The following is a 72,089-nucleotide window of genomic DNA, read 5'->3' on the forward strand; positions in this document are numbered from 1 at the left end:
CCAGTGACGGAGCAGGAACGGAGGTGGGTAAGTGGCCTTGTGATCACCGTATACAGCCATCTATACAGATGGCTGTATACTGCATTAACGTAGCAGAGCACAACTGCCTCTGCTACTTTTGCAAAACTACAACTTCCATCCTGCCCGGACGGCCTTTGGCTGTCTGGGCATGCTGGGGGTTGTAGCCACTTTACTTTATTACTAAGCTAAGCTACACCCCACGCTAAACTATCTAAACTACGCTTTATCTGCCTGAAAAACTAAGTTAGCTACACTACACCCGTGTACAACTACGTCAACTATGCTAGAACTGGACTAACATTACGCTGCACTAACTACTCTAAGACTACGCTAACAGTACGCTATGCTAAATATGCTAAAACTGTGCTAACGCTACACTACACTAAATACATTAAAACTGCGCTAACACTACACTAAATACACTAAAACTGTGCTAAAACTAAGCTACGCTAAATACACTAAAACTGCGCTAACACTAAGCTACGCTAAAACTACGCTAACACTACACTACGCTAAATATACTAAAACTGCGCTAACACTACACTACACAACGCTAAATACACAAAAACTGCGCTAAAACTAAGGTACGCTAAATACGCTAAAACTGCGCTAACACTATACTACGCTAAATGTACGCTACGCTAAAAATGTAAAACTGCACTAACACTAAACTAAAGGGACGCTAAAATTGAGCTAACACTACGCTACGCTAACTACGCTTAAATCGCGCTAACACTACTTTATACCTGTGTAAAACTACAACTCCCGGCATGCCTGGGCAGCCTTTAGCTGTCTAGGCATGCTGGGAGTTGTGGTCCTTTCACTGCACTACAACTCCCAGCATCACCGCGCAGCCTTCAGCTGTCTAGGCATGCTGGGTGTTGTGGTCCCATCAGCTAAACTACAACTCCCAGCATGCCTGGACAGCCTTCAGCTGTCTGGGCATGCTGGGAGTTGTTGTGCCTTCACTGCACTACAACCCCCAGCATCACCGCGCAGCCTTCAGCTGTCTGGGCATGCTGGGAGTTGTGGGCCCTTCCCTGCACTACAACTCCCAGAATGCCCGGGCAGCCTTCAGCTGTCTGGGCATGCTGGGAGTTGTGGGGCCTTCACTGCACTACAACTCCCAGCATCACTGCGCAGCCTTCAGCTGTCTGGGCATGCTGGGAGTTGTGGGCCCTTCCCTGCACTACAACTCCCACCATGCCCGGGCAGCCTTCAGCTGTCTGGGCATGCTGGGAGTTGTGGGCCTTCACTGCACTACAACTCCCAACATGCTTGGGCAGCCTTCAGCTGTCTGGGCATGCTGGGAGTTGTGGGCCCTTCACTGCACTACAACTCCCAGCATGCTCGGGCAGCCTTCAGCTGTTTGGGCATGCTGGGAGTTGTGGTCCCATCAGCTAAACTACAACTCCCAGCATGCCCAGGCAGCCTTCAGCTGTCTGGGCATGCTGGGAGTTGTGGGCCATTCCCTGCACTACAACTCCCAGCATGCCTGGGCATGCTGGGAGTTGTAGCCTCTTTCAAACTAATCCTAAACTACGCTACACTAAAAGTAAATCTATGCTACCTACCTAGGCATGCGCAGTACTCACTGCGCCCGAAGCCCTTTAAATCTGTTTCCCGTTCCCTGAGCTAACAGGGAGCGGGGAACAGAGCCGCGGGTGGGGAGGATGGCTCGCGCAGGCGGGGACACATAACACTGCTAGCGGGCACAGGGGTCCCGTTAGCAGTGAACATTGCGCAGGCAGGGACACATTACACTGCTAGCAGGCACAGGGGTCCCGTTAACGGTGAACATTGCGCTGGAGGGGACACACATAACACTGCTAGCTGGCACAGGGGTCCCGTTAGCGGTGAATAGTGATCGCGCTGGCGGGTGACACTGACTGTCAGCTTGTGGGAGGGGCACACAAGCTGACAGGCGTAACGGGGAGGACACAGTAAATGGATTGACTTCTGTAGCTCCATTCCGCTCTCAGAATCGGTCCACAAAGGCCATGAGAGCTCTGTGCAGCTTCGGGCTATCACAGGGAGAGATCCTCTCCCTGTGATAGCCCAAGTGAGACTGCCGTGAGCTGCGATGCCTGATGATTAAATATGTCACGTGACACTCGCACCCCCCCCCCCCCCCCCGAGCCCCCGCAGTAACCAATGGTTGAGGGGTGGTGTGCGAGTGTCAGCCTATAGAATGTAATGGAGGCGGAGCGCTCGAGCAGGGAAAACTGCTTAGTCACTCCATCACAATCTATGGCAAATCACAATATACGGCACTGCACCGGCTCCAGCATTGTCAACATCCTCCGCTGTGCAGCGAAGGGATGTTGACATCTGGAGACCAGATGTCAGTACTGACATCGCTGCTCCACCATCAAATTACTTGGCAATATGTATATATGTTTATGCACATTATATGGATGTTATTTATTTTACATCTCTTGATTAGCTGATGTGATGTCATAGCTTGGCCCCGCCCCTTTTGTACATGCACCAATTTTAACAAGAAAAGAAGAATGTCCAGCGCACACACGTGTAAAATCCGAGCTGCTTTATTGCATGGTTGCCATAGGAAACATCGGACACTCAGGTAACGTGACGCGTTTTGGCCCGCAAGGCCTTAGTCATACACTTGTTACTAGCACTTAGATCATTTATATATGCAGGGTGGTAGTGTCCAGGGCGGGGCTAAGCCCCGAATCATGTGACATCCCGTCTGCACATATAATTACAAACAATGTTAAAAGGTATGTACCATATCTTTATTTCATCACACTTATAACATCACACTTATAAAGAAAAAATTTTCTATAAAAGAAAAAGAAAAATGAAACATCGTAAAAATAAATCTCGTGCAATGGTTGTATATATCTGGTTCAAAGATCTAAAGAACCGGACTCCATCCATTTAAAAATATATCAGACGGTAATAAACATCTAGCACTTGGACCTAAAAAATTCAATGCTGATCTTGGAGAACGATTAAATACCAGAGCAAGGGAAAAAAAAACGGTATTTAAGGTACCATAATAAAGGCAGATTACACAGAAAAAATATATATAATTATTATTATACACCTATATAAATATAAATATAAAAGAGGACGGATACTGAACAGGTGACATGAAAGCATAAAGCAACCAAGACATGGATAGAAATGTTTAGATTATTAGTGTTGCGGTCATTAAAACCAACTCATTTAATAGTGCAAGATCGTATCCAGTCTCCTGTTCAGACCTAGCGGTACCCTGGTCTCAAGGGTGAGGATCCAGTATATTTCACGATCCAACACCTTCTGTCTCATGTTTCCACCTCTCAGTGGTTTGTCCACCCTTGCACCACCAGACTAGAGGTATTTCCACCATGTACCTCAGCACAATGCTTGCTGACCATTGATACGTGCCGTGCCTGAAAATGTGCAATATCTGATAGATGTTTTCGTACTCTGATTTTTAGCGGGTTGATAGTACAACCCACATATTGCACATTGCAGGCACGGCACGTAAATAGATACACGACTCCAGCTGTATTGCAATTAATATATTGCCTGATGTTGAATGATTTGTTATTACTTGTAGATGTGAATGATACTGAATTGTTCATGTGGTTACAGCAAATGCATTTTCTGGATCCACATTTGTATGTACCTTGGCAATTAAGCCAAGTGGAAACTTTTTTCGGAGAGGCAGAGAAGAAGCTGGGGGATAATGTCTGGCCCAAAGGTGGGGCTCTCCTGGATACACACCTAATACCCCCCTTCAATGCCGTCCGAAAATCTGGATCTGTGTATATAATCGGCATATTCTTTTTAATGATGTTACTGACTACCTTGAACTCAGTACTAAATTGAGTAGAGAAAACCACAGGTGAAATAGGACTATGAGTCTTCTTGCTATGGGTATTTTCTTTAATCAGATCAGAATGACTATTCCTAATAGCAATATTCTGCGCCTTTTTAATAGTCCATTCAGGGTAGCCGCGTTGCTTCAATCGGTTGCTGATAGCAACCACTTCGCTTGAAAAATCCTCATCGAGCGAGCAATTGCGGCGTGCCCTGATCATTTCTCCTGTGGGTAGATTCTCAATTACATGTGAGGGGTGATAGGAACCGGCATGTAGGATGGAATTTACTGCAGTAGATTTTCTAAATGTGCATGTAATGATATTGCCGGTATCACTGTCACCCCGCAATGTAAGATCCAAGAAATTAACCACACTGCATTCCCGGCCGATTGTAAAATGAAGGTTGAGCTCATTAGAATTCATGAACTTTTCAAACCCCTGTGTGGCCGCCACATCGGACCCCCAAATAAACAGGAGGTCATCGATGTAGCGGCCATACCACAAAAGACCAGGGGAGAAGGGGTTAGTGGGGGCGAAGAGAATCCCCCTCTCCCACCAACACATATAGATGTTAGCGAGAGAGGGGGAGAACTTCGCCCCCACGGACGCTCCTGTCACCTGCAAGAAGAATTTAGAATCAAACATAAAAAAATTATGACCAAGGAGATATTCAACGGCCAAAGTTATGAATTCACGTAGGTTAACTGGATATTGTGAGTATGTATTTAGAAACCATGTGAGTGCACTAATGGCTAATCTGTGTGGAATGACCGAGTACAGGGAGGTCACATCTGCTGTGATCCACGTGCACTCAGGTCGCCACTGTACAGAATCCATCATACTTAGGAGATGTTTCGTATCCTTGATGTGACCAGGTATCATGGGTATGAGGGGCTGTAACAAAGAGTCAACCCATTCACATAATCTTTCGTTCAATGACGAGATGCCTGCCACGATGGGCCTAAGTGGGGGAGTAAAAATGTCTTTGTGCACCTTGGGGAGGGAGTGGAATATGGGTATGACTGGATCTTGAATAATGATGTAATCTGCTATTTTTTCAGTCATACATCCACTCTCAACCCCAAGGCGCACCAAAGGCATTAAATGATTTTTAAACTGGGCTGTGGGATTATTGGAGAGGGGTCTGTACGTATCCATATCTTCCAACATTTGCATATTCAATTTATGATACAGACTGCTGTCCAAAATCACAACAGCCCCCCCCCCCCCCTTATCGGCCTGCCTAATTACAATCTGGTCTAATTTGTGCAGTTCAGTTAAAGCCAGGCGTTCTTGTAAAGTTAGGTTGTGATGGACGTTTTTATTGCAAGACAATACTGAAAGTATTTCACGCTCCACGGACTCCTGGAACAAGTCCAGTGCCGTGGAGCGCGAGGCAATGGAGTAGAAGCCAGGGTTTGAGGTATGAAATTCGGGAACCTTATTTTCAGTGTTACCATCATATAACTCCTGTAACTGCGTCCTGACTACCAGATCCCTGAACTCAGACCCACACACACCTGTTGGATTATTGGCATAATCAACACCCTCATGCATAACTTCTTGTTGCAAATCATTTATCACTGGTGTAGACACATCCAACACATTATCAGAAGTACAATTACTCTCTATGAATGAGAAATGTTTACGTATAGTGACATTTCTAACAAAACGATTCACGTCCAGCATAGTTTGAAAAAAGTCCAATCTGTGGATAGGTGAAAATGATAGTCCCCGGGAAAGCAAAGATAACTGAGTCTGAGTGATAACGGTGGCTGATAAATTGAATATAGGGATACAGGTTACCTCTTATTCTGGCGTGTAAGTCTTTTTTCCGGCGCGGTGTTTCCTCCCCGTGTATCGTTTTTTGACTGTTGTTTGTTCTGCACTCTGGGTTTCCTGGGAGTCAGCAGGGGTGAAGATGCGGCATTCGGAATCGTGTAATGGAGGTTTGTGTCACACTCGCCCGGATCCAATTCACTGGCCTCAGGAGAGGAAAAGCTGACCCTGGAATCCTTTCTTTCAGGAAGCTTGTTTTTCTTACCCCGGTTGTATCTCTTTTTCTTCAATATAGATTTAGGGGTTTGTGTGCCGGGTTCCTGATTAGGCCATAGAAAAACGGACTGGGTCTGGTATTCCTCCAGATCACGTAAGAATTTTTGTTGTTTAGTTTCCACAATTATAGTCTGGACACTACCACCCTGCATATATAAATGATCTAAGTGCTAGTAACAAGTGTATGACTAAGGACTTGCGGGCCGAAACGCGTCACGTTACCTGAGTGTCCGATGTTTCCTATGGCAACCATGCAATAAAGCAACTCGAATTTTACACGTTGGTGCGCTGGACATTCTTCTTTTCTTGCATAAGTTTGGACCTAGTCCTGGTCCTGTCCAGGTACAGTAACAGTATTTAAACCTCACTTGTACCTGTAACATGCATACTGATCTGAGGAAGGGGGTGGCTCCGCCGAAACGCGTCATCCCTGTATTTTATTGTTTTCTTTATGATTCAATAAACCATTTCGGTGTTTTCACAATACTTCTGGTCTGGCATCCCCATTTCTTTGGAACTAGCAGCACCATCGTAAGGGTCAAGTTTTCTCTCTCCATTTGTCATAACTTGATCTTGCGGCTATTTCTATATAGGCAAGACAAAACGTAAATTATGTACACGAAAAAGGGAACACCTTCATTTGCTCTGAACTCGCAAAGGAGCCTCCCGCTTTATCAATGATATTTGAGATGCACATGATAATAACCCGAATGAGTTAAAGTTTGTGGGAGTGGAGCGAATACAGAATGTCCCCTTCGGGGTTGATCGCCACAAAGAATTACTTCAAAAAGAAGCTTTGTGGATCATGAAGTTAAAAGCTTTAGGTCCTTTGGGACTTAACCCCTTAAGGACACAGCCCATTTTCACCTCTAGGACGCAGCCCTTTTTTGCACATCTGACCACTGTCACTTTAAACATTAATAACTCTGGAATGCTTTTACTTATCAATCTGATTCCGAGATTGTTTTTTTGTGACATATTCTACTTTAACATAGTGGTAAATTTTTGTGGTAACTTGCATCCTTTCTTGGTGAAAAATCCCAAAATTTGATGAAAAAATTGAAAATTTTTTTTTGGTTAAAGCCACAATAGGAGCCACAACGGTAGAAAAATGTGGAATAAATTGCCTGTAATAATTGGCGAACCCCAAAAAACGTTGGATGGCACGGAGTCCGGAGGGGCGTGGCCAATCTAAGACGGCAGAGAGTTTGTCTGGATCCATTTGTAGTCCCTGGCCAGAGACCAAGTATCCTAGGAAAGGAAGAGATTGGCATTCAAACAGACATTTCTCTATTTTGGCATAGAGTTGATTGTCACGAAGTCTCTGAAGAACCATACGGACATGCTGGCGGTGTTCTTCTAGATTGGCAGAAAAAATCAGGATATCGTCCAGATATACAACAACACAGGAGTATAGGAGATCACGAAAAATTTCATTAACAAAGTCTTGGAAGACGGCAGGGGCGTTGCACAGGCCAAAGGGCATGACCAGATACTCAAAGTGTCCATCTCTGGTGTTAAATGCCGTTTTCCATTCATCCCCCTCTCTGATGCGGATGAGATTATAAGCACCTCTTAAGTCCAGTTTGGTAAAAATGTGGGCACCTTGGAGGCGATCAAAGAGTTCAGAGATGAGGGGTAGGGGGTAGCGGTTCTTAACCGTGATTTTATTAAGACCGCGGTAGTCAATGCAAGGACGTAGAGAGCCATCTTTTTTGGACACAAAGAAAAATCCGGCTCCGGCAGGAGAGGAGGATTTACGGATAAAGCCCTTTTTTAAATTTTCCTGGACGTATTCAGACATGGCAAGAGTCTCTGGGACGGACAGAGGATAGATTCTGCCCCGGGGTGGAGTAGTGCCCGGGAGGAGGTCGATAGGGCAATCATAAGGCCTGTGAGGAGGTAGAGTCTCAGCTTGTTTTTTGCAAAAAACGTCCGCAAAGTCCATATAGGCCTTAGGGAGACCGGTTACAGGAGGAACCACAGAGTCACGGCAAGGGTTACTGGGAACCGGTTTTAGGCAGTCCTTGGAACAAGAGGGCCCCCAACTCTTGATCTCCCCAGTGGACCAATCCAGGGTTGGGGAATGAAGTTGAAGCCAGGGAAGTCCAAGGAGAATTTCAGAAGTGCAATTGGGGAGGACCAAAAGTTCAATCCTCTCGTGATGAGATCCGATGCACATTAGAAGGGGCTCCGTGCGGAAACGTATGGTACAGTCCAATCTTTCATTGTTTACACAATTGATGTAAAGGGGTCTGGCGAGACTGGTCACCGGGATGTTGAACCTGTTGACGAGAGAGGCCAAAATAAAATTTCCTGCAGATCCGGAGTCCAAGAAGGCCACAGCAGAGAAGGAGAAGGCAGAGGCAGACATCCGCACAGGCACAGTAAGACGTGGAGAAGCAGAGTAGACATCAAGGACTGTCTCACCTTTGTGCGGAGTCAGCGTACGTCTTTCCAGGCGGGGAGGACGGATAGGACAATCCTTCAGGAAGTGTTCGGTACTAGCACAGTACAGGCAGAGATTCTCCATGCGGCGTCGTGTCCTCTCTTGAGGTGTCAGGCGAGACCGGTCGACCTGCATAGCCTCCACGGCGGGAGGCACAGGAACAGATTGCAGGGGACCAGAGGAGAGAGGAGCCGGGGAGAAGAAACGCCTCGTGCGAACAGAGTCCATATCCTGGCGGAGCTCCTGACGCCTTTCGGAAAAACGCATGTCAATGCGAGTGGCTAGGTGAATGAGTTCATGTAGATTAGCAGGGATTTCTCGTGCGGCCAGAACATCTTTAATGTTGCTGGATAGGCCTTTTTTAAAGGTCGCGCAGAGTGCCTCATTATTCCAGGATAATTCTGAAGCAAGAGTACGGAATTGTACGGCATACTCGCCAACGGAAGAATTACCCTGGACCAGGTTCAACAGGGCAGTCTCAGCAGAAGAGGCTCGGGCAGGTTCCTCAAAGACACTTCGAATTTCCGAGAAGAAGGAGTGTACAGAGGCAGTGACGGGGTCATTGCGGTCCCAGAGCGGTGTGGCCCAAGACAGGGCTTTTCCAGACAGAAGGCTGACTACGAAAGCCACCTTAGACCTTTCAGTGGGGAACTGGTCCGACATCATCTCCAAGTGCAATGAACATTGGGAAAGAAAGCCACGGCAAAACTTAGAGTCGCCATCAAATTTATCCGGCAAGGATAGTCGTAGTCCAGAAGCGGCCACTCGCTGCGGAGGAGGTGCAGGAGCTGGCGGAGGAGATGATTGCTGAAGCTGTGGTAGTAACTGCTGTAGCATAACGGTCAGTTGAGACAGCTGTTGGCCTTGTTGCGCTATCTGTTGTGACTGCTGGGCGACCACCGTGGTGAGGTCAGCGACAACTGGCAGAGGAACTTCAGCGGGATCCATGGCCGGATCTACTGTCACGATGCCGGCTGGCAGGTAGTGGATCCTCTGTGCCAGAGAGGGATTGGCGTGGACCGTGCTAGTGGATCGGTTCTAAGTCACTACTGGTTTTCACCAGAGCCCGCCGCAAAGCGGGATGGTCTTGCTGCGGCGGTAGTGACCAGGTCGTATCCACTAGCAACGGCTCAACCTCTCTGGCTGCTGAAGATAGGCGCGGTACAAGGGAGTAGACAGAAGCAAGGTCGGACGTAGCAGAAGGTCGGGGCAGGCAGCAAGGATCGTAGTCAGGGGCAACGGCAGGAGGTCTGGAACACAGGCTAGGAACACACAAGGAAACGCTTTCACTGGCACGATGGCAACAAGATCCGGCGAGGGAGTGAAGGGGAAGTGAGGTGATATAGGGAAGTGCACAGGTGATAACACTAATTGGAACCACTGCGCCAATCAGCGGCGCAGTGGCCCTTTAAATCGCAAAGACCCGGCGCGCGCGTGCCCTAGGGAGCGGGGCCGCGCGCGCCGGGACAGGACTGACGGAGAGCGAGTCAGGTACGGGAGCCGGGGTGCGCATCGCGAGCGGGCGCTACCCGCATCGCGAATCGCATCCCGGCTGGAGGCGGTATCGCAGCGCCCCGGGTCAGTGGATCTGACCGGAGCGCTGCAGTGAGGAGAGTGTAGCGAGCGCTCCGGGGAGGAGCGGGGACCCGGAGCGCTCGGCGTAACAATGACTTTTGCATATGTAAAAAAAAAAAAATAATTTTTCACTAAAATGTGTGTTTCCCCCCAAATTTCACATTTTTGCAAGGGTTAATAGCAGAAAATACCCCCCAAAATTTGTAACCCCATCTCTTCTGAGTATGGAGGTACCCCATAAGTTGACCTGAAGTGCATTACGGCGAACTACAATGCTCAGAAGAGAAGGAGTCATATTTGGCTTTTTGAGAGCAAATTTTGCTCGGGGGGCATGTCGCATTTAGGAAGCCCCTATGGTGCCAGGACAGCAAAAAAAAACGACATGGCATACCATTTTGGAAACTAGACTCCTTGAGGAACGTAACAAGGGACAAAGTGAACCTTAATACCCCACAGGTGTTTCACGACTTTTGCATATGTAAAAAAAATAATTTTTTTTTACCAAAAATGCTTGGTTTAGCAAAAATTTTACATTTTTAAAAAAGGTAATAGCAGAAAATACCCCCCAACATTTGAAGCCCAATTTCTCCCGATTCAGAAGACACCCAATATGGGGATGAAAAGTGCTCTGCTGGCGCACTACAGGTCTCAGAAGAGAAGGAGTCACATTTGGCTTTTTGGAAGCAAATTTTGCTCTGGGGGCATGCCGCATTTAGGAAGCACCTATGGTGCCAGGACAGAAAAAAAAACACATGGCATACCATTTTGGAAACTAGACCCCTTGGGGAACGTAACAAGGGGTAAAGTGAACCTTAATACCCTACAGGTGTTTCACGACTTTTGCATATGTAAAAAAATAAATATTTTTTTTACACTAAAATGCTTGTTTTCCCCCAAATTTTACATTTTTACAAGGGATAATAGCAGAAAATACCCCCCAAAATTTGTAACCCCATCTCTTCTGAGTATGGAAATACCCAATAAGTGGACGTGAAGTGCACTGGGGGCGAACTACAATGCTCAGAAGAGAAGGAGCATCATTGAGCTTTTGGAGAGAGAATTTGGCCATGTGCATTTCCAAAGCCCCCTGTGGTGCCAGAACAGTGGACCCCCCACATGTGACCCCATTTTTAAAACTACACCCCTCACGGAAGGTAATAAGGGGTGCAGGGAGAATTTACACCCCACTGGCATTTGACAGATCTTTGGAACAGTGGGCTGTGTAAATTAAAAATTTTATTTTTCATTTTCACAGACCCCTGTTTCAAAGATCTGTCAGACACCTGTGGGGCGTAAATGCTCACTGTACCCCTTATTACATTCCGTGAGGGGTGTAGTTTCCAAAATGGGGTCATATGTGGGTATTTATTGTTTTGCACTTATGTCAGATCCGCTGTAAAATCAGCCACCCCTGTGCAAATCACCAATTTAGACCTCAAATTTACATGGTGCACTCTCCCTTCTGAGCCTTGTTGTGCGTCCCCAGAACACTTTGCGCCCACATATGGGGTATCTCCGTCCTCAGGAGAAATTGCGTTACAAATTTTGGAGGCTTTTTTTCTTTTACCGCTTGTGAAATTTTCAAGTATGGGGCAACACCAGTATGTTAGTGTACAAAAATGTTTTTTTTTTACACTAACATGCTGGGGTAGACCCCAACTTTACCTTTTCATAAGGGGTAAAAGGAGAAAAAGCCCCCCAAAATTTGTTAGGCAATTTCTCCCGAGTACGGCGATACCCCATATGTGGCCCTAAACTGTTGCCTTGAAATACGCCAGGGCTCCAAAGTGAGAGAGCGCCATGTGCATTTGAGGCCTAAATTAGGGATTTGCATAGGGGTGGACATAGGGGTATTTTACACCAGTGATTCTCAAACAGGGTGCCCCCAGCTGTTGCTAAACTCCCAGCATGCTTGGACAGTCAATGGCTGTCCGGAAATGCTGGGAGTTTTTGTTTTGCAACAGCTGGAGGCTCCGTTTTGGAAACACTGCTGTAGGATACGTTTTTCATTTTTATTGGGGGGGAAGGGGTGGTGGTGGTGGGGGGGGGCAGTGTACGTGTGTATATGTAGTGTTTTACTCTTTATTTTATGTTAGTGTAGTGTTTTTAGGTTACATTCACACTGACGGCGGATTACACTGAGTCTCCCGCTAGGAGCTTGAGCTGCGGCTGCTGCAGCTCAAACCTGAAGCAGGGAATTCACTGTAATCCGCCGCCAGTGTGAATGTAACCTGTACATTCACATGGGAGGGGGGGGGGGGGAACTACATCTCCCAGCATGCACTGACAGAACGTGCATGCTGGGAGTTGTAGTTTTGCAACAGCTGGAGGCACACTGGTTGGAAAATACTGAGTTAGGTAATAGAACCAGCTGTTGCAGAACTACAACTCTCAGCATGTACTGATTGCCAAAGGGAATGCTGGGAGATGTAGTTATGCAACAGCTGGATGCACGCAAGTACAACTCCCAGCATGCCGAGACAGCCATTTGCTGTTCCTGAATGCTGGGAGTTGTAGCTTTGCAAGATTTAGAGGGGTTCAGGCTGGAGATCACTGACAGTGGTCTCTAAACTGTGGCCCTCCAGATGTTGCAAAACTACAAATCTCAGCATGCTAAGACAGCAAACTGCTGTCTGGGCATGCTGGGAGTTGTAGTTTTGTAATATCTGGAGGGCTACAGTTTAGAGACCACTGTCAGTGATCTCTAGCCTGAACCCCTCTAAATCTTTCAAAACTACAACTCCCAGCATGCCAACACAGCAAACAGCTGTCAAGGCATGGTGGGAGTTGTAGTTTTGCAACATCTGGAGGGCGACAGTTTAGAGACCACTCTCTAAACTGTCGCCCTGCAGATGTTGCTAGGCAACAGACTATGGACACGCGGCGCCATACTCACCTCCACCGCCGCCGTGATCACAGCCGCCGCCGCCGCTGGGTAAGTGATCGCCGCCGCCGCCGCTACTACACGGTTCCCCCCGCTGTGCCCGGACACCGATGGGTGGGCATAGCGCGGGGAACCGAACTTTAACCCCCCCGCCCCCAGTCTGCTATTGGTCGGCCGCTTCGCCGATCAATAGCAGGGATAGGAGGGGTGGCAACCCTGCCACCTCACTCCTATCTCTTCAAGGGGGATCGAGGGTGTCTTGGACACCCCCGATCCCCCTTATTTTATCGCGGCGCCGCGATTGATGGGCAGGGGGAGAGCGCTCCCCCTGCAAACACCATAGATGCCGTGATCAGACTGATCACGGCATCTATGGGGTTAATGCTGCCGGGACCGGCGCGATCGCGGCCCCAGCAGCTGCGGTGGGACTCCGGCTGTGATTGACAGCTGAGTCCCACCCGCGATCTCCTGCGCTGCCCGCGGCAGAGCAGGAGATCGCTTGGACGTATGCATACGTCCATTTGCGCGAACGTGTAATTCGTCTGGACGTATGCATACGTCCAATAGCGGGAAGGGGTTAATGAGCGAAATGATCTTTCCCCCGTTCATATAAATCACAATCCTGTGAAGTGATTATTTGTTTTTAATCTGTTTTATCGCATGTGGTGTTGTTGTTATGCTTTTTATGGTTTCTATGGCTACCTAACACCATTATAAGTAATCAACTTACCACAGGTAGACGTACATCTGACAGGAAGGAGCGTCACGCATGATGCAAAACTAGTCTCAGTGGTACGTCCCCTTGCACATGAAAGCTGCGTCTCTCTGCTCCCCGCTCCATGGATTTTCTCAGTTCAACATGACTGTATTCGCATGAAGAAATAAACAAAGTGAAACGATGTCAAAGTGAGTGAGTGCAGCCTTTGTTCTTCCTTGAATATATGTATCCTATCATACTGCCTAATTCAAGTGCTGGCACATCACAGTGATACATTGATGAATCCACGTAGTGTCAGTTCTCTATCGTGGTTGTATGTTTCCACTACTGGTGTCCATGAAGTTCCAGAAGGGATGCTCTAGTAGCCTTTAGAAATATATTTAGTGAGAAAAATGACATGGTCAATACTTATTTCATCCGCTGTATTTAAAAAAAATAACATCTACCAAAAGAGGACATAGTTTATGTTAGAGGGGAAAAGATTTGTGCAGTAACATCAGGAAATATTACTTTACTGAGAGAGTAGTAGATGCAGGGAAAAGCCTTCCTGCTGAAGAGGGTGCTGCAAATACAGTGAAGGCGTTTAGGCATGCATGGGATAGGAATAAGGCTATGGTGTTAGTAGTGCCAGGACTATCGAATATTGGGCAGAGTAGATGGGCCAAATGGTTCTTATCTGCCAACACATTCTTTGTTTTTTATGTAAGAATATGGTAGTAATTGGAATAAACACTTATAGTCAGTTGTAGTTATGCTTATCTATTTTATTCATTTGGTTATATTCAAAATCAGAGAAAGCAAACCATTCACAGTTGTATAGAAGAAACAACATTATATTTTGTAAAAGAAAAAAAAATATTCTGGTTATTAGAGGATAGACTCATTGTAGTCCACTTCTTTTTCTTGGTGAAAAAAATTACTGAGGTGCCTGAAATATATAAATAATTTCAGTTTATCTTATTCAGTATTATAAAGCACTGCATTTTTATTACACAAAATATTGTACAGTATCTGATTCAAAAATACGTTGAGAAAAGAGAGGTAAATATAACATTTATTAGGGAAGAGGCTTTTTTATATTTTTAAAAACTTTTTTTTAGACTTAAAGGGGTACTCCGCCCCTAGATATCTTATCCCATATCCAAAGGATAGGGGATAAGATGTCAGATCGCCGGGGTCCCGCTGCTGGTGACCCCCGGGATCGCCGCTGTGGCATCCTGCTATCATTACTGCACAGAGCGAGTTCGTTCCATAGACTTGCATTAAGGCGGCGGACCGTGATGTCACGAGGGGTGGAGCTATGACATCACGCTGCTCCGTCCCCTGTATCGCCCGTCATTACGCACAGAGCGAACTCGCTCTGTGCAGTAATGATAGCGGGGTGCCACAGCGGCAATCCTGGGGGTACCGGGATCGCCGTAATGATAGCGGGGTCTGACATCTTATCCCCCATCCTTTGGATAGGGGATAAGATGTCTAGGGGCAGAGTACCCCTTTAAGTCCTCCTAGGGAACTTTTACAAGCGATTACTGGTTTGCTTATAGTGGTCAATGCAAGGTTATGGCATTGCATTGTTAATTTATAAAGGTGCTGTATGCATTAGCCCAGTCCTCTGATGAAGCTCTGAGGAGCAAAACATGTCAGGGGGCTAGTTGTGTGTATGTTTTAAATTCTTTTCTTGTCAATGTGCATCTAGTTGTTGGTTGGACTGCGGCCACAAACAATAACATACCATATAGAGGTCAGAAACGCTTCACAATAAATAAAATACTGTTCAACAGAGGACAGTTCCACTAGCGTAGGCATCTTAGATAATCTGCACTGTAGGTAGTGAGGCCAGGAATGCTGTGCAATCTATATTCCGCAGTACCACTGTAGGAGTTTTGCAATAGTGTGGCGCTACGGATGTTTCCATTTTGCACATTGGTGATTTTAACATTATCGTGTTTTGTTCTAGAATTTTACAGTACTCTAATAAAAATTAAGTTTTCCAGTGGGGATAAAAGCAGGGTATTATTGGTCCCTGATAAGAGTTCTTGAGGTTAATGATGCAGAACAACTCAAACACTCTTAAAATGTGTAACATCAGTTAGACATTTCTAATATTAAAAAATCAACAGAAGGGTTAAAGGAGTTCTGTAGTGAAATATAACTTATCCCCCATCCAAAGGAAAGGGGATAAGTTATAGATCGCGCGGGGAGTTGGTCTGACCATTGGGACCCCCCCCAATCTCCTGAATGGGGCCCCGGCAGTCGGCTGGATGGGGGCATGCCAACCCCCGCACAGAGGGGCAGATGACCCGCCCCCAGCATGTATGCCATAGAGATACATGGAGGAGGCATGTCGGCCGTGACTTCCTGCAGGGGTCGGAGCCGTTGCTTCCGGCAGACTGCTGGGTCCCCGTTCAGGAGAAAACGGGGGATTCCAGCAGTTGGACCCTGAGCGATCTATAACTTATCCCCTATCCTTTGGATCGGGGATAAGTTAGATTTCACTGCACTACTCCTTTAATCATTCTTACATAGTGACGCCTAGTCTGGTTTCTGGCTGTGTTGAGAAGATACTAGGTATACTACATACTGTGTGTATATATTTTTCAGTACTATGTGCCTACTATACTGTGGTGGGAATATATGTCACTCCTTCGGCAATGCTTTTCCTCTTTTGTGGTTGATCAATCACACAACATATGTTTACCTGGTTATAGTACATGCATTTAGACCTCAAATGTTGAGTGTGCCTCTTTGACTAACTAAAATTTGAGCCATATTCTGGTTTAGCATGTGAGACATTTTTCATGTATGGTTCAAAATATTAGTTATTTGATTTTATATGAAGTAGAAGGTGGAAGAGAAAGAATAAATAAATAAATAAATATCATTGCTGGTCAATATTGTTTATTTGTATACATGTTTCATGCGTTTAAAAGTATTAAAGCCAAAAATTTTTTTTACCTGTAATCAGGAGGAATGATGATTTAACCTAAGAAGCTACCAAGAACATTGCTAATAAGTCCACCCCCGCCTGAACCCCCACCAGTTAAACCACCCCCAATTCCTCCGCCCAAATTGCCACCATTCCCAAATCCACCGCCTGAACCACTCACATATCCACCACCTGAACTACCACCAGTTAAACCACCCCCAAATCCACCGCCTGAGCCACTGACATATCCACCACCTGAACCACCACCAGTTAACCCTCCCCCAAGTCCACCGCCTGAACCACTCACATATCCACCACCTGAACCACTACCAGTTAAACCACCCCCAAGTCCACCACCTGAACCACTCATATATCCGCTACCTGAACTACCACCAGTTAAACCACCCCCAAATCCAACGCCTGAACCACTCACATATCTACCACCTGAACCACCACCAGTTAACCCTCCTCCAAGTCCACCACCTGAACCACTCACATATCCCCCACCTGAACTACCACCAGTTAAACCACCCCCAAGTCCACCGCCTGAGCCACTCACATATCCACCAGCTGACCCACCACCGGTTAAACCACCCCCAAGTCCATCGCCTGAACCACTCACATATACACCACCAGTTAAACCACCCCCAAGTCCACTGCCTGAACCACTCACATATCCACCACCTGAACCACCACCAGTTAAACCACCCCCAAGTCCACCGCCTGAACCGCCACCCAGAACACCACTCACAAGTCCACTGCCTGAACCACCACCAGTTAAACCACCTAGAAGTCCACCGCCTGAACCTCCACCCAGAACACCACTCACAAGTCCACTGCCTGAACCACCACCAGTTAAACCATCTAGAAGTCCACCGCCTGAACCGCCACCCAGAATACCACCAATAAGTCCACCGCCTGAACCACCACCAGTTAAACCATCTAGAAGTCCACCGCCTGAACCGCCACCCAGAATACCACCAATAAGTCCACCGCCTGAACCACCACCAGTAACAGCACCCACAAGATTATCAACAAGACCAGTAGCTACATTAGCGACAGAAGACACTAATCTACCAGCATTGTTAACAAGGCTAAAAACTACATTAAGGGCTGAGCCAAGAGTATTTGTAACTGCATTCATAAGGGAACCAAGAAAACCAGCCTGTAACAAAGAAAGATATATAAATAAAATTTGTTTGTAACTGTAATATGTATTTTTTTTTAATACATCTTGACATACAGTAGAAAATAAAGGAGGAGTACTGTTGTTTTCTTGTTGTGTTTTATCATTGACAAATCTACCTTCAATATTATAGCTAGTTATAGTTATACCAATCTAAGTGTAAATCATGAATGATGTTCAATTTAGAAAGATTCATCATCCATAGGGGACACATGTATATACAGCATTAAGAATAAAGTATGTAACATAAAAGAGCAGTTACCAAATTAGGAAGAATGTCATTTATTATGTCACTAAGGATAAAGCCATCTGCAGCAGCAAGCCTATCCTGGAAGACAAAAAGAAAACCACATAAAATTCTATGATTATTTTTTGAAGATTAATTTTAACTATTTGCCATTATCCCTAACTTTGGAGTAAACTCTGTTTTCTTTGTATCTATCTATCTATCTATCTATCTATCTACCAGAATGTTGACTGCAGCACATCAATCTATCTAAAACAAAAAAAAATCAAGAAGAACAGCAGGAACTGAATCCAGGTAAGGAATTCCAACTTCAGACAGCAAAAAAAATATTAGGGGCATGGAAACATCACTCACCAAGACCTATGATATAACACTGTATAGACTCCATTACTCATGCCAGTGTGGTCTAAAACCACTGTGCATACGCAGCCTCACTATCGCACTAAGAGTCGTAAGTACAGTGGAACAGGCAGCCAATATGCAGTATGCATCAGGGTCACCATGGTGAACACAAACAGGCATGCGCAGTTCAGAATGAACAATCTGCGCACCCATCTTAGTTATGGTAAGTATAACCCACTTATATGTGCATCTATCTGGCTCATAGGGCATATGCAGCCAGGAACGTCGGCCTTGCTCTAGATAAAGAGTACTGAACGTCCGATCCATGAGATAAAGCCGGGCTCCACAAACACACATCTTTTTCAAAGCACATATCAATGCAGGAAATGGAGGCAGCAAACATCTCTACAACATAACAGCAGACATATCTGACATTGTGAACACAAATTCAGGACACTGACAACAGATCGCTACCAATGTCCCTTCTTCAGCTCAATATCCATCCACACCTATAAAACTCTCAGGGGTCCTTAAAACACACATTCCTGAGCCCGATTAGCCATTCCATCACACAGATGGATGTGAAATACAAAAAAAAAATGAAACAAAAGAAAAAAGAAATACAAAAATAAATAATTTATATATAGAAAGAAATTAAAAATAATATAAAGAAAGAAATTGTTGCCTATTCAGCTTTATCTCCCCACTATCAATACGAATACAGAAAATATTACAGATTATAACATTATTTTATAAATAAAAGTGTCACATATACATAAGGATTTATTTTGTATATGTGGCACTTTTATAAGTAAGATAATATGTTATAATCTGAAATAGTTTCTGTAATAGTATTAATAGTGGGGAGATAAAGCTGAATAGGCAATAATTTCTATCTTTATTTTATTTTTTATTTTCTATTTCTTTATATGTTATTTTAAATTATTACATTTTTTATTTAGTTATTTTTTCATTTTTATTTATTTTTCTATTTCACGTCCATCTGGGTGATAGCACAGCTAATTGGGCTCAGTCATGTGTGTTTTAACCCCTTAAGGACGCAGGACGTACTCAAACAGCCCCTTTTCCGAGTCCTTAAGGACTCAGGACGTTTGAGTACGTCCTGTCAAATCCCGGCCCCCCGCCGCTAGCCGGAGGGGAGCCGGTGCCCGATGCCTGCTGAAATCATTCAGCAGGCATCGCGGAATATCGCCCAGGTCGGCCCACCATGATGACCCCCCATGTCGGCGATGGCCGCAGATCGCTGACGGCCCCGAACAGCCAGAGCCTGCAGGGGTGAGGTGGCACTGGTGCCACCTCACGATCGCCCTGATTCGTCGGTCGGTTTACCGGCCGACCAATCAGGGCACCTGCTGCGGGTGTCACTCCCGCAACCCGCTCCGCCCCTCTTCCAGAGCACGTGAGCGGGTGCGGGACGTGGACCCCGGGAGCTGGGGACCCTGATCCCCGGCGTCAATGTTGGGATCGGGGCCCAAGGAGCAGCGGCGGCGGGATTGACCTGTGCCCGGAGCAGCAGCAGGAGGTGAGTGACAGCCTCCTGCAAAAAGGGCATGCTGGAAGCTGTAGTTATGCAACAGCAGGAGGCAGACCACCACAACTCCCAGCATTCCCTTATGGGCATGCTGGGACTTATAGTTTTGCAACAGCTGGAGGCACATTTTTTCTATGGAAAAGTGTACCTTCAGCTGTTGTATAACTACAACTCCCAGCTTGCACAATCAGCTAAAGTGCATACTGGGAATTGTAGTAGTGCATCTGCTGGTTGCATAACTACAACTCCCAGCATGCCCGTTGGCTGTCGGTGACTGCTGAGAGTTGTAGTTTTGCAACAGCTGAAGGAACACTGGTTGTGAAACACTGAGTTAAGTAGCATCCCCAGCCAAAGTAGTATGCCTCCAGCTGTTGCATAACTACAAGACCCAGCATGCCCTTCCGCTGTCCGTACATGCTGGGGGTTGTAGTTTTTGCAACAGCTGAAGGCACACTGGTTGCAAAACAACCAGTGTGCCTCCAGCTGTTGCAAAACTACAACTCCCAGCATGCACTGATAGACAGTATATGCTGGGAGTTGTAGTTTTGCAACAACTGGATGTTTCTCCCCCCCCCCCAATGTGAACGTACAGGGTACACTCACATGGGCGGAGGTTTACAGTAAGTATCCGGCTGCAAGTTTGAGCTGCGGCAAATTTTCTGCAGCAGCTCAAACTGCCAGCGAGAAACTACTGTGAACCTCCGCCCGTGCGACTGTACCCTAAAACACTACACTACACTACACTAACACAAAATAAAATAAAAAGTAAAAAACACTACATATACACATACCCCTACACAGCCCCCCTCCCCTCCCCAATAAAAATGAAAAACGTCTGGTACGCCACGGTTTCCAAAACGAAGCCTCCAGCTGTTGCAAAACAACTACTCCCAGTATTACCAGACAGCCACTGACTGTCCAGGCATGCTGGGAGTTTTACAACAGCTGGAGGCACCCTGTTTGGGAATCACTGGCATAGAATACCCTTATGTCCACCCCTATGCAATCCCTAATTTAGGCCTCAAATGCGCATGGCGCTCTCACTTTGGAGCCCTGTCGTATTTCAAGGCAACAGTTTAGGGTCACATATAGGGTTACGTACTCGGGAGAAATTGTGTTACATATTTTTTTTTTACATATGCAAAAGTCGTGAAACACCTGTGGGGTATTAAGGTTCACTTAACCCCTTATTATGTTCCCCGAGGGGTCTAGTTTCCAAAATAGTATGCCATGTGTTTTTTTTTTTCTGTCCAGGCACCATAGGGGCTTCCTAAATGCGGCATGCCCCTAGAGCAAAATTTGCTTTCAAAAAGCCAAATGTGACTCCTTTTCTTCTGAGACCTTGAGCGCACCAGCAGAGCACTTTTCACCCCCATATGGGGTGTTTTCTGAATCGGGAGAAATTGGGCTTCAAATTCTGAGGGGTAATTTCTGCTATTACCCTTTTTAAAAATGTAAAACTTTTGGGAAACCAAGCATTTTAGGAGATTTTTTTTTTTTTTTTTTTACATATGCAAAAGTCGTGAATCACCTGTGGGGTATTAAGGTTCACTTTACCCCTTGTTATGTTCCCCGAGGGGTCTAGTTTCCAAAATGGTATGCCATGTGTTTTTTTTTTGCTGTTCTGGCACCATAGGGGCTTCCTAAAGGTGACATGCCCCCCAAAAACCATTTGTCGCTCCTTCCCTTCTGAGCCCTCTTCTGCGCCCGCCGAACAATTAACATAGACATATGACGTATGTGCTTACTCGAGAAAAATTGGGTTTCAAATACAAGTAAAAATTTTCTCCTTTTTACCCCTTGCAAAAATTCTAAAATTGGTTCTACAAGAACATGCGAGTGTAAAAAATGAAGATTGTGAATTTTCTCCTTCACTTTGCTGCTATTCCTGTGAAACACCTAAAGGGTTAAAACGCTGACTGAATGTCATTTTGAATACTTTGGGGGGTGCAGTTTTTATAATGGGGTCATTTGTGGGGTATTTCTAATATGAAGACCCTTCAAATCCACTTCAAACCTGAACTGGTCCCTGAAAAAAAACTGGTTTCAAAATTTTGTGAAAAACTGGAAAATTGCTGCTGAACTTTGAGGCCCTCTGGTGTCTTCCAAAAGTAAAAACACGTCAATTTTATGATGCAAACATAAAGTAGACATATTGTAAATGTGAATTTAAAATTTTTGGGGGGATTATCCATTTTCCTTACAAGCAGAGAGCTTCACAGTTAGAAAAATGCAAAATTTTCAAATGTTTCATCAAATTTTAGGATTTTTCACCAAGAAAGGATGCAAGTTACCACAAAATTTTATCACTGTGTTAAAGTAGAATATGTCATGAAAAAACAATCTCGGAATCAGAATGATAACTAAAAGCATTCCAGAGTTATTAATGTCTAAAGTGACAGTGGTCAGAATTGCAAAAAATGGCCGAGTCCTTAAGGTGAAAAAGGGCTCAGTCCTTAAAACGTTAAAGACCGTGAGGGTTTTATAGGTGTGGATGGATATTGAGCTGAAGAAGGGACGTTGGTAGCGATCTGTTGTCAGTGTCCTGCATATGCCCTATGAGCCAGATAGATGCACATATAAGTGGGTTATACGTACCATAACTAAGATGGCTGCTTAGATTGTTCATTCTGAACTGCGCATGCCAGTTAGCGTTCACCATGGTGACGCTGATGCATACTGTGGATTGGCTGCCTGTTCTGCTGTGCTTCCGACTCTTTGTGTGATAGTGAGGCTGCGTATGCACAGTGGTTTTAGACCACGCTGGCGTGTGTAATGGAGTCTATACAATGTTATATCATCGGTCCTGGCGAGTGAAAAACGTTGCATGCTGTGAAACACTTTTATATAGAATAAAGCAGTAAAGTTTTTTTCACCCCAATGTGTGCTGTGGGAATCTCCTCTTTTGCTATCTATCTATCTATCTATCTATCATGAAATTCGTGTTATGTGTGATACAAAAGTTCTCTGAGGATCATTCTTTTACATGCATAATACCGCAATTTAGGAGTATATTCTTAGGCCCCTTTCACACAACCGTTGATCACCAGTAAAAACTCCTGTCATGAGCTCCCATCTGAAAGTCCCTAAAACGGCCGTCAAAATATCCCATTCATGTAAATGGGATTTTTTGACCATCCTTCAGCACCAGTTATGTCCCGTTACGACTAACGGACGTTATTTTTGACGGTACAAAAGACGGTGCATGCATTACATTTTGTAAAAAATTTTACAGTGGAATAACGGACACAAAATAACAGTGGAATAACGGACACAAAATAACAGTGGAATTTCAACTTTGCAGTCTATGGATGTTCACAATTGACATCAGTTAGTGCCCGTTATTTTAACGTTCATTATGAGCCGTTATTTGTACTGCGCATGCTCAGAACAGCATCACAACCGGGAAGTCACATGGAAATAAAATAAGGGACATAAAATAACGGACTATAATGCTGGGTAATAACGGACTATAATGGTGGGTGATAACGGATGGAACATGCTCGTTATTTACACAAAATGCCTGTTAAAATATCGGACATTGGTCATCCATTAGCATCCGTTATGTTCAGTTATTTTGTATATTTTTCATGACCTCTTTCAGCAGCCTGTCAAAATGCAGGAACATAACATTAGTGTGAAAGAAGCCAAAGACAAAACTGTTTTTTTTTTCCCCCAGATAATCCAAATCTCTATGGGGGACATTTATCGTTGTTTGCTTTGGTAAGCATGTTCTGAAGTCATTTTTTGCTTTAGTTTTGCTTATGTGCTACATACAGTATTTAACACACTAACACAGAGGATTGATAAATTTGGAGAACATAAGCAAAACACAAGTCGCAGTGAGACTTTTTTGCGACATATTTTTTTTTTATTTGCTCACGTAAGGGAGTTTTGAACTCCAGGTCAGGTCCTGGAGTGGACTTGCGACTTTTGTAAAAAGGTTTGTGACTTTTTTTTGCTTATGTGCGACAATCGCACATCATAAATATGTGACCACAGCAAAAGTGAAAACTCAAAATTGCTTAGATAAGGCTGTCTTTTTGCTTATCCACAAAAGTCGCAAAAAATGCTTAGTTGCACATGAAAACACCCAGAGGAAGCAAAAAAAAAAGGCTCTAATTACCTTGATAACTGTCCCCCTATATTTTACCACATAATGTTTGGAGTTACTAATATTTCACCAGTTACAGTGTACCTCGAACCTTATTCTGGTCTTTAAGCCCCTATGACCGTTAGAGGTTAGAGTAAGGTTGGGTTCACACTTCAAAATATCCAGCTGGACAAAATCTGGCTGGAGATTCTGAGTTCGGCCAAGGCCGACTCAATCAGTCGATGCTAGGACTGAGGGGACATTGCTGTCCCTATAGATGGCAACCTCTGCTGAGCGGATTCCGTCTTTTTGGAGCGAAATGCCTGCCGCAGAAATTCCGTAGTGTTTACTGTGCAGCGGAATTGGAAATTCCGTAGTGCGAACCCAGCCTTAGGGAACCATAACCTGGTTGTCATATTAATTATTTTTTTTTCTCCCAGATCCAGGATTGTTTAGTTCCACTTGTTAGAAGTAAGAAAAAAAGCATTTACTAAGATATGTGTGATGTAGTAAATTTTTTCGCTCTTTTTTTTTTGCGTGGTTTTTTTTTTGTGTTTGTGACTCGGACAAATTTATTAAATGGTCACAGGGCATTTGATAAATTTTATGGAGGATACACATTTTCTGAAATTTCACTCTTCACATAAACCAAAAAGCTTCACTAAGTCTGGGCTGGTGTAGAATTTTTGTTGGTTTTAGCAACTTTTTGCGAAAGTTGCAGTTGATAAATGCATTAATACTGCACAAGACTAACCCTTAACAGCTGCTTAACTAACCCTGTACAGATACTCTTTTTTTTTTTTTTTTTTTTTTAAAGTTGTAAACCAAAAAGACACAAAAAAATTGCCTGGGGTGCAGCGCCACGTCCAAATAGAGACAAATCTACACACAAAACAGCTCTAAACACAATGATAAATGCCCCCAATTATCTTTTAGAAGCACCAGCCCCTATCTCTCTTCATCGGAGTCCTTCACCCTCACAGCACTTATACAGTTATTATGCACTTATACAGAATATGTTTTGCTACTATATAATACTAATTTCAAAATAAACAAATATGTAAATTACCACTAAGAGACATACGGCCCGGATAAGTACACTCATATCTGCGCTGAATGATGCAGCTAGCTCAGGCTGATTTCTCTGTAATAGATAAATATTTTATTATAGTATACCAGAGGACAAACAAGCAATGTAGCAGCAAATATATTTGGAAATAGATGAACAGGTGAATTATATACTTAAAGCGTACCTGTCGTTTCAGTTGAGTTTCAGAATAAGCTGCCCTGTGTGCGTACATGAGGAGCAGCACTATTTCTGTCCACTATATAACTTGTATATAATATTTCAGCATTGCATGCTTTATATGTAATTTGCAGTTCTTGGGTACTCAGGTCTTTTTGGCACTCCTAAAGAAATAAATGAAGCGCATGCCATCTGCAGCACGGGCTCTTCACTGAGTGCCAGAATTCCCACAGCAACCAATCACAGCTCAGCTAACAAGCTCTGGTAAAGTGAAAGCTGAGCTGTGATTGGTTGCTGTGGGAAAATTACTCCACTTTTTCTCTCACACAGTTTGATAAATCTGGGCAAATACGTCTCAGATGAAAAGTATCTGCATATCAAAGCATATTAATAAAAATAATGAAAATAAGGAGGAATTAGAAAAACTACATTACCAACAAAGCTTGCCTGACCATTTCTTTAGTACCACTGTCAACATCCAGGTTATTCAACTGTAAGGAACATAAATAAAAACACATTTTTGTCTTAGAAACATCAACTTTTTATTTTTTTTCATTTCAGTAGTTTTTTTTTAATCACAGTAGCTGTATGATGAGTTTTTTTTTTTTTTTTTTAATGGTCCAATTTTAGAATGCATATAAGTGTTTAGGATGCATATAACCTTTTAAGGATGCAGGGCATAAATGTACACCCTTGACATCTGGGACTTAACGCACCAGGGCTTAAAGGGGTATTCCAGGAAACAACTTTTTTCTATATATCAACTGGCTCCAGAAAGTTAAACAGATTTGTAAATTACTTCTATTAAAAAATCTTAATCCTTTCAGTACTTATGAGCTTCTGAAGTTAAGGTTGTTCTTTTCTGTCTAAGTAATCTCTGATGACACGTGTCTCGGGAAACGCCCAGTTTAGAAGCAAATTCCCATAGCAAACCTCTTCTAAACTGGGCGGTTCCCGAGACACGTGTCATCAGAGATTACTTAGACAGAAAAGAACAACCTAAACTTCAGAAGCTCATAAGTACTGAAAGGATTAAGATTTTTTAATAGAAGTAATTTACAAATCTGTTTAACTTTCTGGAGCCAGTTGATATATAAAAAAAAGTTTTTTTCCTGGATAACCCCTTTAAATGTACGCCCTGGAGCATAAAGTAAGTGAGTGCAGGAACTGAGTGTCGGCTGCTTTCAGGTTGTTTAAAGTTTAAGTAAAAGTTCCCGGCTAGCTCAGTGTGGCTAATCGAACCCCTGCAATGTGATGGTGGGGTTCAATGAACAAAAATGGTGGAGGACGATCCCCTTACCTGCCTCCTACCGCCAATCACAGAGTCACGGATGTAGCCAGGCTGTACCGGTTGATTACCAACCTCACTGTGAATGCAATTTAATGATTGCATATAAAAGTCCTCAATGGGGGACTTAAAAAGTATAAAATTAAAAATAAAAAAGTCTCTAAAATTATATAAATCCCCTCAACTAATAAAAATAATATCTCCTTTATTTTCCCATTTTACAAAAAAGAAAAACATAATTAAATGAAATACTAAACTGTAAATACTAAAACCTGTACTAAACTATATGCTGCCAGCACCGCTCTGAACTGTATGCACACTTGCACATATGGTTCAAAGCAGGCCATGACCTCTGCCCCTGATGATGTCACTCTCCGGCGCCTGTGTGGAGAAGACAGGACACGGGCCAGCTGCTCAAGATCGCTGCGTGAGACAAGCTGAGTATTTTTTTTGTTATTTTTGGTTTTTTTTTTTTGTACCGGAGTATGGGGGTAGGTTGAGGATCCCTATATTGCCCTGTCAAAGTATTACATGTTTCATATGCATCGGAACCGCACACACATTATGTTACATCCGTGTTTACCAACCAGTGTGGCTCCAGCTGTTGCAAAACTACAACTTCCAGCACCCAGCATGCCCATACAGACTATGGCTTTCCGGGCATGCTGGGAGTTGTAGTTTTGCAACAGCTGGAGGCACACTGGTTGGGACACACTGATGTAACATAATGCAAACTCAAGAGTAAGTGAATGTATGGTGAGTGTGGGCGGGCTCAGTGCTTGCCTCAGACGCACCTCTTCCTGAGCAGTGGATGTCAGAATAAGCGAGCAGCAGTACAGAGGGATTAATGAATCAAATACAGAAGCTAGACATAAAAAAAAAAAACATTTGAACCATCTGCATGACATAGTAATGTAAACTAAAGTGTGGGATTGTAGTTATCTTTGGTCCTGGCCATTGTAGCAGGGTGTTGAATGTATGTTAAAGATTCTTAGCCTGCGCCATCACCATATCACCATATGTTTGTTGTGGAAGGTGCTTCTGGGCAGAGTCATAAAAAACAGCAGATCTTGGTAAGGGGTTAAGAAGATTATTAAAACATGAATAGACTTTATCTACACTACACTTCTTCACAGATAATTTTCAAAATAAGGATATTTGAAAGCCAATTGTTGGAATGGAACCTAGAGGGAAGTGTGTTAGTTCACTTCTACATACTTCAGACCCACAGCCCAAATTATATCACAATATAGCATTAAACAATACTTTACCAATTCTTGAACAATAATGTTGATATCACATTGCTTGTAGCTAGCCACCAGTCTCTACAATGGAAAAATAATACTTTTAGTGAATGACAAAGTAACATATTTCTAGTATTTTGTAAATGGGGATAAGAGCACATACAGTATGTTGTTGCAATAGTCATCACCAATTGTAGAAAGGTTCAATAAATCCCTCTTCTGAGAACTTTAATATTCTATCCATGTGTTCCATATAAAGCAGTTATATTCATGTTATATAACCCATTCTACTCTGTTAGCGAAATCCAGGAAGCAATAAAGTTTTAACAATCACTAATAGAAGCTATGGAGTTTTATATGTTGTTTTTTACGGTGACCATACACACATACTAGAACTGTTGTCTGAATGCTCATGTTCACATATATTTTAATCGGCTGAGAGGAATAAGCCTCCATTGTGTTCATCTGGCAATGGCTTAACCATGGGAGCAAAGGATCAGGATTGCTGAAACCCAACATTTCCCATAACCTCTTCATGCCATGGCCCCATCTCCTGCTACTGCCGTCGGGGCTGGGATTCGCATTGTGGGACGCGCCCGCATGCAAATCCCAGCACGTCACCTCCTCGCTTCCCTGCTGTCTCCGGTCTGTCTCAGCTCTGGTGCACCTGTCCCCGTCTATTAGGCGCGCGCGCGCGAGCGCTGGAGCTCTAAAATTTAAATGGCCAGTATGCCCATAAATATGTCCTACACCTGGCCCCACTCTATAAGTTCCTGCACCTCCCCCTCTTCCCTGCCGGATCTTCAGTGCCCCATAGCCTGAGATTAAGTGTTCCTAAGTCTGTTGTTTGCCCGTGTATTAGACCTTTCCTCTACGTTTCTTGACTACGCCACCTTGTCGCCTGCCTTGACCTTCTGCTAAGTCCGACTACACCTCTGCCTCATTCTACTGTACCTCGCTTCGCCCAGCCACCTGTGTGGTTGAGTCATATCGGGGGTAGTGACCTGGGTGCAGCCTGCCGCAGCAAGCTCATCCAGCCTTGCTGCGGGCTCTGGTGAAGACCAGCGGCACCTTAAACTCCGCTCCCCGATATGGCCCAAGTCATCGGCCTCACAGGTCAGTGGATCCACATCCTGCATCGTTTCAGACATGGCTGAATGTGAGCTATGACTGGACAGTTAATGTACAGGGTTACAGTCTGTTCAGATATGACCATAAAAAAAAGAAAGGGGGAGGGGTTTGCTTGCACATTAAATCTTGTCTAAGGCCCATTCTGTACGAGGACATAGGTGAGGAAAATGATCATGTGGAGTCTCTGTGGGTGGAAATAAGGGGAGGGGGTAAGAATAAAGAACTGACAGGGGTTTGTTCAGGGGCTGTGCTAGGGACCTAAAACATATAGTGCGGACCCACTGCGTTCCATCATGAAAACAAATCAACATACTGTACTGTGATGTCACTGTGTATTATCCCTGTACTATGATATCAGTGAGTATATTATGATTATACTGTGACATCACTGAGTATTATCCACTGTACTGTGATATCACTGAATAGATTATCCCTGCCCTGTGACGTCACTTTGCATATTATCCCTGTACTGTGACATCACTGTGTGTGTTATCCTGGTACTGTGACATCACTGTGTGTATTATCCCTGTACTGTGACATCACTAGGTATTATACCTGTACTGTGACTTCACTGTGTGTATTGTGACATCACTGACCAGCTAATGGCCTCCTGTCTGCCTAGTATGGCAGCCTGTGAGGTCCAGCCATAGGCTGGATCGCACAGGCTGTTAGTCAGGGTAGTTCTGACTGTTATACTGTGCTGCAGTACAGATGTACTGAAGCATAGTAAAACCTATAAAAAGTGAAAAGTAAAAAAATAAAAGGTTTTTAACCTCTTAAGGACCCGGGGTTTTTCCATTTTTGCATTTTCGTTTTTTCCCCCTTACCTTTAAAAAATCATAACTCTTTCAATCTTTCACCTAAAAAACTATATGATGGCTTATTTTTTGCGCCACCAATTCTACTTTGTAATGACATCAGTCATTTTACCCAAAAATCTACGGCGGAACGAAAAAAAAAATCTATGTGAGACAAAATTGAAAAAAAAATGCCATTTTGTAAGTTTTGGGGGCTTCCGTTTCTGCATAGTAAATTTTTCGGTAAAAATGACACCTTCTTTTTATTCTGTAGGTCCATACGATTAAAATGATACCCTACTTATGTAGGTTTGATATTGTTGTACTTCTGGAAAAAATCAAAACTACATGCAGGAAAATGTATATGTTTAAAATTGTCATCTTCTGACCCCTATAACTTTTTTATTTTTACGTGTATGGGGCGGTATGAGGGCTCATTTTTTGCGCCATGATCTGAAGTTTTTAGCGGTACCATTTTTCATTGATAGGACTTATTTATCTTATTGATTTATTCATTTTTTCATGATATAAAAAGGGACCAAAAATGCACAATTTTGGACTTTGGAATTTTTTGCGCGCATGCCATTTACCGAGCGGTTTCATTAATGATATATTTTTATAATTCGGACATTTCTGCACGCTGCCATACCACATATGTTTATTTTTATTTTTATTTACACTGTTTATTTTTTTTTATGGAAAAGGGGGGCGATTCAAACTTTTAATAGGGGAGGGGTTAAATGATCTTTATTCACTTTTTTTTTGCAGTGTTATAGCTCCCATAGGGACCTATAACACTGCACACACTGATCTTTATCATTGCTCACTGTTTTCTCATAAGAAACCAGTGGTCGATGATTCTGCCACTTGACTGCTCATGCCTGGATCTCAGGCACTGAGCAGTCATTCAGCGATCGGACAGCAAGGAGGCAGGTAGGGACCCTCCAGCTGTCCTGTAAGCTATTCGGGATGCCGCGATTTCACTGCGGCTATCCCGAACAGCTCCCTGAGCTAACCGGCATGGTTTCACTTTCATTTTAGACGTGGCGTTCAACTTTGAACGCCACGTCTAAAGGGTTAATAGCGTGCGGCAACCCGATCAATGCCACGCGCTATTATTGTTAGAGGCCGGGCCAGACCCGCTATGATGCCGTGGCCCCACGTTATAGATCGGGAGCGGACTCAGGGCATACAGGTACGCCCTGGGTCCTTAAGAGGTTAAATAAATCAATAAAGTGTAAAAAAAAAAAATATATCCCTTTCCCAAAAAAATCCTATATTATCACCCAAAAAATAAAAAAGGCCAAACCTATACATACATAGGTATTGCCACGTCTGTAATGTCTTTAAAAAGTTATGGTCAAAACATGGCAGCACAAAAAAGGGGATAAAAAGGATTTAGTTGAGAAAAGGAAAAAGAACATAAAAAAAACTAGATAAATTGGGTTAACCATACAGTGAATGCCATAAAAAAAAAAAAAACAGAAATGTTCAAATTTTTCACAATATTTTGGAGTTTTTCACAAAAAATGCTGCATGAATCAACAAAGATTTACCACTAATATAAAGTACAATATGTCACAGAAAAACTATCTCAGTATCTTGTCGCTAAGTAAAAGAATATTAGAGTTATTACAACTTAAAGAGACACAGGACAGATTTGAAAAATTGGGATTGGTCATTAAGGTAAAAACAGATGGCGTCCTTAAAGGGGAACTCCGGTGGAAACAAGTGGAAAATAAATATTTTCAAATCAACTGGTGCCAGAAAGTTAAACAGTAAATTACTTCTATTAATTATTTCTATTAAAATGATCTTAATCCTTCCAGTACGTATTAGCTTCTGTATACTACAGAGAAAAAATACTTCCAGTCTGACTATAGTGCTCTCTGCTCTGTCCGTGTCAGGAACTGTCCAAATTAGAAGCAAATCGTCATAGCAAACCTCTCCGGCTCTGGACAGTTCCTGACGTGGACAGAGGTGTCAGCAGAGAGCAGAGGAACTGTCCAAATTAGAAGCAAATCCTCATAACAAACCTCTCCGGCTCTGGACAGTTCCTGACACGGACAGAGGTGTCAGCAGAGAGCACTGTGGTCAGACAGAAAATAACTTCATACATTTCTCTGTAGTTCTCATATACAGTGACCCCCTCGACCTACAATGGCCCAGACATACGATAATTTCAACATGTGATGGCCTCTTAGAGGCCATCGCATGTTTAAGGCAGCATCAACATACGATGCTTTTGTATGTCGGGGCCATCGCATATACGGCTGTCCGGCAGCACTGACTGCTTCAGCTGCCGCTGGATAGCCGTTTACGGTGTCCCGTGTGGTCCGCTGACGATCACTTACCTGTCCTCGGGGCTCCGGCGCGTCCTCTTCGGGCTCCCCTGCATCGTCGGCTCTCTCCATCGATGTCATCACGTCGCTGCACACGCCGTCCCGTCATCCAATAGGAGCAGCGTGCGCAGCAACGTGATGGCGGCGACGGAGAGCGAGGATGCCGGGGAAGCAGAGGCCTTGCCGGAGCGTCGGGGACACCTCGGGGACGCGGCGACAGCGATGGACGGCGACATCCCAGGCAGCGGTGACGAGCGGTGACGGTCCGGAGCGGCGGGGACAGGTGAGTACAACTTCTAACAGTGGTCTACAACCTGTGGACCTCCAGATGTTGCAAAACTACAAAACCCAGCATGCCCGGACAGCCGTTGGCTGTCCAGGCATGCTGGGTGTTGTAGTTTTGCAACATCTTGAGGTCCCCAGGTTGTAGACCATTGTCCTATACTTTACATTGCACGGATCCCTCAACACACGATCGTTTCAATAAACGATGGTCCATTTGGAACGGATTAGCATCGTATGTTGAGGGACCACTGTATCTGTAGAATACAGCAGCTGATAAGTACTGGAATGGTTGATATTTTTAAATAGAAGTAATTTACAACTCTGTTTAACTTTCTGGAGCCAGTTGATTTGAAAGCATTTTTTCCACCTGAGTTCCCATTTAAGCGGTTAAGAATGCATATATATGTTTAGTTTTTTTCAATGATAGTCTTATTACTTGGAAAACAAATGTATTTTTAGGCTATGGACCCAGGTATTTCACACTGCGCAAAATGTGCTGTACAGTGGGAAATATACTGCAAATTCTGCACAGAATATACACACAGGGCTAGCCGGCGGCAGTCCTGTGAGTTCAGTGAGGTTTGGTGGCTGGGCTGCCGGCTATCCCTGTGTGTATGCTCAGTGCAGAATACATAGCATATTTCTCACTACGCAGCACGAAATACGCTGCGTTAGCGCTGCGAGACCGTAGCCTTAGAGTCTTTACAACAAAAAAACATCCTCATATAGTTGTAAAACAAACTACACACTTCTTTCAGTATTGGTTATCTGATGAATATATTGTTCACCTTATATACATAGTGATATATAAAGGTACATTTAAATGGGAATTTGCACTAGAAATAAATGAGCCTAAGGCTGCATGGTCTAGTATGTTGAAAGTTTAGATTCACTTTACCACAATAGAGAAGGCAGTATCCAGAATACATATCTTTAGAGGCGAATTTTGCAGGCCTCTTTGCTAGAAGATAGAGAAATAATGAATAAGACAAAGAGACAACAGAGCTGTGACGGCTGGAAGCAACGTACAGAACATCAGAGAAAGGTTTCAACTTTGTAAATTTTTTATTTCTAAAAGTTACACAATTGTGTATAAATGTCTTTACAGTAAAATTTTTCCAGTGTGATTATTATCGACAGATAAATAGATACATATTTGATAGATAAACACAAAAAAGAAAAAAAAAGAAAAATAGCCAGCAATACTACCTAATACACGTGTGCACGCTGCTGTGGCAAATACAAAGTAAACAAAAATGAAGGTTGCAGCAGCACTCTCAGTCAAAATATTTAGGCTCTTAGCGCACTTTTCGTGTCCCCCCATCCACCAGGCGGAGGTGGCCTCTAGTCGGTTGGGACCCTAAAATGCTTAATCTACTCACCTCTGCTGGGCATATGGCCTCTGACTGGGTGACATGCAGGATCCACTATCCATTTAAAAACCTCCAGTGAAACAGGGAGGGGTGCACAGCTAGAGAGGGTGCCACTCCCCCTAACTTGCATAGCAAAAACACAAAAAAGAAAAATAGCCAGCACAACTACCTAATACATGGGTGCACGCTGCTGTGGCAAATACAAAGTATACAAAAAAGAAGGTTGCATCCTCCACTCCGCGTGGTGGATGGGGGACACGTTTGATCAAAAGTGCTCTAAGAGCCTCAATTTTTTTGACCAAGAGTGCTGCTGCAGCCTTCTTTTTTGTATACTTTGTATTTGCCACAGCAGCGTGCACCCATGTATTAGGTATTTGTGCTGGCTATTTTTCTTTTTTGTGTTTTTGCTATGCAAGTTAGGGAGAGTGGCACCCTCTCTAGCTGTGCACACCTCCCTGTTTCACTGGAGGTTTTTAAGTTTATAGTGGATCCTGCATGTCACCCAGTCTGAGGACACATGTCCAGCAGAGGTGAGTAGAATGAGTGTTAGGGTCCCATTCGAAACGAGGCCACCTCCGCGTAGTGGATGAGGGACATGTTCTGATCAAAAAGTGTGATAAGAGCCTCCATTTTTTGACCAAGAGTGCTGCGGCAACCTTCCTTTTTGGATATCTGATAGATAGATATAAGATAGATAGATATGAGATAGATAGATAGATAGATAGATAGATAGATAGAAAGATATGAGATAGATATATATCAGATAGATATGAGATAGGTAGATAGATAGATATGAGATAGGTAGATAGATATGAGATAGGTAGATAGATAGATAAATATTAGATAGATATGAGATAGATAGATGTGAAATAGATAGATAGATATGAGATAGATAGATGATAGATAGATATGAGAAAGATAGATGATAGATAGATATAAGATAGATAGATATGAGAGATAGATAGGTAGATAGAGAGAAAATGTAGAAAAGCAGCACAATCAGGTAAAATGAAGAAAAGGTGTCCGGTGCAGAGGAGCTTCTCGAGTCCTGATCGAGGATGACACCACATTGGTAATAGCAAAGGGATCTATCCGCAGCACACAGTCCAATTCAAAGTGAAAAAAGTGCTTTTATTCCATGATTTATAAAGCAAGTGTTTCACAAAAATAGCAGCAATGTTTCAACTGACTCACCCAGTCATTATCAAGCCTTGATAATGACTGGGTGAGCCAGTTGAAACATCGCTGCTATTTTTTTTTAAATACTTTTTTAAATCATAGAATAAAAGCACTTTTTTCACTTTGAATCGGACTATGTGCTGCGGTGAGATCACTTTGCTAGATAAATAGATAGATACATACAGTAAAGGTACAGTAAAACAAGTTAAATAATAAAAAGCTGAAATTACCTTCACATATTCATTTTTTTGAATCAATATAACAATCATTGTGGCCAAAGTTCGACCTTGGTCTTGCTGAAACAAAAATAAGAATAATGTATCATTCTGTTTCCCCTAAACATAGGCTGTCTGGCATCTGACATGGGAAAGGATCCTTTAATAATGCAGACATGACTTTAATGATACCTCAATACCAAAGGCCTACATTGTTCTTGTAAGCAGAAATCTAATAAAATTATTACTCTTAAATTGTGCTTTGTAATTTATAAAATGAAATGCATTTTAATTTTGAGTAATTTTGCAACCTATTTAAAGAATTTCATATTCACTAGTAAAAAGTTACAAACAAACAAGCAAAAAAAAAAAAAAGTTTCCTTAAAGAAGGAAATATATTCTTACTGTAATCCTTCCAGGGCATGACTCTAGGCCACCACTATCCGGATCATCTATGAAATTTGCAGAAACTGAAAAAAAAATAAATAAATTACATTATTTAGGCCCTATTACCATCCACTAGCACTTATCCATGTTGTATTCATATAGCTGATAAATAAAATAGGGGAGATATCTTACCAAAGCAGATGCTTAAAGGAGAACTGTCAGCAGAGTCACCCGCACTAACCAGTAATACTGCCTGGTAGTGCTGGTGACACTGATTAAAGTGATACTCACCATGCCCGGATCAATCGCTCCTTTCCTCTATTATCTCTATTTTTCTCAATATGCAAATTTGTAGCCATGGGCATGGGCAGGGTTACTATCCTGGCTTTGGGCATGGTGACATCAGCGCTGCTCGTTCAGCGCTTGGGCCAGCTCCTACAAACAGTGTGTTGCCAGCTGTTGCAGAACTGCAACTCCCAGCATTCCCAGATATCCAAATCCTGTGTAGAACAGGCACATATTTTTTTTTAGTAAATAATAAACTCTGCACGTCAGCTGGTTGTCTTTGTTTTTCAGAATATAATAATAATAATAATAATATGTCCTATTTTTAATTAAAGGATACCTCTCATCAAATAAACTTTTGATATATTTTAGATTAATGAATGTTGAATAACTTTCCAATAGCATGTTAACGAAAAATATGCTTTTTTTCTATTGTATTTTTCCCGATCAGTCCTGTAAGCAAGCATTTCTGACTCATGCTGGAGTCCTAAACACTCAGAGCTGCCAGCCTGCTTTGTTCACAGCCAAACAGGCTGTGAACAAAGCAGGCAGGCAGCTCTGAGTGTTCTCCTTTGTGAACAAAGCAGACTGGCAGCTCGTAGTGTTTAGGACTCCAGCATGAGTCTGAAATGCTTGCTGCCAGGACTGGTAGGGACCCTAGTGGTAATTTCTTCAAAGTGGAAAATTAAATAGAAAGAAGCATATTTTTTTAATAACATGCAATTGTAAAGTTATTCTGCATACATTAATCTATAATATATCAAAAGTTTTTTTGATGAGAGGTACCCTTTAATGGATTAATTTATCTTCTAATTGTACTTTATGCTGCATTGTTTTTAAAGAACTTAATAGAATTTTTTAAAAAAAATCAGCCATCCCATTTTGTTTAAGTGTTCATATTGAAAAATATACCGATTGTACATATTTGGCAACAGCTAAGATAACTTTTAAAGAAAATAAAATCCTTTGAACTATGTAAGAAATGTTATTGCAACATGGACTGTTGAGGGGAAAAAGGAACCAGAAGAGATAATTTTTATTTATTTTATTTTATATTTTATTATAATTCTCATAGAAGTGATAAGTGACACACATGATGCCACGTGTCTGCTCAGCTGATCAAATGCCACAGTAGTGTCCTGTCTCAGCCAGTGATTGGCTGAGCAGGCCTGTGACATTAAGTCTACAAACCAGGATGTGCTGTGCAGCAGGGACTTGAGCTCCAGGATATCGGTAGAAGCAGAGGAGCAAGGAAGGTAAATATATGTAATTTTTTGTCTTAACCACCTTTGTTAGTGTGATTATAAAATAAAAAATACTGCCCACACAACCCCTTTAAAGGACAACAAACAGCTCTCTTGTACTTCCTCCACTATTTCTGTTATTTTCCTGTTTATTTTATAACCTTTTTGCTTATTTTCATGTCATCCTATTTTTGTATCTTTTTTATTTTGGTAAATAATGCACCTTTTCTATTAAAGCTTTAAAACTTTTTAATTTTTCTTTTTGTATACAGTAATCCATAGTCTTTATTTAAATACTCAACCCTTTGGCTGCTGGATGCAGTAAAAGAGGCATTTTCAACTTCAAATGTTATTCACCTTCCATAGAATAGTGTATAACAAGCTGAACATTGAGAGTCCAGCCACTGGGGAAATTGTCCCCTGTTCAGTTCAACTGGACTGGAAGATATCTGAGACTGAGTGAATGGGGTTAAATGAACCCCTTGCAGCAACAGCCGCAAAATGTGCTGGCCTGGAAAAGAGTGTTTGAGACAGTGTACCTTATCGATACCTACACATTGTAAAAGTTTTGTGCCTCTCTTTTAGTACCATATGGTGTGAACAGGCCCGTCGCTACAGGACAGGCAAACCAAGCAATTGTTGGGGCCCCGAACTGGCTGGGGGGCCCCCGAGCACAGCCAGTGCTTGCCCGTCCTGTAGCGACGGGGCAATTCCCCCCATTACCAGGGCCGGATTAACAATCAGGCTCTTGGAGTTTGAGCGCCGGACCCCAGGCACCCAGTCAAACAAGAGGGCCCCCAAATGCCTGACATTTTTTTTTAAATAAACTCATTTGCACCTTTGGAGTTCTTCTCACCTCACCACAATCATGCTCCCCACCCCCGCTGCACTTGGTATCTTCCCTCAGCCCCGGACTCTTCTCTCAGCCTTCAGCTGTCTGAGCAGGAGGAGGGGGAGGGGAGGGGGAGGAGAGAGCTGTGAGGAATGGAGACCGCAGAGGCTGTACAACATGGGGCCTGACTATAGTAGGTGTCCCTGCCTGTATATATATATGTGTATAAGCGTGTGTGTGTGTGGATATATATATGTGTGTACATATGTGTATGTCTATGTACTGTGCCTGTGTGTGTGTTACTACTGTGGATGTAAAGTGCATGTGTGTATCTATACCAGTGTTTCCCAACCAGGGTGCCTCCAGTTGTTGCAAAACTACAACTCCCAGCATGCCCGGACAGCCAAAGGCTGTCTGGGCATGCTGGGAGTTGTAGTTTAGCAACCTCTGTAGGCATCCTGGTTGGGAAACACTGATCTATTCTATCTGCGTGTGTATGAAGCATGTATAGTATGTAATGTGTACAGTATGTGTGTTGTATGTATAATGCATGTACAGTATGTAATGTGTACAGTATGTGTGTATGAAGCATGTACAGTATGTAAAGTGTACAGTGTGTGTGTGTGTGTATGATGCATGTACAGTATGTAATGTGTACAGTATGTGTGTATGAAGCATGTACAGTATGTAATGTGTACAGTGTGTGTGTATGAAGCATGCATGTATAGTATGTAATGTGTACAGTATGTGTGTATGATGCATGTACAGTATGTAATGTGTACAGTGTGTTGTGTGTGTATTATGCATGTACAGTATGTAATGTGTGCAGTATGTGTGTGTATGATGCATGTACAGTATGTAATGTGTACAGTATGTGTGTGTATGATGCATGTACAGTATGTAATGTGTACAATATGTGTGTGTATGAAGCATGCATGTATAGTATGTAATGTGTACAGAATGTGTGTATGATTCATGTATAGTATGTAATGTGTACAGTATGTGTGTCTATGATGCATGTATAGTATGTAATGTGTACAGTATGTGTGTGTATGAAGCATGTATATTATGTAATGTGTACAGTATGTGTGTGTATGATGCATGTATGTAGAGTATGTAATGTGTGCAGTATGTGTGTGTGTATGAAGGATTCATGTACAGTATGTAATGTGTGCAGTATGTGTGTTGTGTGTATATAATGCATGTACAGTATGTAATGTGTACAGTGTGTGTGTGTGTGTGTGAAGCATGCATGTACATTATGTAATGTGTACAGTGTGTGTGTATGATGCATGTGCAGTATGTAATGTGTACAGTATGTGTATGATGCATTTACAGTATGTAATGGGTACAGTGTGTGTGTATGATGCATGTACAGTATGTAATGTGTACAGTGTGTGTGTATGATGCATGTATAGTATGTAATGTGTACAGTATGTGTGTATGATGCATGTACAGTATGTAATGTGTACAGGGTGTGTGTGTGTGTGTGTGTGTGTGTGAAGCATGCATGTACAGTACGTAATGTGTACAGTATGTGTGTATGAAGAATGCATGTATAATATGTAATGTGTACAGTATCTGTGTGTGTATGAAGCATGCATGTACAGTATGTAATGTGTACAGTACGTGTGTGTATGAAGCATGCATGTACAGTATGTAATGTGTACAGTATGTGTGTGTATGAAGCATGCATGTACAGTATGTAATGTGTACAGTGCATTGTGTGTGTATGAAGTATGTACAGTATGTAATGTGTACAGTATGTTGTGTGTATGATGCATGTACAGTATGCAATGTGTACAGTATGTGTGTATGAAGCATGCATGTACAGTATGTAATATATACAGTGTGTTGTGTGTGTATGAAGCATGCATGTACAGTATGTAATGTGTAGTGTGTGTGTATGATGCATGTACAGTATGTAATGTGTACAGTGTGTGTGTGTGTATGAAGCATGCATGTACAGTATGTAATGTGTACAGTATGTGTGTGTCTGAAGCATGTACAGTATGTAATGTGTACAGTATGTTGTGTGTATGAAGCATGCATGTACAGTATGTAATGTGTACAGTATCTGTGTGTGTATGAATCATGCATGTACAGTATGTAATGTGTACAGTATGTTGTGTGTATGAAGCATGCATGTACTGTATGTAATGTGTACAGTATGTAATGTGTACAGTATGTGTGTATGAAGCATGCATGTACAGTATGTAATGTATACAGTGTGTTGTGTGTGTATGAAGCATGCATGTACAGTATGTAATGTGTAGTGTGTGTGTATGATGCATGTACAGTATGTAATGTGTACAGTATCTGTGTGTGTATGGAGCATGCATGTACAGTATGTAATGTGTACAGTATGTTGTGTGTATGATGCATATACAGTATGCAATGTGTACAGTATGTGTGTGTGTATGAAGCATGCATGTACAGTATGCAATGTGTACAGTGTATTGTGTGTGTATATAATGCATGCAGTGGCGGATCCAGGGGGGGGGGAACCGTGCGTGCACCCATTGGAAAGCAACGCGGAGGAGCGGAGCAGCGAACAGGACATGCGCTGGCCAGCTTGGTAAGTGACCTGCGGCACATCAGCTTCAGTGCTCCGACCACCGCTCCTCCAGTCCCGGGACATACTGCTATGGTGGCCGGACCAGTGGTTGGAGCACTGAAGTAGGGCAGTAAACAGGCATACAGCCTCCAGCCATATACTGTATGACTGGAGGCTATATGTCTGTGGGGGAACATACTACACCTAATGTGGGGGGACTATACTGCACCTAATGTGGGGGAACTATACTGCACCTAATGTGGGGGGACTATACTGCACCTAATGTGGGGGAACTATAGCCTAATGTAGGGAGAACTATACTGCACCTAATGTGGGGAACTATACTGCACCTAATGTGTGGTAAACTATACTGCCAACCTAATGTGGAGAACTATACTGCACCTAATGTGGGGAACTATACTGCACCTAATATGTGGTAAACTATACTGCCAACCTAATGTGGAGAACTATACTGCACCTAATGTGGTGAACTATACTGCCTAATGTGGGGGAACTATACTGCACCTAATGTGGGAGACTATACTGCACCTAATGTGGGGAGCTATACTGCACATAATGTGGGGGACTATACTGCACCTAATGTGGGGGAACTATACTGCACCTAATGTGGGGGAACACTGCTAGCCTAATGTGGGGAGAACTCTGCTGCACCTAATGTGGGGGAACTCTCCTGAACCTAATGTGGGGGGAACTCTGCTGCACCTAATGTGGGGGGAACTGTGCCGCAATTAACATTGGGGGAACTGTGCGGCTCCTAACGTGGGGGGAACTGTGCTGCACCTAATGTGGGGGCCTCGTATCGACGTTCGCTCACGTCGCGCTCCCATCATTCAAGGGCCGGCGATACTACGTCCTGATGCCGGCCCTAGAGCGTGACGTGCGTGAACATCAAGGGGGGGGGGGGGCTCCATGTCCATTTTGCTTGGGGCCCCCAAATTCCTTCAAATGGTCCTGGGTGTGAAAATGATATATTGTATGGCTTTGATGTGCACACTAAATGTTATTAGAATACGTGACAAATACAACTACCATACACTATGCAGAGACAATAAACAGTGTCCATATGATTGTATCATTAAGTGTGCAAATGACAGTGCTCACTTCTATCATTAGACGATCAATCACGTTTTACTCATCTAGATATCTAGAGTCAGAATATTTTCAACTCCAAATCTGCAGTATATGTTGCTTAGTGCTTACCACTTCCTCAGATAATGTTGCATTCATATAGCTGATAAAATAGAAGAGATATCTTACCAAAACAGCTGCTTAAACCCACGAGCAGGAAAAAGATGGCGATCTTCATAGTTGCAGTAATTGGTTTTAAGATTTTTACTTAACGTACCAACCGTAGATAACTTACACTGAGTGAAGCCACCTCATTTATATGCTGAGGAGATAGCTTGGGGGATATTGACTTAAACGTCAAACAGAAAGTTCATGTGCTAGTTTACTGATAGAGTCCAGGACCATTTGTATGCGCATAGTGATCTGTATACAGTAGTTTACACTCTGTTTAAACAGTCAAGGAAAGGCATATCTTTCTGTCTAAGTGAGTAGTAAATACAGGAACACTTCAACTTTCTCACTTGAAAAGACAATAAGGGAAAAAAACGATTGCATTGAGAAACTGCACTTTTTCCTGTTCATCCACACTAAACCCAATACACTGGGTTAAAGTTTGGGTGAACTGGAGACCGATGAGGGGTCAATGAGTTAAATTCGTACCTGTAGTCCGCAGCTGCATCCCTCTAAAGATACTCTTCTATCCCCGCTAAATTGTGCACAGGAGGTGGGCCTGCTGGGTGAATTTGAATAGTCACGTGAACACTCAGTAGGCGCAAGGGCTCCCATGACCTTCACCAATGAATATTCACATTCCCCCGACTGGCCCACAATTCAGCAGGGATAGAAGAGGGTCTTTAGAGGGATTACTTGTATGTATTTAACTAATTGAAGTATGTAACGTATTTATCTCATTGACTCCTCATTGGTCTCCTGTTCACCCACACTGTAACCCAGTGTATTGGGTTTAGTGTGGGTTTACAGGATGACCATTTTCCTTTAAATGTAGATGATCTCAATGGGCTAATTCACGTTGCTGTGCCACATAATTGCCTTTGGACACATGTGGTGTCCTACTAGGATGATACACAATTCATGATGCCAAAGTATCTTTAACCACCATGCTCCAAGTTTTCTGGGCCAAGCGCTGGGGACAAAAATAACTACAGAGGCAGGGTTACAGAAAACTTTCTATTACTGAGGCAGGAATGATGGTAATATCCTTAAAGGGGTACTCGGGTAGAAAACTTTTTTTTTTTTTTTTTTTAAATCAACTGGTGACAGAAAGTTAAACAGATTTGTAAATGACTTCTATTAAAAATTTGTAATCCTTCCAGTACTTTTTAGCTTCTGAATACTACATAGGAAATTCTGTTCTTTTTGGAACACAGAGCTCTCTGCTGTCATTGTCACGATTCGGCTTACGGGTTGTGGATCCGCTGTGTCAGCGAGGGATTGGCGTGGACCGTGCTAGTGGACCGGTTCTAAGAGGCTACTGGTTTTCACCAGAGCCCGCCGCAAAGCGGGATGGTCTTGCTGCAGAAGTAGCGACCAGGTCGTATCCACTAGCAACGGCTCAACCTCGCTGACTGCTGAGAAGGCGTGGGACAGAAGGACTAGGCAGAGGCAAGGTCAGACGTAGCAGAAGGTCGGGGGCAGGCGGCAAGGTTCGTAGTCAGGATGGATAGCAGAAGTTCAGGTAACACAGGCTTTGGACACACTAAACGCTTTCACTGGCACAAGGCAACAAGATCCGGCAAGGGAGTGCAAGGGAGGAGATCAGATATAGCCAGGGAGCAGGTGGAAGCCAATTAATCTAATTGGGCCAGGCACCAATCATTGGTGCACTGGCCCTTTAAGTCTCAGAGAGCTGGCGCGCGCGCGCCCTAGAGAGCGGAGCCGCGCGCGCCAGCACATGACAGCAGGGGACCGGGACGGGTAAGTGACCTGGGATGCGATTCGCGAGCGGGCGCGTCCCGCTGTGCGAATCGCATCCCCGACGGCCATGACAGTGCAGCGCTCCCGGTCAGCGGGAGTGACCGGGGCACTGCAGGGAGAAAGACGCCGTGAGCGCTCCGGGGAGGAGCGGGGACCCGGAGCGCTAGGCGTAACAGTACCCCCCCCCTTAGGTCTCCCCTTTTTTTTGTCCGGTAACTGCCTCCCCTGGGATGAGGACACCGGGAAAGAATGGAGGGTTTCCTCAACGGCAGGCAGTACAGCAGGAGTTGGAATGGGGAGGGGGGGCAGAGGGTGAAGCTTGGCACGGGGCAGGGAGACACAAGGACGGGAGCCATGAGGAGGCACAGAGGCTTGCCTGACGGGACTGGGAGGGGGGGAGAGGCACTTCCTGTGGCAGGCAGAGTCCCAGTTCTTGATCTCCCCGGTGGTCCAATCAAGGGTGGGAGAATGAAGGCGGAGCCATGGCAGACCGAGGAGGAACTCAGAGGTACAGTTGGGGAGAACGAAGAGCTCAATCCTTTCGTGGTGGGGTCCAATAGACATCAGGAGGGGTTCTGTGCGGTAACGCACGGTGCAATCCAATCTGGCTCCGTTGACCGCGGAAACGTAGAGCGGCTTGACGAGACGGGTCACCGGGATGCTGAATTTATTCACAAAGGACTCCAAAATAAAATTCCCAGAGGCACCAGAGTCCAAGCAGGCCACGGCTGAGAGGGAGGAGTTGGCTGAAGGAGAAATCCGCACGGGCACCGTGAGACGTGGAGAAGCAAACTTAGAACCAAGAGACGCCACACCCACGTGAGCTGGGTGCGTGCGTTTCCCAGACGTGGAGGACGGATAGGGCAATCCACCAAGAAATGCTCGGTACTGGCACAGTAAAGACAGAGATTTTCTTCCCTACGGCGATTCCTCTCTTTCTGGGTCAGGCGAGACCGATCCACTTGCATGGCCTCCTCGGCGGGAGGCCCAGGCGTAGATTGCAACGGATACTGTGGGAGAGGTGCCCAGAGATCTAAGTCTTTTTCCTGGCGGAGCTCTTGGTGTCGCTCAGAAAAACGCATGTCAATGCAGGTAGCCAAATGGATGAGTTCCTGGAGGTTGGCAGGAATCTCTCGTGCGGCCAGCACATCCTTGATGCGACTGGATAGGCCTTTTTTAAAGGTCGCGCAGAGAGCCTCGTTATTCCATGATAACTCGGAAGCAAGAGTACGAAATTGGATGGCGTACTCGCCCACTGAAGAATTACCCTGGACCAGGTTCAACAGGGCAGTCTCGGCAGAAGAAGCTCGGGCTGGTTCCTCGAAGACACTCCGGACTTCAGCGAAGAAGGACTGGACTGTGGCTGTGGCAGGATCATTGCGGTCCCAGAGCGGTGTGGCCCAAGACAAGGCCTTTCCTGAAAGAAGGCTTACTACGAACGCCACCTTAGACCGTTCTGTAGGAAACAAGTCCGACAACATCTCCATATGCAGGGAACACTGAGACAAAAATCCACGGCAGAGTTTAGAGTCCCCATCAAATTTGTCCGGCAGGGACAAGCGGAGGCTAGGAGCGGCCACTCGCTGCGGAGGAGGTGCAGGAGCTGGCGGAGGAGATGGTTGCTGCTGTAGCAGAGGCAGAAGTTGCTGTAACATGGCGGTCAACTGCGACAGCTGCTGTCCTTGTTGGGCAATCTGCTGCGATTGCTGAGCGACCACCGTGGGAAGGTCAGCGAGACTTGGCAGCGGCACCTCAGCGGGATCCATGGCCGGATCTACTGTCACGATTCGGCTTACGGGTTGTGGATCCGCTGTGTCAGCGAGGGATTGGCGTGGACCGTGCTAGTGGACCGGTTCTAAGAGGCTACTGGTTTTCACCAGAGCCCGCCGCAAAGCGGGATGGTCTTGCTGCGGCAGTAGCGACCAGGTCGTATCCACTAGCAACGGCTCAACCTCGCTGACTGCTAAGAAGGCGTGGGACAGAAGGACTAGGCAGAGGCAAGGTCAGACGTAGCAGAAGGTCGGGGGCAGGCAGCAAGGTTCGTAGTCAGGATGGATAGCAGAAGTTCAGGTAACACAGGCTTTGGACACACTAAACGCTTTCACTGGCACAAGGCAACAAGATCCGGCAAGGGAGTGCAAGGGAGGAGATCAGATATAGCCAGGGAGCAGGTGGAAGCCAATTAAGCTAATTGGGCCAGGCACCAATCATTGGTGCACTGGCCCTTTAAGTCTCAGAGAGCTGGCGCGCGCGCGCCCTAGAGAGCGGAGCCGCGCGCGCCAGCACATGACAGCAGCGGACCGGGACGGGTAAGTGACCTGGGATGCGATTCGCGAGCGGGCGCGTCCCGCTGTGCGAATCGCATCCCCGACGGCCATGACAGTGCAGCGCTCCCGGTCAGCGGGACTGACCGGGGCGCTGCAGGGAGAAAGACGCCGTGAGCGCTCCGGGGAGGAGCGGGGACCCGGAGCGCTAGGCGTAACAGTCATTAAGCAGTACTTGCACACATAGTACCTTAAATTGCTCACTTAAATGTACTACCTCAATCTTCTTCAGTACACACAGAATAAAAATATGTCTCACATTCAAGAAACACTTTAGGAATTGTAGCCTATTGATATCCAATTTCCTGCCACTGTTAGTAACACTAATCTTCTCTCTTCTCTTTATTACGTGTGTGAGATGCTCTACCTGGCCAGTAGATGCTCTTGCGAACTTAAAATTAAACACGTATTTCTAAAGGTAACCTAGGTAAGGTTATACTGTTGTGTTCTAGGGGTAAGTAGCGTGTAGCCGATAGACCCTAGTAGCTAATCTTATTGGTAGAGAGCCTCAGGCAAGCCAATATACCCTTTTTGTGTACTAACAGGTTACTCATCGTGGCAAAACAAAAGTAAATGTGGTGAGATTTCAAAAATGTTTAGTCAGTTTGAAACTAAAGGTATAGAGAGCTGTACTAATGTCTAGTTAGCCTCATAAATGTATAGAGAGCTATAAAAATGTCTAAGGAGCTAGAAACGAATGTCTAGATAGCTTCATAATGTCTAGATAGCTTTGTAATGTCTAGTAAGCTTCATAGTTGTCTAGTAAGGATGCTAGTCAGATTAAAAGAACATGTATTCAGAATGTCTATATAATGTTTATAATTCTGTCCTTGTCCTAGTCTCTCTACCTTAGGGAACAGGTGTCTGGGTTTACTTGTTTTAAGTAAGGGGGTTTTTGGTGTCCCAGCACCGTATTTCATACTATGCCTTAATTATTAATCCCCAAAGTTAGAGTCCCTAGGACTGTCGGGGTCCGCTTCCCTAATTAACCCCTAGTCTCCCCTTAGTAACTTGATATTTATAAATATTATCTATGTAAATATATGTATATGGTGTTACTCACTTGTTTTAGCGTTGCAGGACCTGCGGGTCATTTGACCCAGTTGACAGAACTCTATGGTTTGCTAAAGGACCCACAATCCATTGTAACGGTGAGTGAAAGCTGATATGGACCAATCCAAAACGGCCAGCCCATGCCCATATAAGGGAGCTGCGCCATTTTGTCGCTCTCTTGGCTTGCTGACTCTGGACGAGGTAGGACCTCCACAGCTTTCAAGACAATTACTAGGCCAAAGCCTTTCGGCCTAGGCACGCGCTAGAGACGGATAGTTCTTACAATTCCCCGCTATCTCTGCAAGATCTCTGGACCTTATTCAACCCCTTAATCCAGCGGATCTATGCAAATACAATCCTCCTAATCTTAAGAGAACTTTCCGGTCCTAAGCAACTGTCAGTCAGTCACTGCTGTGCTGTCTATATAGACTCTGTTATTTGGACTGCTACCGTTACTGCATGTACAGAAAATCTTTAGGAAAGTTCCTGCAAGTTTTAAGTTCAGCACTGCTGTGGACAATCCATTTATTTTACACTCACCTATCACTCTTGGGAAGGGTGGCGATAGGCCCAGCATCACTACAGAGTTTTAACCCCCCCACCCTGGCGTCACGAGTGACAAGGCTTAAATTAACCCCTCATATACTACAGCAACACCCCAACTACCCTACACCCCCACCAGGCTATCACACACACACATATATATATATATATATATATATATATATATATATATATATATATATACAGTGGTCCCTCAACATACGATGGTGATTCGTTCCAAACGACCCATCGTTTGTCGAATCCATCGTATGTTGAGGGATCCGTGCAATGTAAAGTATAGGAAGCTATACTCAACTGTCCTCGCCGCTCCGGACCAGGTCCTCACCGCTCCCGATGCTGTCCCAGGGGCTCCCGATGCTGTCCCGCTCCGATGTCTTCTTCGCGATCCTTCCGCATCTTCTGCAGGGTTCGGCCTTGCTTTCTGGTGACGTTATTACGCTGCTGCACCGGCCCGGCGTGCGTAGTGACGTAATAACGACGCCGGAAAGCGAGGCCCGGAACCTGGAGAAGATGCGGAAGATGCCGGAGGATCGCGAAGTGGACCCAGAGCATCGGGAATAGGTAAGCGAACCTGCTCGGGATGCTTAAATTGCTATCCGACAGCAGCTTAAGCATTTTGCGCTGTCGGATAGCAGTTAATGCGATGGCCCCGACATATAAAAGCATCGTATGTCGATGTTGACATCAACATGCGATGGCCTCTGAGAGGCCATCGTATGTCGATTTTATCATATGTCGGGGCCATCGCATGTCGGGGGGTTACTGTATATATATATATATATATATATATATATAGCGTCTGGATACTAGGTAAACGGTAAAACAAATGTCTAGCTGATTGGTAAATGGTAAGACAAGTGTCTAATTGGTAAATGGTAAAACAAGTAATGGATCACTGTACATGGGCAATTTTGGTGGCTCAGGGGTAAAAACTGGCACTGAAATATCAGTAGTTCTGACATTACATAAAAAGGAAAATGCAAGGATATGGAATATTTAAAAATTGGAATAGAAAGAACATGCATAGTAATAACCTGGGGGACATAAGGTCCAAGAGGGAAAAGAACCAAAATATGTAAATGTAGTATACGGTCTAGATATGGTACCAATTATGGCAATATTGAAATGTAGATGTGAAAGAGCTGTCTGAGATATGTTCTGAGAAATATGATGTCCTATCATAAAGTATAAGTAGGCAATCATAAAATGAGTGAAAGATTAGACAATAAATATATAAATATAAATTTGATAAATATAATGCATATATATGTGCAATATTAAAATGCAGATGTAAGTACAAGTTTAGATGATGGAACCCATAAATATATATATATATATAGCGATTTTGTTAAAAATGTATATAAAAAAAAAATTTGTCAGGCCCCACTCCTGACGAATACAGCAAAGATAATATATACAAAAGCACCCAATCTCAGAATCAAAATAGCGCCGACATTCAAATAACCTGTTACGGAAAACCCTGAAGCCAAGTCAGGTGCATGGTTATCTCTGAAAGGATTCTATAGATGTGGCAAATGCAACAATTGCAAATCAACTCACTTTCCGAAAAAAAAACTCGGAATATCCAACATGTCCAACAGCAGCACTCACACACACAATATAACGGAGTTTCTCACATGCACCAGCACCTCCGTGATCTACATGATCACATGCCCGTGCAAGAAACAATTCATTGGAAGGACAAAAAGGTGTCTGAAAAAAAGAATAAGTGAACATATTCACAATATTAAAACCGACTTTGAGAAACATTCCTTATCTATGCATTTTAAAGTGACACACAACAGTGATCCGTCAGGAATTTCTTTTATAGCTCTGAAACAGATCAAGAGAGATTGGAGAGGAGTGGAACATATCCGTAAGATGTTAAGAGAGGAAAGCAAGATGATTTACGAGTTTAACACTTTGGCACCTTCAGGTCTGAATGCAGACTTAGAAATATTCGGCTTTTTAACATGCTATTTTTTTTCTTAAAAAAATAAATAAATACATTTTTAAATGTAAAAAAATATATTTTTTAATATACATTTTTAACAAAATCACTATATTTATATATCTATGGGTTTTATCATCTAATCTTGTACTTGCACCTGCATTCTAATCTAGCGCTTATATATGCATTATAGTTATCAAATTTATATTTATATATTTATTCTCTAATCTTGCACTCATTTTATGAATGCCTACTTATACTTTATGATAAGACGTCATATTTCTCTGAACATATCTCAGACAGCTCTTTCACATCTACATTTCAATATTCACCATATATGTTGCCATAATTGGTATCATATCTAGACCATATACGACATTTACATATTTTGGTTCTTTTCCCTCTTGGACCTCATGTCCCCAAGGTTATTACTATGCATGTTCTTTCTATCAATATTTTTAAATATTCCATATCCTTGCATTTTCCTTTTTATGTAATGTCAGAATTACTGATATTCCAGTGCCAGTTTTTACCCCTGAGCCACCAAAGTTGCCCATGTACAGTGATCCATTTACCAATTAGCTACACACTTGTTTTACCATTTACCAATCAGCTAGACATTTATTTTACCATTTACCAAGTATTCAGACACTATATATATATATATATATATATATATATATATATATATATATGTCCTGGAGTCCTGTACTTAACCCATACATCACTGAGGAAGAGCAAAGCTGGCTTGAATCTCGTCTGATGCACACAGACAATAGGATAACGCTGCATGAATTATTAGATCTGTTGGTCTGCAACTATTAACTGACTGTAACAATCCAGACTGGTAGCAGGAAACGGTACTGGTAGTGGATCCTCTGTGTCAGTGAGGGAATGGCGTGGACCATACCGGAGGATTGGTTCTAAGTAGTTACTGGTATTCACCAGAGCCCGCCGCAAAGTGGGATGGTCTTGCTGCGGTGGTAACTACTAGGTCGTGTCCCCCGGTAACGGTTCAACCTCACTGACTGCTGAGACAGGCGAAGCACAGAAGGGACGGGAAGAGGCGTAGTCAGACGTAGCAAAAGGTCAGGGCAGGCAGCACGGGTTCGGAGGCGGTAGTCGTTAGCAACGGGTTCAGCAACGGGCAAGGAATACACAGTAAACGCTTTCTCTTGGGCACTGAGGCAACACAAAGATCCGGCAAGGGCAGGAAGGGGCAGGGAACATTTATAGGAGGAGAGGACAAGGATTGGGCCAGGCACCATTCAATGGTGCACTGGCCCTTTAAATTTTACACAGCCGGCGTGCGTGTGCCCTATAGTGCAGGGATGCGCGCGCCGGGAACCATATGACAGGGGAGCGGAGGAGAGAGCCGGAGTGGGTACCGGTAAGTAAGGATGGGCCGCGGATCGCGCGCGGGGACGGCCCGCAGCACGGACCGCGTCCCTGCCGGTGACAGAAGTGGAGTGTCCCCCGGTCAGAGAGTCTGACCGGGGTACTCAGCGGGGACAAACGCGGTGAGCACTCCGGTCCAGGAGTAGAGACCGGAGCGCTCAGCGTTACAGTACCCCCCCTCTTTGGTCTCCCCCTCCTCTTGGTACCCAGGAACCTGAGGATGAGATTGCAATCCAATATGTTCTCTTCTGGCTCCCATGATCTCTCCTCAGGACCGCAACCCTCCCAGTCAACCAGAAAAATTCTTCTTCCTCTGACCAACTTAGAGGCCAATATCTCCCGAACGGAGAAGACATCAGAGGTACCGGATAGAGGAGTGGGAGGGAGATTCTTGGGGTAGAAGCGATTGAACACTGCTGATTTGAGGAGGGAGACGTGAAAGCAGTTTGGAATTCTAAGGGAGGGAGGGAAATGGAGCTGGTAGCACACTGGGTTGATCCTCTTCTTGACACCTCTAGGGTCCCAGCTTGTAACTAGGGACCCTGAAGCGGATGTACCTAGAAGAGAGCCAAACTTTGTCCCCGGGAACCAGGACAGGGGGGGACCGTCGCTTCTTGTCCGCTTGCACCTTCATGCGGGAAGAGGCTTGTTGTAAGGAGAGATGCGTCTCTCGCTAGATAGTAGCAAAGTCCTGCACAAGATCAACCCCCCGTTGGTTTGGGGGTGGTAAGATGAAGAGAAATCCAATTTGACTTTGAGCTGTCCACAGAGAGCCCTCCAGAATTTGGACACAAATTGTACCCCTCTGTCAGAGACAATATGCGAAGGTAGCCCATGCAAACGGAAGATGTGCCGTAGGAAATGCTTAGCCAACTGTGGTGCAGATGGTAAGGCAGGTAAAGGGATAAACTGCGCCATCTTAGAAAAGCGATCCACGACGACCCAAACTACCGTTTTGCCGTGAGATGGTGGCAGGTCCGTGACAAAGTCCATAGCGATATGGGACCATGGGGACTCCGGTACTGGAAGGGGCTGGAGAAAACCAGCGGGTATCTGATGAGGGGACTTGTCTCTAGCGCATACTGAACAGGCCTGCACAAATTCTGAGATGTCCTTTTCATAGGATGGCCACCAGTATCTTCTGGAGATAAGTTGTTCCGGACTCCAGGATGTCCTGCTAGCAAAGAAGAATGCCCCCACTTAAGGACTTTCAAGCGTAGACGGGGTGAAACATAGGTTTTCCCAGGAGGAAGATTACGTAGGTCTACAGGAGCCACGGTGACCAAACGTTCAGGCGGTACTTTGTGCTGTGGCTTTACCTCATCTCCTGAGACATCGGAGGAGCGGGAAAGAGCGTCGGCTCTGATGTTCTTACTCGCAGGACGAAAGTGGATCAGGAAATTAAATCTGGCAAAAAATAGAGGCCAGCGAGCTTGGCGGGGGTTAAGTCTCTGAGCAGACTGGAGGTAGGATAGGTTTTTATGGTCAGTAAAGATGTTCACTGGGTGTACTGATCCTTCAAGTATGTGTCTCCACTCCTCCAGAGCCAACTTGATAGTGAGCAGTTCTCCTATGGAATAGTTTCTCTCTGCAGGAGAGAAAGTCTTAGAGAAAAATCCACAGGTAACTGACTTGCCTTTCTGAGTCTTTTGCTTGAGTACGGCACCAGCACCCACGGAGGAGGCGTCTACCTCCAGGTAGAAAGGCTTAGAAGGATCAGGCCTGGACAGGACTGGAGCGGTGGCAAAGGCAGACTTGAGAGCACAGAAGGCCTCCTCGGCCTGAGGAGGCCAAGACTTAGGATTTGCCCCCTTCTTGGTCAAGGCCACGATGGGTGCCACAAGGGTAGAATAATGTGGGATGAACTGTCTATAATAATTAGCGAATCCGAGAAACCGTTGTATGGCTTTAAGGCCAGAAGGGCGAGGCAAGTCCAGGACTGCAGAAAGCTTGGCAGGATCCATTTGTAGTTCCTTGGCGGAAATGATATAGCCCAGGAAGGGTAGACTGGTGCGGTCAAACAGGCACTTCTCGAATTTAGCATAGAGACGGTTCTTCCGTAGACGGGAGAGTACAAGGCTGACATGTGCACGATGTTGGTCCAAATTTGAAGAGAAAATGAAGATATCATCCAGACATACTACTTCACAGGTATAGAGCAAGTCTCTGAATATTTCATTAACGAACTCCTGGAAGACCGCTTGAGCGTTACAGAGTACGAAAGGCATGACCAAGTACTCAAAATGACCGTCTCGGGTGTTAAAAGCCGTCTTCCACTCATCACCCTCTCTGATACGAATGAGGTTATAGGCCCCCCTGAGGTCCAACTTGGTGAAGTACTTAGCGCCTTGTAGGAGGTCAAAGAGTTCAGCGATCAGGGGAAGAGGGTAACGGTTCTTAATAGTAATGCTGTTGAGACCCCGATAGTCTATGCAAGGCCTAAGGGTACAGTCCTTTTTGGAAATAAAGAAGAATCCTGCTCCGGCAGGAGAAGAGGATTTCCTGATAAACCCTCTCTGCAAATTCTACTGGATATACTCCGATATAGCTAGAGTCTCTGGAGGAGAGAGAGGATAGATTCTTCCTCTAGGTGGCGTGGTACCAGGTTGCAAGTCAATGGGGCAGTCATATGGCCTATGTGGAGGCAACGCCTCCGCTTGCTTTTTGCAAAATACGTCCAAAAAACCCACATATGGTTCAGGCAGACCGGGAAGAGAATGACAGGTGCGGACTTGGCTTGTACCAGCTTGAGGAATCTGCTTTGACAAGCCGGACCCCAGCTTCGTACCGCTCCGGAGGACCAATCCAGGACGGGACAATGACGCTGGAGCCAGGGTAGACCCAAGAGGAGTTCAGAAGTGCAATGGGGTAACACAAAAAACTCCAAATGCTCGGAATGCAGTTCTCCAATGTCCATCTGGAGGGGTTCCATACGGAACTGTACCATGCCGTGGAGTCTCTCTCCGTTGACTGTGGAAATGAAGATGGACTTCTGCAAGTGAACCACAGAGATGTTGAACTTGTTCACCAGCGAGTCATCGATGAAGTTACAGGCAGAACCAGAATCCAGAAAGGCAGAAGCAACAAAGGAGGTCTTGGCAGATACTGAAATCCTCACGGACACAGAAATGCGTGGAGAGGAGGTATTCACACCTAGCAACGCCTCTCCAACGTTGACTAGGTGCGGGCGTTTCCCTGACGCGGTGGACGAAGAGGACAGTCCTTTAGAAAGTGCTCTGTACTAGCACAGTACAAACAGAGGTTCTCATCTCTACGGCGGTTCCTTTCTTGAATGGTCAGGTGAGACCGATACACCTGCATGGCTTCCTCGGCGGGAGGCCCAGAAGAGGGTTGCAGTGGATGCTGGAAGATAGGAGCCAGACGAGGAAAGCGTCTGGGACGAGCACTTTCCTTTTCCTGAAACAGTTCCTCTCGTCTCTCAGCAAAATGCAGGTCAATCCTGGTGGCCAAATGAATGAGGTCACTCAGGTTGCAGGGCACTTCTCGTGCGGCCAGGACATCCTTTATGTCGCTTGACAAGCCTTTCTTAAAAGTAGCACAGAGCGCCTCGTTATTCCAGGAGAGTTCCGAAGCAAGGGTACGGAAACGAATGGCATAGTCTCCCACAGAAGAACTCCCCTGGGACAAGTTCAATAACGCAGTCTCTGCTGAGGAAACCCGAGCTGGCTCCTCAAAGACACTCCGGAAATCCTGGAAGAAACTCTCGACACTTGCAGTGGCTGGATCGTTGCAGTCTCAAAGCGGTGTAGCCCAGGCCAGGGCCTTGTCAGAAAGCAGGCTAACGACAAATGCCACCCTGGCTCGTTTCAAGGGGAACTGGTCTGCCAGCATCTCAAGATGAAGAGAGCATTGGGACAGGAATCCGCGGCACAACTTGGGGTCACCGTCGTATTTGGCTGGCATGGACAAACGGATTCTGGAGGTGGCAGCGGCCACAGGCTGCGGTGGTGAAGCTGGTGCAGGTGGAGGTGGCAGCTGCTGCTGCACTGGAAGAAGTTGCTGCAGCATGGCGGTCAACTGTGCACACTGTTGACCTCGCTGGGCTTTCTGCTGCGACTGCTGGGCCACAACTGTAGAAAGGTCCGTAACACTAGGCAGGGGCACCTCAGCGGGATCCATTGCTGGATCTTACTGTAACGATCCGGACTGGTTGCAGGAAACGGTACTGGTAGTGGATCCTCTGTGTCAGTGAGGGAATGGCGTGGACCGTACCGGAGGATCGGTTCTAAGTAGTTACTGGTATTCACCAGAGCCCACCGCAAAGTGGGATGGTCTTGCTGCGGTGGTAACTACCAGGTCGTATCCCACGGTAACGGCTCAACCTCACTGACTGCTGAGACAGTCGAAGCACAGAAGGGACGGGCAGAGGCGTAGTCAGACGTAGCAAAAGGTCAGCACAGGTTCGGAGGCGGTAGTCGTTAGCAACGGGTTCAGCAACGTGCAAGGAATACACAGTAAACGCTTTCTCTTGGGCACTGAGGCAACACAAAGATCCGGCAAGGGCAGGAAGGGGCAGGGTACATTTATTGGAGGAGAGGGCAAGGATTGGGCCAGGCACCAATCAATGGTACACTGGCCCTCTAAATTTTACACAGCCGGCGCGCGCGCGCCCTATAGTGCAAGGACGCGCGCGCCGGGAACCATATGACAGGGGAGCAGAATAGAGAGCCGGAGCGGGCGCCGGTAAGTAAGGATTGGCCGGGGGCCGCGCGCGGGGACAGCCCGCAGCACGGACCGCGTCCCTGCCGGTGACAGAAGCGGAGTGTCCCCGGTCAGAGAGTCCGACCGGGGCACTCGGCGGGGACAAACGCAGCGAGCGCTCCAGTCCAGGAGCAGAGACCGGAGCGCTCAGCGTTACACTGACTTTGGAGCTACAAGTCTGGATCTATCCCTGTTTGTGCGCTTTCTCTCCACGAGGACGGCATGACATCAGTGTGAATCGGCAGTGTCTGTTCAGGTTTGAGAAGCCAGCCTGTGACCCCGGCAGCGGACAAATACGGACGCTGACTACCAGATACTGGTAAGTGGTACACAGTACCATAATTTCTATACTCACAATAATCTGTTGATTGGGGGAGCCGAACACTCACTACGGTACAGCCATGGATTTTTATCATTGTCAGCGCATCTGTTACCAGCCAGTGCACCACATGAATAGTGCACAGACTGACACTGACAAGCCCTTTCATGTTCACAATACCGGAGCTCTGAAATAAAGAAACGCCGACACTGCACTTTGCTATGTCTTTCTAAACAGCTGCAACCACACTTTTTAGTGCCCACTGTGACAACGGTGTTCACTCACTCACAGTGCGTATCCTACAGCCCTTTCAGGACAGAACACTAACAGATTTACATTTTATATCTGCACTTATCTGCACTGTCTTATATCTATCTGTGTTCCCCCAATAATATTTTAATATTTTACTATTGGAGCCCAGTGGCTGGGTATATTCCTTTATTTTAATGTTTAATAAATTGATGTTGTTAATTGTTTCTGCCTATTGGTGTATCTGTTACATTGCGCATTTTTGGGAGTATTTAGGCTCATTTTTCACACTCAATCCAACCTCAGTCACCCCCTCTTTTCACATCACATTCACCTGCATAGTTTGTCTCACACATTCAATACCACCCCATTTAATTTCCATATCCCATCCACATCTCCATATATACCATAATTAGAGACGAGCAAACTTTTAAAAAATTTGATTTGGCCGCTTTGCTGAATTTTTCGAAAAAATGTGTTTCAATCTGAATTAATTTGCAGTGAATCTATATTAAAAATGGCCATTTCTGACCTACAAAGAGCCTCAATTGGGGTGTAGAACACATTGCTGTGTTCTAACACGCATATGGAGTGTGCGGGGTAGTGAAATAATACTGTTATTCAGAATGACATGCAGATTACAGGCATCACTTTTAGAATCACTGCCACAGAGTGGCACAATGAAAGAGGCTGGAAGTGGTATCAGTATGAGGAGACCATATAGTGGCTGAATGACACAGCGTGGAGGTGTTGGCAGGATGAGGACACCATATAGTGGCTGAATGACACAGCATGGAGGTGTTGGGAGCATGAGGAGACCATAAAGTGGCTAAATGGCACAGCCAGGAGTTGGCAGCAGCATGAGTAGACACTAGGCCTTCACAATCCCTAAGATTGTAAGATGAATTCTGAAATTAAAACCAAAGATTTTGGGTAGCTAATGCTACCATAACAAAATTTTTATTCTCAGACCCAGGCCCAGCATCATCAGTAAACCATATATTGCCTGAATGACACAGCCTGGAGTTTGCTGAAGCATGAGGAGACCATATTGTGTCTGAATGACACAGCTAGGATTTGGCAGCAGCATGAGTAGACTCTATGCCTTCACAGTCCCTAAGATTATTAGATGAATTATGAATTTAAACCAAAGATTTTGGGTAGCTAGTGCTACCATAAACAAAATTTTTATTCCCAGACCCAGGCCCAGCAGCTTCAGTAAACCATATATTGCCTGAATGACAAAGCCTGGAGTTAGCAAAAGCAAGAGGAGACCATTGAAATATAAGAATTTTAAATAGAAATTTTAGATTTTGAAATTGAAATTGAGGAATTTGAAATGGAACTTTTAACTCCCAAGTTTTAATGTCCTGGGCCTCGGTGTGTGTACAAAGGGCCAAATCTAACAAGGAGTCACATGTCCCATGGCAGCACAATGACAGAGCCTGGAGGTGGCATCAGTAGGAGGAGACCATATAGTGGCTGGATGACACAGCTCGGAGGTGTTGGCAGCCTGAGGAGACCATTTAGTGGCTGAATGACACAGTGTGGAGGTGTTGGCAGCATGAGGAGACCATAGAGTGGCTGAATGGCACAGCCAGGAGTTGGCAGCAGCATGAGTAGACACTAGGCCTTCACAATCTCCAAGATTATGAGATGAATTCTGAAATTTAAACTGAAGATTTTGGGTAGCTAAAGCTACCATAACAAAATTTTTATTCCCAGATCCACGCCCAGCAGCATCAGTAAACCATATATTGCCTGGATGACACAGCCTGGAGTTAGCAAAATCATGAGGAGACCATTGAAATATAAGAATTTTAAATAGAAATGTAAGATTTTGAAATTGAGGATTTTGAAATGGAACTTTTAATTACCAAGTTTTAATGTCCTGGGCCTCGGTGTGTGGGTACAAAGGACCAAATCTAACAAGGAGTCACATGTCACATGGCAGTACAATGACAGAGCCTGGAGGTGGCATCAGTAGGAGGAGATCATATTGTGGCTGAATAGCACAGCCTGGAGTTGGCTGAAGCACGAGGAGACCCCAGGGCTTCACAATCCCTAAGAAAAAAAAGACGAAGTTTGAAATTTAAACCGAAGATTTTGGGTAGCTAGTGCTACCATAACAAAAGTTTTTATTCCCAGACCCAGGCCCAGCAACATCAGTAAACCATATATTGCCTGAATGACACAGCCTGGAGTTGGTAAAAGCATTAGGAGACCATTGAAATATAAGAATTTGAAATAGAAATTTAAGATTTTGAAATTGAAATTGAGGATTTTGAAATGGAACTTTTAACTCCCAAGTTTTAGTGTCCCGGGCCCCGGCATTTGGGTACAAAGGACCAATTCTAACAAGGAGTCACATGTCACATGGCAGAGCCTGGAGGTGGCATCAGTAGGAGGAGACCACATAGTGGCCAAATGGCACAACATGCAGTTGGCTGAAGCAAGAGGAGACCATATAGTGTCTTAATGGCACAGCCTGGAGTTGGTGGCAGATGAGGAGACAATAGGGCCTCACAATCTCTAAAAATAAAAGATGAATTTTGAAATTTCCATTGAAGATGTATGGTACCCAGTGTATATAGGTAATGTCCTAAGACCAGCAGCATCGCTAAACCATGTAGTTGCTGAATGACACAGACAGAAGCAGTCAGCAGCAGGAGTGCACAAGAGGGTTTCATAACCCCTAAGATTGAAAGATCAATGTTAAAATCTCTAATGGAGAGGTATGTTACCTTGTGCTATCATCAAAGAATCTAAGGCCCAAGCCCAGCAGCCTCACTAAGCACAGTAGTTCCTGAAACACACAGCCTGGAGCAGGCATCAGCATGAGTTTACAAGAGGACTTCACAACCCCTAACATTAAAATGTTAATGTTGAAATCTGTATAGAAGATGTATGTTAGCTAGTGCTAACATCAAAAAAAAATTAAGCACAGGCTCAGCAGCATCACTAAACCATATAGCCTGGATCATGCAGCAACAGAAGTACACAAGAGGGCTTAATAAACCATAAAATTAAAAGGTGAATACTGAAATCTGTATAGAAGATGTATGTTAGCTAGTGCAAACATAAAAAAATTAGGCACAGGCCCAGCAGCATCAGTAAGCCAGACTGGATCAAGCAGCAGGATGCCGCCATAAGAGGGCTTCACAATCCCTAACATTAAAAGCTCAATGTTTTAATCTCTATTGAGCATGTATGTTTGCTAGTACTACCATAAAAAACTTGTAGGTAATATCCAAGACAGTCCCAGCAGCATCAGAAACCAAACAATATATTGACTGAATGACACAGCCTGGAGGTGGGGAAAGCATAAGGAGCCCATATAGTGTCTGAATGGTACAGCCTGGAGGTGGCCAAAGCATGAGGAGACCATATAGTGGCTGAATGGCACAGCCTTGAGTTGGCAGAAGCATAAGGAGACAAAATAGTGGTTGAATGAAACAGCCTGCAGGTGGATGCAGCAGCATCAGGAGTGTCCAGAAAGTGACCCGGTGACAGAGTGGTGCGGTGGGTGGCAATACCAGTACCCGGTGATGAAGGTGGCTGGAATGCTTGTAACTGGGAAGCAGTGCCTTAAACCTGTTTGGCACTATCCATAATTGTGAAGTGTTGGTGTAGCACCATGGTCAATCTACTCTGATGCATCTGTCATTAGTGGGTGGAAATCCTTGCTGATCCATGCCTGATTCATCTTCATAAAGGTCAGTCTCTCTACATTTTTCATGGACAGATGAATTCTCCTTGGGGTGACTATGGCCCCGCCGCACTACACACCTATTCTGATGGCACACTACTGGCCGGGCAGGACAGCTTTTCCAGGGAAAACTCTGCTAGTTGCGGCCATGAATCAAGTTTGGCTGCAATGAAGTCCAGCGGATCTTCAAGGTGTGTTGGCATGGGCATGCCAAGGTATGCCACCACCTGCTGATTCAGGTCCTGGTCCAGGTCTACCTGCTGCTGATGAGTTGCTTCCCTATGTGGGTGAAGAAAGCTACTCATCAGCGACTGTAGACTCAGGCTGCTGCTGATGGAGCTGGTACTGCTCCTGCTACCCCACCCCTCCCCAGCAGCCATGGCAGTGAAAGGTGAGCGCAGGGGCCCCCCGATCCAGACCTGAGAGAGAATGGACGATGGCTCCGATAGGCATCGGCCAACTGACTACATAGGATGCCTCTGTAGTAGGTCATTTTGTTTATTTTGTGCTGGTAGCGAGGGCCCAATAAGGTGGAGATCCAGAAGTAAATCCGCTGCCGAATGGTGACAATTTAGCGGTCACTATGCAAGCAGATGAGCATGCATCATGCCATTTGTGTAAGTGACTCGGAGGGACTCCATGCCTCCATCTCCACTGCATACTTCCACAGGGAGTCTGGGTCCTCTGTCTCACCTTCCTCATAACCCTCTATCTCCTCTAGCTGCTCCTGCTCCTCCTCTCCTGTTAAATTACTAGAAAAAACACCCATTTGGCGAGACCTAAACTGTGCTCTACTGTGCCCCTCCTCCTCCTCCATTTCAGCCCCCACAGGGCTCATGTGGCCGTGTGATGTAGGCGCCACGTCTCCAGTACCCCGACCAGCCATCGTTTCCAACACGTGTTGTAAGAAATGAAGCAGTGGAATTACATAGTTCATCCCGTAATCCTGGCAACTTACTAATAATGTGGCTTCCTCAAAGGGCCTGAGCAAACGGCAGGTGTCACGTATGAGCTGCCACTGGTTCACATTGAAGTCACACAGGGAGTACCCCTATCCAATTTGGATCATCAAGAAATCGGTGATGTCTTTTCTCTGTTCGTACAGTCAGTCCAACATATGGATGGTGGAATTCCAACGTGTGGCAACATCACAAATCAGCAGCTCAAGGAGGGTGTGCTTTGCGGTGTTTGAGTGGCTGAAGTGCATGCAAAGTTTCCTTCCCATAGTTAGGATGTCTTGCAAATGGGGGGAACACTTCAAGAACTGCTTCACAACCAAATTGAACACATGTGCCATGCAGGGCGCATGGCTCAGCCTTCCCAGTCACTGTGCATGCAAGATGTTCTTCCCGTTGTTAGTCACTATGGTTCCCATTTCCAGGTTTCGTGGAGTAAGCCATGCTCCGATTTCTTTATGAATGACTTTTAGCAGTTCCTCTCCTCTTTTTGCCAAGGCAAACCATGTGAAGAACAGCGTGACACCGCCGTGCCCTGCACACATGGTATGCTGAAGGGCCACTGAGACTTGTCTGGGCAGTGGAGGCTGAGGACACGGTAGTGGATGAGGAGGCGGAGTCACACACTGTCACAGGACCAATGGGCTGAGAGCATGGAGTAGGAAGCGGCGTGACCTGTCCAAGTTGGGGTCTGCTGTGCAGGAACCACATTCACCCAGTGAGCCGTAAAGGGCATGTATTGTCCCTGACCGTAGTTACAGCTCCAGACGTTGGCGCTGCCGTGCATTTTGGTAAGCAACAACAGGCTCTAGTTCTGGACGACATTATTTTCCACAAGATTGTGCAGGGCCGGTACTGCTTTCGGCTTGGCACTCTCCACCTCGGCTCGGCACAAGCCATTAGTTCTCTGAAAGGTTTAGACTCCACCACTTGAAAAGGGAGGGACTGCAGCACCAGCAACTTAGACAGGAGCACATTCAGCTTCTGCGCCGTTGGATGAGTGGGCACATGCTGTTGTCTCTTAGACATGGCTTTGCAGATGGATTGTTGGCGGAATGGCTGACTAAAAGTGGGAGGAGCATCTGGAGCGACAGAAGGAGGGTATGACACACAGCTCCCTTTGGCTGAGATGGTGGAGCCTAGGCTGGCTGAAAGAGGGAGCGGCATGCCACTGGGTGATGCAGCGGGCTGGAACACTACATCGGAGCCACGGTTCTACCAGGCCGCTTTATGGATGCGAAGCATGTGTTGATGCAGGGCAGTGGTGCCAACATTGGGACCCTGGACACGCTTCACCTTCTGCCGACATATCTTGCATGTGGCTATGTGAACCTCCTCTGGATGCTTGGTGAAAAACTGCCACACCGCCGAGTAGCTGATTTTCCCAACAACAGTCTGCACTAATTGACTGCTACTGCTGCCGTCTCCAGGAACCCCTGTTCCACTACCTACCGGGAAGGTAGGCTGCCACAAAGCAGGTGGTATCCCCCAGGCACGTTTGGCTCCAGAATTTCCACTTCTGCCACCATGCTGACTGCTAACCATGCAACCGCCTTGCTAGCTCAATCTTGACAGATTGACAGCTACAAAATAGTACACTACTTAGTTGTGCGTATGCGGTATGCACTGATGAGGGTAGAAAAATACGCTAAACTACGCCTAAAAACTCAGTATTTTTGTAAAACACCAGCCGGTGATTACTTTTGTCTGTCCTTTCACAGTATGTAGGCTCTTGACAGATTAACAGGTACAAAATTGTACACTACTTAGACGTACGTATGCGGTATGCACTGATGAGAGCAGAAAAATGCACTACAGTACCCTTAAAAAATATATATTTTTGTAAAACACCAGCTGCAGCCAAAATAGTTGTGTACTAAACACAAAATTGCACTCTGTCAAAGACTATTAGGAATTAACTGCTGGGTATTAAACCGTCTACAGACTTATATAACCAGTAGATGATTTTTTTGTGGAACTGAATTGCACTGAAAAAATTATTCCTGCCTTCTCTGTTAAGGTTTCTGAAGTTGATACAGCTTGTTGAAATGTATGAGGCAACACACAGCTATGTGCCCCTCTCTGTAATACTATGCTGAACAAAGTGACTGGGAGGTTAATGCATGCAGCTGCAGTAAAATCATTTTCAGTGAAAAAAACACAGCTCTCTGTCCACGAGAAGGCTGATGTGACTAGGAGGATGTTAAACGCTGCTGGAATGAGCTTTTCTGAGTAACACACACACAGCGATGTCCGTCCTATCTCTATGCAATGTAATGAATGAGATGACGAGCCATAGAATGGCTGACGAATATATAGGGCTGTGACATCACATGGGTGACTGGCTGCTGATAGGCTGCATCCTGCATGTGATTTAGGGTCATACTACCTACTTCCCTTCCCGCCTTGCCTTCCCGCCTTCTTAGCGTCCCTTGCCCCATGTACTGACATGTGGATCCGCCATTTTAGATGCCCTGGAGCCTGGAACGCTGTAAAATGGAGTTTAATGAAGTGATTTGCGCGATAGAATCGCTCATCTCTAGTACTAACAGTCACTTGTTGGCAAGATCATTGCCCCTAGCAACAACTCCAATGGGTTCTCTCAGGCTTGGTTCTTGGCAACAGCGTACTGCAATTCAACCGCTGGCCTCACTGATTTGCCCACATCCTCCACCAAATGTGATGACTCGCTCTTGCAAATAGGTGCAGTTGCAGTTTAGAGGCAAGGAAACAGTACTTTTCAAATCAAAGTTCAGTGTTTTATTCACACTTGGCATACAGCAAACAGTCTTTAAATGCAGAACCAAGGAAAACCAAGGAAAAACTTCCAACCTTGGAGCAAACGCAAGGAAGAACTCCCCATACAGCTCTCTCTGGCAGCGTGAGCTGCAACTAGCAAATCCCCCTCAGCTGGTGAAGCAGGCTGCCTTTACGGCCAACAAAAGACAGCCTGGATTGTGGGGAATGATCCCCACCCTACACTTGATCATTCCCAGTAAGAGCCATCCCAGATTGGCCTTCCAGCCAGTGGCGTTGCTAGGGTTGGTGTCACCCAGTGCGGTAACAAATGGTGTCACCTCCATACCTACCCCCTCCCCCAGTAAGTTTTTAGCCTGTTGTAACAGACACCACTGTTGTAGCGCATTGTGAGAAATTCCAGTATAATAATCAGATATACCAGTTGCCACAGAATAGGAAAGTGTTAAAGAAGTTTTCACCATTTAAATATACAGCTCCCAGAATTACTTAAAGGGGTACTCCACTGGAAAACATTTTCTTTTATATCAACTGGTGCCAGAAAGTTAAACAGATTTTTAAATTACTTCTATTTAAAATCTTAATCCTTACAGTACTTAAAAGCTGGTGTATGCTCCACAGGAAGTTGTGTAGTTCTTTCCAGTCTGACCACAGTGCTATTTGCTGACACCTCTGTCCATGTCAGGAACTGTCCAGAGCAGGATAGGTTTGCTATGGATATTTTCTCCTACTATGGACAGTTCTTGACATGGACAGAGGTGTCAGCACAGAGCACTGTGGTCAGACAGAAAAGAAATTAAAAAAGAAAAGAACTTCCTGTGAATCGCTTATACAGCAGCTAATAAGTACTGGAAGGATTAAGATTTTGGAAGTAATTTACAAATCTGTTTGTTTTCCAGTAGAGTACCCCTTTGAGCAGTGGTGAGGTTATGCTGGGAGTTGTAGTTTCACTCACCATAACTATAGAACTGACAAGCGACTACAGCTCTGATAGGACATAGAGAGAAGAATGTACAATGATATCAGTGACTACAGGTGACGTCTTCTCTATAGTGATGTTGCGAACATAAAATTTTCGGTTCGCGAACGGCGAACACGAACTTCAGCAAATGTTCGTGAACCGCCAAACTGGGCGAACTGCCATTGACTTCAATGGGCAGGCGAATTTTAAAACCCACAGGGACTCTTTCTGGCCACAATAGTGATTTAAAAGTTGTTTCAAGGGGACTAATACCAGGACTGTGGCGTGCTGGAGGGGGATCCATGGAAAATTACATAGTTGATGCAGAGTCTGGTTTTAATCCATAAAGGGCATAAATCACCTATTATTTCTAAATTCTTTGGAATAATGTGCTTTAGCCCCCTTTAGGCATCACATAGTTAGATCCCCCCCTTTAGGCAGCACATAGATTCCCCCATATTAGGCAGCACATAGTTAGAGCCCCCCTTTAGGCAGCACATTTGAACCCAAGGCCCCAGCACTGCAAGTCAGCAGTGCTAACCTCTGAGCCACCATGCTACCCTTACCATACATCTTATATGCATGGTTGCTAAAATGGACAGAGATGTCAGCAGAGAGTTCCAGAAAAATTAGGCATGTACACATGGCTCAAAAATTTGGTATTGTTGCAGCCGCAGCTGTAGCAGTGCCCAGAAAAATTGTGGCAGCATAAAAAGTGCAGCACCAGAGGCCAGAAAAATTTGGCATGTACACATGGCTGAAAAATAAGAACAAGCGCATGTCCAGAAGACTCTATAATGCAGGACGGAGAAACAGACAAAGAAATTATTTTCTAAATCAAATTTTTCATCAAATAAAGAAAGTGTTCTTCCCTCTCTGTATTTTAGTTTTGAAAATTTAAGTTAAAAAATCACACGCAACAAGCGTTCCTTTGTGTAATGGTTAGTACTCTTGAAAATTCAAGTTTAAATTATCATGAAGTCCAGATGACTCTGTAATGCAGGACGGTGAAAAACATGTTGTTTCGCCGCTGGATATCTGACAAGTGCGCGATGGTCATGTAGGAACGCCTGAAATGGCCACACACCTTCCTGGACTGCTTCCTGACATCCTGTATGCCTGGGTACTTGAGCACAAAGCGTTGTACAATCAGATTACACACATGTGCCATGCACGGCACATGTGTCAACTTGCCCAACCTCAATGCCGCCAACAAATTTGTTCAGTTGTCACAAACCACCTTGCCGTCTCCAGTTGGTGCAGAGTCAGCCACTGGTCCACCTGTGCGTTCAGGGCCGACAGGAGCGCTGGTGCGGTGGGACTCTCCGCTTTGAGGCAAGTCAACCCCAAGATGGCGTGACACTGCCGTATCAGGGATGTGGAATAGCACCTGGGGAGCTGGGGGGGGGGGGGTGCCGGTGATGTGGAGCAAGACGCAGCAGTGGAAGAGGACTCGACGGAGGATGTCATGGAAGAGGATGGAGTAGGAGGAGTAGAGGAGGTGGCAGCAGGCCTGCCTGCAAGTTGTAGCGGTGTCATCAAATCCTCTGCAGAGTCACGCATTCCATGCTTGGCAGCCGTCACCAGGTTTACCCAATGCACAGTGTAGGTGATATAACTGCCCTGACCATGCTTTGCAGACCAGATATCAGTGGTGAGATGGACCCTTGCACCTACACTGTGTGCCAGACATGCCATAATTTCCTTTTGCACAATGGAGTAAAGGTTGGGGATTGCCTTTTGTGCAAAAAAATTTCGGCCAGGTACCTTCCACTGCGGTGTCCCAATGGCTACAAATTTTTTAACCTCCCTGGCGGTATGATTCTGTCTGGAAATTTGTACCAAAAGCGGTACAATTTTTTGCATTGAATTTCACATCTCCACCTGCCCATTTCACATCTCCCCCATCACATTCCCCCTCGCTTGTCACATTCTCCTCCCTACTTGTCACATTCTTCCCCCCTTGTCACATTCCCCCCCTTGTCACATTCCCCCTCTTGTTACATTCCCCTCCCCCTGTCACATCCCCCCTTGCCACATCCCCCCCCCCTTCATGTCACATTCTTCTCCCCCCTGTCACATCCCCCCTGTCACATTCCCCCCCTTGTCACATTCCCCCCTATGTCACATTCCCCCCGTCACATTCCCCTCTTGTCACATTCCCCCCGTCACATTCCCCCCTTGTCACATTCCCCCCCCTGTCTAATTCCCCCCTTTGTCACATTCATCCCCCTTCTCACCTTGTCCTGCAGCTAGTGTATTTGCTGCAGAACAAGTTCTTTCCCCTTCAGCCAATCACAGGCTTTACACCACTGCAGCCTGTGATTGGCTGAAAAGTGAAAGGTCCTGTAAGATGAATAGTGAAGAGAGTAGGGACCAGAGCGCACGGACGGGAACGACATCTTCGGGGGACGGGATTAGGCAAGCAAAAGTTTTTTTTTATTTTACTCCTTTTTCCTTTTACACTTAACTCAGTGTTTTTCTAACAGGGTGCCTCCAGCTGTGGTGAAACTACTACTCCCAGCATGCCCGGACAGACTTTGACTGTACAGGCATGCTGAGAGTTGTAGTTTTACAACAGCTGGAGGCCCCCTGGTAGGGAAACACTGACTTTTAGTATTTTTCTTTACCTGCTCTGGCCGGTCCCCGCCACGGGAGCCGTCCAGAGCAGATAATCGCATGTTTTCCTGGGGGGCCGCATCGCTATATCGCATTGCTTTTGCGATTTATCGTGCAGCCCGGCCGGCAACTCTGCAATTCTACCCCAAGCGTGACTCGGGGTTACCGATCCTGGCAGGGAAAATTAACCCCAAGTCACGCTCGGGATTACCGCTCAGAAGGTTAAAGGCCTCAGACTCCACCAGCTTGTATGGTAAAAGCTGGCGGGCTAGCAGTTCCGACAAGCCAGCTGTCAGACGCCGGGCTAGGGGGTGACTTTGAGACATTGTCTTCTTGCGCTCAAACATCTCCTTGACAGACAGCTGACTGTGGGCAGATGAGCAGGAACTGCTCAAGGTGAGAGATGGAGAGGCGGATGGTTGAGAGGGGGCAAGGAGGGCAGCAGTGGTTGACCTGGCTGAAGATGCTGGACCAGGAGGAGGATGGCGGCTTTGACTTTGTGTTCTGCTTGTACTGACATATTGATCCCATAGGCGTTTGTGATGTGACATCATGTGTCTTCGCAAAACAGTTGTGCCTAGGTGGGTGTTGGACTTCCCACGACTCAGTTTCTTCTGGCACAGGTTGCAAATGGCCTCGCTGTTGTCAGAGGCAGACACACAAAAAAATGACACACTGCTGAGCTCTGCGATGACGGCATTCTGGTGGTGGCAACAGCATGCGTTGATTGGCGTCCCGTCTTGCTGACCCCGGGTGCCGATGCATGCTGTCTGACTGTGCCACTAGCTCCTTGCGATGACCTCCCCCTGCTTCCAACTCATCTCCTCCTCCTCGCTGTCTCTCCATCTGAACTTTCCCCCTCTTCTTCTCTTCTAGCGGGCACCCACGTGGCATCCACGGACACATCGTCATCATCAACACCTTCACCGCTATCTGACACCTCAAGAAAGTAAGCATAAGCGGGTACAACATCATCATCACACCGTATGTCCATGTGTGTAATGTTGCCTGACTGAGACATATCCCTGTTAACTACATCCTCTGGCAATAATGGTTGCGCATCATTCATGTCTTCAAACTGATGTGTAAATAACTCCTCTGACGGATCAAGTAAAGCTGCTGTGGTGCTAGTGTTGGTGGTGGCGGCAGGCAGGCAAGTGGTAGCATGAGAGGTGCCCGAAGCTAAGCTAGAGGAGGAGAAGAATGGTGCGTCAAGGTTCCGAGCGGAAGCTTTAGTAGTAGATTGGGTGTCTTGTGATAGCCAGACAACTAAGTCCTCAGAACTTTGGGGGTTCAGGGTATGTAGCCTCTGAACACTGGCCATTCTAGGGCCAAAGGGAATCCCATCACCACGACAGCCCCTGCGGGGTAGCCTTTCTCTGCCTGTCATTTTTTTGGTTAAATTTGCACAAGTGTCACACCTAATGTGATTTGCACTAGGGTGACACAATGTGCCCTGCAGGCAAAAAAACTGGTAACTTTGACGTGAACTGACAGTGACGACTGGTTTTATTTAACAGCTAAAAAAGTTTTTTTGTTCTTTTAATTTGCACAACTGTCACACCTAATGTGATTTGCACTAGGGTCACACAATTTGCCCTGCAGGCAAAAAAACTGGCAACTGTGACGTGAACTGACAGTGACGACTGGTTTTATTTAACAGCCAAAAAAGGTATTTTTAAAAAAAATTTGCACAACTGTCTCACCTAATGTGATTTGCACTAGGGTTACACAATTTGCCCTGCAGGCAAGAAAACTGGCAACTGTGACGTGAACTGACAGTGACAACTGGTTTTATTTAACAGCCAAAAAAGGTATTTAAAAAAAAAATTTGCACAACTGTCACACCTAATGTGATTTGCACTAGGGTGACACAATTTGCCCTGCAGGCAAAAAAACTGGCAACTGTGACGTGAACTGACAGTGACGACTGGTTTTATTTAACAGCCAAAAAAGGTATTTTTTTTTAAATTTGCACAACTGTCACACCTAATGTTATTTGCACTAGGGTGACACAATTTGCCCTGCAGGCGAAAAAAAAAAAAACTGGTAACTGTGACGTGAACTGACAGTGACGACTGGTTTTATTTAACAGCCCAAAAAGTTTTTTTTTTTTATTTGCACAACTTTCACACCAAATGTGATTTGCACTAGTGTGACAATGAGCAAAAAAAGCTTGCCAGTGGATTTCCCCTTTAAAGCAGCGGTCCCCAACCAGTGTGCCTCCAGCTGTTGCAAAACACACGGACTGATACATTTCAGCACTTTGAATACTGTAGTAGTTAGTTGCTTTAAAGAAAAAATGCTTGCCAGCGGAGTTCCCCTTTTAAGCAGTGGTCCCCAACCAGGGTTCCTCCAGCTGTTGCAAAACACACGGACTGATATCTTTCAGCTCTTTGAATACTGTAGTAGTTAGTTGCTTAAAGGAACTTAAGTTTTATACTGGAGTACCCCTTATAACCAGCGGTTCCCTCCCAACCAGGGTGCCTCCAGCTGTTGCAAAGACACACGGACTGATATCTTTCAGCCCTTTGAATACTGTAGTAGTTAGTTGCTTGAAGGAACTTAAGTTTGATTCTGGAGTACCTCTTTTAACCAGTTGTTCCCTCCCAACCAGGACTGATATCTTTCAGCCCTAAAAAGGGCTTTTTTGGATGCTGTCCTTAAAGCAGATGTTACACTAGTGCTTTAGAAGTAAACTGCACCCTGAATACACCACACAACCTAGCTATCGCTTTCCCTATACAGCAGGAGCAGCTTCTCTGATCCTCCACTTCCTAAGCCTGCAGCATGCTGAATGAGGCTAAAATGGCATCCGTGCAAGAGGTAGGAGGGTCTAGAAGGGAGGGACTCCTGCTGATTGGCTGTAATGTGTCTGCTGACTCTGACTCACAGGGTCAAAGTTTACTGCAATGTTAAAGTATAGGGGGCGGATCGAACTTCACATATGTTCGCCCGGCGATGTGAACATGAGCATGCTAAATTCGCCGGGAACTGTTCGCCGGCGAACAATTTGCAACATCTCTACTTCTCTATAGTCTTCCCTTATCTAATTCAGATGGTACATACCGCCAGGACTTGTTCCAGCTAAAACTTCTCTCTGCAGAATGTGACGCCCAGACGTCTCCTCACTATGTCAGCGCATTCTCTTCCTCTATATGAAAACAAGTATTATTATAAACCTGCCAGACACTGTATCCTCTAAATATAATACTACAATACACTATACTCTTTGATTATAAACCTTCCATACACCATACCCACTGAATATACTACCACACACTGTACATTCTGAATATAATACCAACACATACTGTACACTCTGAATATAAATCTGCCACATACTGTACCCCTGAATATAATACCGCCACACACTGTACCCTCTGAATATAATACTATCACCCACTGCGCCCTCTGAATATAATACTACCACAAACTGCGCCCTCTGAATATAACGTTGCCATACAGTGCACCCTCTGAATATAATACCACAACCGCAGTAACACCCCTCAACATCTGTTAGCTGATGCTATTACCACGGGAGGGGGGTATTGGTGGTGTTGCTAGTGGATGATGGGGGTGCTACTACTGGTGGGGTGTTGCTGGAGGATGATGAGGGTGCTACAGGCCATCCCCCCTGGCAGTATCACCCCCATAATCCATCGGCAGGATCATCCTCCTGGCAGGAGCTGCTGATGGAGGTGCTACTGCTGGGGGGGGGGGTTGCTGGTGGATGATGAGGGTGCTACTGCCAGGGCGGAGCATTAGGTAGGCAGCAGCTCTCCCACTTTAGGTAGGCAGCAGTTCCCCCACATTAGGTAGGTAGCAATTTCTCCACATTAGGAAGCATATTTTCCCCACATTGGGCAGCATAGATTCCCCACATTTGGTACTAGTTCCCCCACATTAGGTAGGTTCCAGTTACCACACATTAGGTAGCAATTTCCCCACATTAGGTAGCACAGAATCCCCACATGAGGTAGCAATTTCCCCACATTAGGTAGCACAGATTCCCCACATTAGGTAGCAGTTTCCCCACATTAGGTAGCATAGACTCCCCACATTTGGTAGCATAGATTCCGCACATTTGGTAGTAGTTTCTCCACATTGGGCCGCAGGTTCCCTTGCAGGTTCCCCACAATGGGTCAAAGTCTCCCCACATTAGATCGCTGGTTCAAACCCCCCCCCCCCCACAAAATAAAAACACATACAACACAGAGAGAGACACACACACACAAACACACACAGTCAGAGAGACACACACTCACAGACAGACACACACACAGATTAACACAGTCACACACACAGAGTCACACAGTCACACACATACACACAGTGTCACACAAAAACACACACAGAGTCGCACAAACACACACACAAAGTCACACAGTTACACACACAGAGTCACACAAACACAAACACAGTCACACACACACACAGTCACACAGTCACACACACAGTCACATACACACACACATACACACACACACAGAGTCACACACACAAACACACACACACACACACACAGAGTCCCACACAGACAGTCACACACAGACAGAGACACACAGACAGAGATAGAGACAGACAGAGAGACAGACACACACACTCACCCATCCAACGTAGCGATCCTTCTCTCCGGGCACCCTGAGAGTGTCGTCCTCCTGCGCGGCCATGCAGTGGAACGTCAGGCCGGCGCAACCGAAGATGTGGGAGCGGAGGCCGGGCACAGTGCTGGTGAAAGTGAAATGGGGTGATGACGGACGGCGCACAGTGCAGGTGAAGGCCGGGGGGGGTGCTGGAAGAGTGGGGAGCTGACGTACAGACGCACAGCGGCGATGAAGGCCGGGGGGGGGGGTGCTGACGGACGGGTGCACAGTGCAGGTGAAGGCCAGGGGGGGGGTCGAGGGGTGCTGATGGACGGCCGCACCGTAGCACACACAGCGCAGTTGAAGGCCGAGGGGGGGGGTGACAGACAGGCGCACTGCACAGCGCAGGTGAAGGCGGGGGGGTGTGCTGATGGATGGGAGGCCGGTCAGGCACAGATGGGAGGTGTCGGTGCAGCTGGGGAGGGGGGTGGGTGCTGCGGAGCGTCTTGGTGTCACCCCATTAGGTTGGTGTCCCCCGGTGCGGGCCGCACCCCCCACACCCGGGTCGCAATGCCACTGCTTCCAGCCATACTACGGCCACAGTG

The 72,089-nt window shown here is 45.2% G+C and overlaps 1 protein-coding gene across 2 annotated transcripts; it reads right to left on the minus strand.

Moving 5' to 3' along the window:
• Positions 1-14,301: 14,301 nt before the first annotated feature.
• On the minus strand, positions 14,302-41,658 carry LOC130367053 (uncharacterized). 2 transcript variants are annotated; one of them, XM_056569427.1, is made up of 10 exons: positions 41,571-41,658; positions 35,393-35,457; positions 35,003-35,068; positions 33,119-33,181; positions 27,693-27,746; positions 25,568-25,624; positions 24,957-25,031; positions 17,916-17,981; positions 16,497-17,632; positions 14,302-14,469 (listed from the first exon to the last, which is right to left on the minus strand). In XM_056569427.1, exons 1-9 carry the CDS (start codon positions 41,617-41,619, stop codon positions 16,520-16,522), a joined length of 1,608 nt encoding a protein of 535 aa, XP_056425402.1. In that variant the 5' UTR covers positions 41,620-41,658; the 3' UTR covers positions 14,302-14,469; positions 16,497-16,519. The 2 variants fall into 2 exon arrangements, with proteins under 2 accessions (XP_056425402.1, XP_056425403.1); XM_056569428.1 differs by lacking the exons at positions 25,568-25,624; positions 27,693-27,746; positions 33,119-33,181; ... (1 more) ...; positions 35,393-35,457; positions 41,571-41,658 and adding an exon at positions 25,141-25,348.
• Between the last annotated feature and the right edge of the window lie 30,431 nt (positions 41,659-72,089).

This window comes from Hyla sarda, chromosome 4 (genome assembly GCF_029499605.1).
Source record: "Hyla sarda isolate aHylSar1 chromosome 4, aHylSar1.hap1, whole genome shotgun sequence".
NCBI classification, from domain to species: domain Eukaryota; kingdom Metazoa; phylum Chordata; class Amphibia; order Anura; family Hylidae; genus Hyla; species Hyla sarda.

Excerpts from the sequence above, each read along its gene's own strand:
- LOC130367053 (XM_056569427.1), bottom strand. The coding sequence starts at position 41,619 with ATGAAGATCGCCATCTTTTTCCTGCTCGTGGGTTTAAGCAGCTGTTTT. Across the intron at positions 35,069-35,392 it reads CATGCCCTGGAAGGATTACA|CAAGACCAAGGTCGAACTTT; the intron begins GTAAGAATATAT and ends TTTTTGTTTCAG. Across the intron at positions 27,747-33,118 it reads ATACTGCCTTCTCTATTGTG|AGACTGGTGGCTAGCTACAA; the intron begins GTAAAGTGAATC and ends TTTCCATTGTAG.